At 42.2% G+C, this 60,757-nt stretch overlaps 1 protein-coding gene and 1 long non-coding RNA gene across 4 annotated transcripts; one reads left to right on the top strand and one right to left on the bottom strand.

Moving 5' to 3' along the window:
• Nucleotides 1-13,629: 13,629 nt before the first annotated feature.
• Nucleotides 13,630-21,172, bottom strand: LOC124864704 (chemerin-like receptor 1). Its single transcript, XM_047359584.1, has 4 exons — nucleotides 21,026-21,172; nucleotides 19,269-19,415; nucleotides 14,928-16,077; nucleotides 13,630-14,262 (listed from the first exon to the last, which is right to left on the bottom strand). Exons 3-4 carry the CDS (start codon nucleotides 16,064-16,066, stop codon nucleotides 14,256-14,258), a joined length of 1,146 nt encoding a protein of 381 aa, XP_047215540.1. The 5' UTR covers nucleotides 16,067-16,077; nucleotides 19,269-19,415; nucleotides 21,026-21,172; the 3' UTR covers nucleotides 13,630-14,255.
• A 5,502-nt stretch (nucleotides 21,173-26,674) lies between these two features.
• LOC124865032 lies at nucleotides 26,675-48,645 on the top strand. Of its 3 annotated transcripts, XR_007037433.1 has the most exons (4): nucleotides 26,676-26,987; nucleotides 46,609-46,702; nucleotides 46,784-47,014; nucleotides 48,572-48,645. It is a non-coding gene; the product is annotated as an uncharacterized LOC124865032 (long non-coding RNA). The 3 variants fall into 3 exon arrangements; XR_007037432.1 differs by having other exon boundaries at nucleotides 26,675-26,987; nucleotides 46,609-47,014; XR_007037431.1 differs by lacking the exon at nucleotides 26,676-26,987 and having other exon boundaries at nucleotides 44,560-47,014.
• Nucleotides 48,646-60,757: the final 12,112 nt, after the last annotated feature.

Here is a 60,757-nt window from a genome sequence, read left to right as displayed (position 1 = left end):
TTTGCAGATGACACCACTGTTACTGGACTGATCCAGGACAGTGATGAGTCTGCATAGAGAAATGAGGTGGATCGGCTGGTACACTGGTGTAGTCAGAACCACCTGGAACTTATACCACTCAAGACTGTGGAGATATGGTAGACTTTTGGAGATCATTCTCCAACACACCCCACTCACCATTCTCAACAACTCAGTGTCTGCTGTGGACCACTTCTGGTTCCTAGGAACCACCATTTCTCGAAACCTGAGATGATCCTCACACATAGACAATGTTCGTAAGAAGGCCCAGCAGAGACTGTACTTCCTGAGGCAACTCAAGAAGTACGACCATCCTCAGGAGCTGCTGGTCATCTTCTACACTGCCATCATTCAGTCTGTCCTGTCTTCATCCATCTCAGTGTGGTTTGGCTCATCCACAAAACAGGACAGGTCCAGATTGCAACGAATAATCAGGTCTGCAAAGAGAATCATCAGGGCTGACCTTCCCTCCATCCAGGACTTATACAGGTCTAGAGTCAGGAAAAGGGCTGCTAAAATCTCTGCAAACTCCACCCATCCTGCACATAAACTGTTTAGACTTTTACCTTCAGGTCGGCGCTGCAGAGCGCAGTCTACTGAAACCAGCCGCCACAGAGACAACTTCTTCCCCCAGGTTGTTTCTCTGATGAACACTTGACATTATATTCCATTGTAAAGTCAATTGTGTATATATGTACATTTAAAAAGATATTTATTATTTTAAGAGCCAAGTGTACTGGAGTCATATATATCCATATGTCTGTCCAAACTTGGCAATAAAGCTGATTTTGACTCTTCTTCTTTTTATTCTGATTATTTTTTTGGTCTGATGTAATTTGGTCTGGTGTAGTTAATCTGTATAATTTTTTTCACAGTCAATTGAGTTACTGAAACAAATGAACCTTTCAATGATATTCTAATTTATTGAAGTCTAAACAGTAAATTGTGGCCATTGAGCTTTTAAGTGAGACAGCTAATCCTGCAGGATTAGGCTGTGTTCTTGGTATACTTGGAAAAACACAAGTCAGGAAATCTCAAATCTCTTTACGTTTGTCTTAGCAAAACGTCTTCTAAACTCAGACTATCCAGCAGATTTCTGAGCGTATTTATCTTGTCCTGCTGCATATATCCGCTTGCCATCAAATAATTCATTGCAAGAGTGTCATGACTCATTGAACTCTTAAAAAAAGGCAATGTAATGTAAAATATGTGAAGAATACATAATTTTAGTAAAAATAAAAAATATATCATGTCTATTGCTTCCCAACTTTAAAATACCCTAGTAAAAAGGTTCAAATCCCACTGCTCTTATGGGTTCGTCTTTTCATAAGCCTTTAATGATCTGATTTTCAGATGACCCTTTCTTTTTCACACATGATGTGAAAGCACGGAGTGGGCTGCACTCGAAGAAGTGATGAATGTAGAAACAGTCTTGAATGAGAAATATTTTGCTTAATAGGTGTTCAGTTTTGATATTAAAGACGTCAGCAGATCCGAGGAGGAAGTGGATGATTAATGCCTGGTGGTGAAATGGTTGTAGCTGATTCAAAAATAGCAGAACATGGACTGCTGACTCAAAAACCAAACTCTGGACATAAACTTGCCACATTGCTATTTGTCATTTGTGATTCAAAAATAGAAATACAAAATATCTAATCATCTTTGCAGAAAGTAACAATAAAATCACATCTTTCAAAGAACCCTAAGAAACGAGTACATGCTCAACGTTGCACCTTATTAGTCGCTGTAATGAGTGTATTTCTATTGTATTTATTCAAAAACAAAAACAACAACCACAGTGAATTGCAAGCAGTTCTTTGGCACAACTGTGCAGAAAGGTAGAGCTGCCAACACAGCAAAAGAAAAGTGATGTTATATCACATAATAACGTGAAAATGTTATTCTGACAACATTTTATGCTTGGTCAATCTGTTATCACGTTAATACAATATATTTTTCATGCTGTAACAAAAGCCTCTTCATGTTTTTACAAGATAATATTTAGAATGTATAAATGTGATCATTTTTTGTGCAAAGATATTGTGGGAACAATACATTTTCCTGTTAGAACATAAAAAATTATATGTTCAGAAACGCCATCAGTCGTTCCATTTATACATACTCGAGACTGTATCAGTTTGTTATAGGAGTCAACATGCCATATTAATTTAGGAAGGCATTAACATGTATATGTTGCATTAAGGGATTTATGTGTCAATGCCCAACCCCACAGAGGTCAAGATATTTTATTAAATGTCTCACAATGATCTGCATGAAAGCATAACCATTACATTTGGTGTAGTTTGCATCCACGGAGCCTCCTGTGCCTCTCCACTCGATCAATCGGAAATATGTTTCTTCTCAGCGTGTGCTTCCTTATCACAATACTGTGCAAGCTCATGGTCTAAGCTGCTGAATAACAGCAAAATATCTCTAGGTCTCAATGCAAGCATGAAACAGAACTTATTTAGTTCCTGTAGATGAAACATCTTCTGAACCACACATCTGCATCGTCATCAACTTCATTGTGTTATAAGGTAAACATATATAATATTTTAACATTAAAAGCTATCATGTGAAAATGTAAAAGCTTTATTGTTCAAACAATATAGATTTCATGTTTGAACAATATATTATTGTCCACTTCCTCCAGCAGGCGTGGTAAGGCGTATTTGTCACTTCCTGTTTTCACTGTTGCACTCGGTGGATTGTTTGGTGTGTGAAGGCTCTCTCATTTGATCTGATTTCTCTCTACTGTGATACCTCTTACTTGTTCTAATACATAAGCACGTTAAAACACATACTTTCTGTTGCTGCTTTTAACGTTTGGGGACTCTCTGTGTTTTACACGGTTTTTTCTAGTAGTGGTAAGGGGTCGCTAGCTTAGTTTTGCCAAAACAATGTCGGACTCCGTGATTTTCTCTGGTCCCCTCCCTGATCTGACCAGTGACGACATGTTTAGTTGCATGCTGTCATTCAACCACTGGCTGTCTAGGTGGTGTCCAGAAAACAGTGTGGGCTACATTGATAATTGGCGAACATTTTGGGGAAAACCTGGTCTGATCCGGAGACACGGCATCCATCCCACTTTGGATGGAGCAGCTCTTCTTTCTGGGAATCTGGCCGAATTTATTAGTTCTCCAAACCTCTGACATCCCTGGGTTCAGACCAGGAAGCAGGGTCGTAGTTTAACACTCCTCTCTGCAGCTTCTGTACTGCTACCCACCCATTACCCTATTAAGACAGTGTCTTGCTCACGGCCAAAATTGAATAGATTAAAAAATAATCTAAAACGAGGAAATCAGGAAAATGTAATAAAAATAAACACAACTCAGACTAAAAAGAAAAATAAAACAATTAAATGTGGCTTACTGAACATAAGATCTCTCTCTTCAAAGACATTGCTAGTTAATGACCTGACTTGTGACAATCAGATTGATTTACTTTGCCTCACAGAAACCTGGCTGCAGCAAGAGGATGATGTTACTATAAATGAGTCAACTTCTACTAATTATTTAAATTTTCACATTCCTCGAAATACTGGGCGAGGAGGAGTAGCAGCAACCATCTTTCAGTCCGATTTATTGACTAGTCCCAGACCAATCAATAGCTACAACTCTTTTGAATATTTAATCCTTAGTTTTCGTTCGTTCGTCGTCTTCCGCTTATCCAGGACCGGGTTGCGGGGGCAGCAGACTCAGCAGAGACGCCCAGACGTCCCTCTCTCCAGACACCTCCTCCAGCTCCTCCAGGGGGAGCCCAAGGCGTTCCCAGGCCAGCCGAGAGACATAGTCCCTCCAGCGTGTCCTGGGCCGTCCCCTGGGCCTCCTCCCGGTGGGACGTGCCTGGAACACCTCCCGAGGAAGGCGTCCAGGAGGCATCCGGTGTAGATGCCCGAGCCACCTCAACTGGCTCCTCTCAATGTGGAGGAGCAGCGGCTCTACTCCGAGCCCCTCCCGGATGGCCGAGCTCCTCACCCTATCTCTAAGGGAGTGCCCGGCCACCCTACGGAGGAAGCTCATTTCAGCCGCTTCTATCCGTGATCTCGTTCTTTCGGTCATGACCCAAAGTTCATGGCCATAGGTGAGGGTAGGAACGTAGACCGACCAGTAAATTGAGAGCTTTGCTTTTCAGCTCAGCTCTCTCTTCACCACAATGGACCGGCACAGCGCCCCCATTACTGTGGCAGCTGCACCGATCCCTCTGTCGATCTCCCGCTCCATTCTTCCCTCACTCGTGAACAAGACCCCGAGATACTTAAACTCCTCCACTTGAGGCAGGAACTCCCCTCCAACCTGAAGAGGACAAGCCACCCTTTTCCGGTCGAGTACCATGGCCTCGGACTTGGAGGAGCTGATCCTCATCCCAGCCGCTTCACACTCGGCTGCGAACCGCCACAGCGCATGCTATAGGTCTTGGCTAGAGGAGGCCAGCAGGACCACGTCATCCGCAAAAAGAACAGACGAAATCCACTGGTCCCCAAACCAGACCCCCTCCGGCACTTGGCTGCGTCTAGAAATCCTGTCCATAAAAGTTATGAACAGGACCGGCGACAAAGGGCAGCCCTGCCGGAGTCCAACATGCACTGGGAACAGGTCCGACTTAGTGCCGGCAATGCGGACCAAACTCCTGCTCCGCTCGTACAGGGACCGGATGGCCCCTATTAAAGGGCCCCCAATTCCATACTCCTGGAGCACCCCCCACAGGGCATCACGAGGGACACAGTCGAATGCCTTCTCCAGGTCCACAAGACACATGTGAACCGGTTGGGCAAACTCCCATGAACCCTCGAGCACCCTGTAGAGGGTATAGAGCTGGTCCAGTGTTCCACGGCTGGGACGAAAACCACACTGTTCCTCCTGAAGCCGAGGTTCGACTATCGGTCGGACTCTCCTCTCCAATACCCTGGCGTAGGCCTTACCAGGGAGGCTGAGGAGTGTGATCCCCCTGTAGTTGGAACACACCCTCCGGTCCCCCTTCTTATAAAGGGGGACCACCACCCCCGTCTGCCAGTCCAGAGGCACTGTCCCCGACCGCCACGCAATGTTGAAGAGGCGTGTCAACCATGACAGCCCTACAACATCCAGAGACTTGAGGTACTCAGGGCGGATGTCATCCACCCCCAAAGCCTTGCCACCGCGGAGCTTTTTAACCACCTCGGTGACTTCAGCCTGGGTGATGAAAGAGTCCAACCCCGAGTCCCCAGCCTCTGTTTCCACCACGGAATGCGTGATGGCAGGATTGAGGAGATCCTCGAAGTACTCCTTCCACCGCCCGATAATGTCCTCAGTCGAGGTCAGCAGTCTCCCGCCCCCACTATAAACAGTGTTGGCGAAGCACTGCTTCCCCCTCCTGAGGCGCCGGACAGTTTGCCAGAATCGCTTCGAGGCCAACCGGTAGTCCTTCTCCATGGCCTCACCGAACTCTTCCCAGGCCCGAGTTTTTGCCTCTGCCACAGCCCGGGCCGCAGCACGCTTGGCCTCACGGTACCCGTCAGCTGCCTCAGGAGTCCCACAAGCCAACCACAGCCGATAGGACTCCTTCTTCAGCTTAACAGCATCCCTTACTGCCGGTGTCCACCACCGGGTTCTGGGATTGCCGCCACGACAGGCACCGCAGACCTTTCGGCCACAGCTATGGGCAGCAGCATCGACAATAGATGCAGAGAACATGGTCCACTCGGACTCTATGTCTCCAACATCCCCCGGGATCTGGTCGAAGCTCTCCCGGAGGTGGGAGTTGAATACATCCCTGGCCGAGGGCTCCGCCAGGCATTCCCAGCAGACCCTCACTATGCGCTTGGGCCTGCCGAGTCTGTCCGGCTTTCTCCTCCTCCAGCGGATCCAACTCACCACCAGGTGATGATCAGTGGACAGCTCAGCCCCTCTCTTCACCCGAGTGTCCAAAACATGCGGCCGAAGGTCTGATGATACGACAACAAAGTTGATCATCGACCTCCTGCCTAGGGTGTCCTGGTGCCAAGTGCACTGATGGACACCCTTATGTTTGAACATGGTGTTCGTTATGGACAATCCGTGACTAGCACAGAAGTCCAATAACAAAACACCACTCGGATTCAGATCGGGGAGGCCATTCCTCCCGATCACGCCTCTCCAGGTGTCACTGTCGTTCCCCACGTGGGCGTTGAAGTCCCCCAGCAGAATAATGGAGTCCCCGGGAGGGGCACTATCCAGCACCCCCGACAGGGCCGCCAAGAAGGCAGGGTACTCTGCACTACCACTCGGCCCGTAGGCTGAAATGATAGTCAGAGACCTCTCCCCAACCCGAAGGCGCAGGGATACAACCCTCTCATCCACTGGGGTAAACCCCAACACGAGATGGCTGAGCTGGGGGGCAACAAGCAAACCCACACCAGCCCGCCGCCTCTCCCCGTGGGCCACTCCAGAGTAGAAGAGAGTCCAACCCCTCTCAAGGAGATGGGTTCCAGAGCCCACGCTGTGCGTGGAGGCGAGCCCGACTATTTCTAGTCGATATCTCTCGACCTCCCGCACAAGCTCAGACTCCTTCCCCCCCAGCGAGGTGACATTCCGCGTCCCTAGAGCCAGCCTAAGCATCCGGGGATCGGGCCGTTGAGGTCTCCACCTTCGTCCGCCACCCAATCCTCTTTGCACCGGTCCCTCACGGTTCCCCCTGCAGGTGGTGGGCCCACTGGGGGATGGCCTCGCGTCTCTCGTTCGGGCTTGGCCCGGCCGGGTCCCGCGAGGAGCAACCCAGCCACCAGGCGCTCTCCGACGAGTCCCGACCCCAGGCCTGGCTTCAGGGTGGGACCCCGCCTCCGCCGTACCGGGCGACGTCACGTGCCTCGATATTGTGTCCTTCATGAGGGGTTCTTGAACCATTCTTTGTCTGACCCATCACCTAGAACCTGTTTGCCATGGGAGACCCTACCAGGGGCATTTAGGCCCCAGACAACATAGCCTCTAGGATCATTTGAGCACTCAAACCCCTCCACCACGTTAAGGTGACGGTTCAAGGAGGGGATCCTCCTCATCCAAATTACAAAGCACTAAAACTGCTTCTGTTTGTTGTTTTGTACAGTCCACCAGGCCCTTACTCTCAATTTTTAGATCAGTTTTCAGACCTTTTATCTGATTTAGTGTTAAATACAGATAAGGTTATTATAGTGGGGGATTTTAACATTCATGTTGACACTGAAAGTGATAGCTTAAATATAGCCTTTAATGCTATCTTAGACTCAATTGGCTTTGATCAAAACATTAACAAACCTACCCACCTTTGTCTTCATTCTCTGGATCTTGTGCTGACATATGGTATTGAGTGTAAAGACATAACAATATTTTCTCATAACCCTATCCTGTCTGACCATTTTTTAATAACATTTGAGTTTGATTTAACTGAGTACTCCACAGCTGAAAGAACATTTAATTATAGTAGATCATTATCAAACAATGCTGTAACAACCTTTAAAGAATCTGTTCCACTTTTGATTTCCTCATTATCACAGAAAAACACAGTGGAGGGCAATAATTTTGTTTCTGCCCCTTCACAAATTGATTCTCTTGTTCATAGTGTTACTTCATCATTGCGTGGTGCATTAGACAATGCAGGCCCCTTGAAAAAGAAGGTAATTATTCATAGGAGGCTAGCTCCCTGATTTAATTCAGAGCTGCGTACTTTAAAGCACAATGTTAGAAAATTGGAGAGAAAATGGCGCTCTACACACCTAGAGGATTCCTACTTAATCTGGAAAAATAGCCTACGGTTGTATAAAAAGACTCTTCGCCAAGCTAGAACAGCTTATTTCTCATCATTAATAGAAGAGAACAAGAATAATCCTAGGTTTCTCTTTAGTACTGTTGCTAAACTTACACAGAGTCATAGCTCTGTTGAGCCATCTATTCCCTTAGCTCTTAGCAGCCATGACTTTATGGGATTCTTCCAAAATAAAATTGTTTCTATTAAAAAGAAAATCTTTGACATATTCCCAAAGATGATTACTTCATCCTCAGCAAGTGAGACAACATTGGAAGTAACTGTAGAATCTGATCTGTGTTTGGACTGCTTTGATCCTGTGGAGCTTCCTGAGTTATCAGAAATATTAGCTTCATCTAAACCTTCAACTTGTATGTTAGACCCAATACCAACCAAATTATTTAAGGAAGTGTTCCCTCTGATTACCAGCCCCATTTTAAGTATGATTAACCTATCCTTAGTAAATGGATATGTACCACAAGCTTTTAAGGTAGCTGTAATTAAACCTTTACTTAAGAAACTTTCGCTTTATCGAGATGACTTAATAAATTACAGACCTATATCCAATCTTCCATTCTTATCTAAAATCCTTGAGAAAATAGTTGCTAATCAAATGTGTGAGCATTTACACAGCCTCTTATGGCCTCAGATAATGGACTTGTGTCTGTACCTGTTCTGTTAGATCTCAGTGCTGCATTTGATACAGTCAATCACAATATTCTCTTAGAAAGGCTGGAATATGCTGTAGGGATTATGGGAACAGCGCTAAACTGGTTTAAATTTTATTTGTCTGACAGATTTCAGTTTGTTCATGTAAATGATAAATCCTCTTTAAACTCCAGGGTTAATTGTGGAGTACCACAAGGTTCAGTACTTGGGCCAATTCTCTTTACTATATATATGCTTCCAATAGGTCAAATTATCAGGCAGCATAGAATAAATTTTCACTGTGACGCTGATGACACTCAGCTTTACTTATCCATGAATCCTGATGAGCCCAACCAGTTAGATAGACTACAACCATGTCTTGAAGACATAAAAACTTGGATGACTTTAAATTTTCTGCTTCTAAATTCAGACAAGACAGAAGTTGTCATCTTTGGACCAGAGTCTTTGAAAAAGAAACTAGTCAATCACTTAACCTGGATGGCATTAAATTGACCTCCAGTAATAAAGTTAAAAACCTTGGTGTTACTTTTGACCAGGACATGTCATTTAAATCCCATATTAAACAGGTTTCTAGGATTTCCTTCTTTCACCTCCGGAACATTGCCAAAATTAGAAATATCCTATCCAGGAGTGACGCTGAAAAACTAGTCCATGCATTTGTTACTTCAAGGCTGGACTATTGTAATTCGTTACTATCAGGATGTCCACAAAATGCAGTTAAAAGCCTTCAGCTGATTCAAAATGCTGTAGCAAGAGTTCTGATGAAAATTAAAAAGGGAGATCATATTTCCCCTACTTTAGCTTCCCTTCATTGGGTCCCTGTTAAATCCAGAATAGAATTTAAAATTCTCCTCTTCATATATAACGCCCTTAATGATTTAGCTCCATCATACATCAGAGATCTGATTGTTCCATATGTTACTAACAGAGCACTTTGTTCTCAGACTGCAGGTTTACTGGTGGTTCCTAGAGTCTAGAAGTAGAATGGGAGGCAGATCCTTTAGTTATCAGGCTCCTCTCCTGTGGAACCAGCTCCCAGTTTTAGTTTGTGAGGTAGACACCCTGTCTACTTTTAAGGCTAGGCTTAAAACTTTCCTTTTTGATAAAGCTTATAGTTAGTGTGGGTTAGGTTATCCTGAGCTATCTGCCTTATTTTTTACCTCCGTCGTCTTCCCTCCCTGTTGGATGGAGTACGGGGGAGTCAGGTTTAGCCTAAACCGGCACAGTTATGGTAGAGGTGCAAACACAGCCTCCATTTCTGCTACCTGTATGACCCCCTCTCTTTTCCAATGGTTATGGTCAGTCTGACAGAGAGAGGTATCCCACTTGTGGTTTTTAGTATAACAATGGCCATTAGTGGGCTCAACATGGACAAACTGTCTACTTTTAAGGCTAGGCTTAAAACTTTCCTTTTTAATAAAGCTTATTGTTAGGGTGGTTTAGGTTATCCTGAGCTATCTCTGTAGTTATGCTTAGGCTTAGGCTTAGGCTGCTGGAGGACATAATGACCACTTTCACCCTCTTCGCTACATTCTCACACTACTCTCCAATTTTGCATTATTTGCTGTTTTTTCAGCTTTTAACTTTATGTTCTCTCTCTTTTCTCTTCCTAGAAGCTACACCTGACCTGACTCTGTGTCTATCTGTGACACCTTTCTGGAGGGGGGCATTGTCCAAGCTTCTGCTGGCAACAACTTATTGCTCACCTTCTACCGATGATCCACATGGCCCTGTCTTTCAGTGTTTAACCCTTTCTCTCTCCTAGACAGAGTAATTGATGGAGCTTTTACTGTAACTAACTATGTGCTCTCTTTCAGACTCTAACCTTGAAAACTGGCTCAGAGTTTATCTGTTCTTTCTTTCTAGGTGAAACAACTAAAGGAGCTACATCCATTAACATTTACTTTTCCTTCCCATAGAAAGGACTCCTGGATCAGTGCATCTTTGTTCTCTTTGTGTCTCTGTTCTGTTCTCTCAAACCCCCAGTTGGTTGTGGCAAATGGCCGCTCACACTGAGCCTGGTTCTGGTTCTGCTGGAGGTTTTTTCCTGTTAAAAGGGAGTTTTTCCTCTCCACTGTTGCTACATACATGCTCAGTATGAGGGATTGCTGCAAAGTCAACGACAGTGACTGTCCACTGTCTCTACATGCTCATCCAGGAGGAGTGAATGCTGCAAGTCTCTGACTCGATGCAATCTGCTGGGTTTCCTTAGACAGAAAAACTTTTTATCCAATTTGAATAAATAACTGAATCTGACCGCACTGTTCAATGGTTAGGATTAATTGAAATGTACCTGACTTTTGTGAAGTGCCTTGAGACAACATTTGTTGTTAATTGGCACTATATAAATAAGCTGAATTGAATTGAATTATTTATACTGTAAGAACATGAAAACCTTTCTGTTGTAGCACAGAAAATAAGCAAATCATAATATGGTGATAATATATTGTTCAAACATTGAACAACAAAGTTTTCAGAAAATAATGTGATATATTTCTATTTTTTTTATGCTAAGGTATCAACTCTATGCTTTCAAACAAATTTCCCAATCTCTTCTAATGTGTTATCACTTTATCACAGTTTGGTTGCTTAGGGTTTTTATCTCAGCCATTTTTAAAATTGAACTTGCTTTTTGTGATATTGTTAGGTCAAAGCGGCTGGTCTATCTTAGATAGTTTTCACTGTGTAATGTCCTGTTGTTTTTTGGCTTCCTGTTGTCACCTTCTGACTGTCACAAACATCACATAAAAAGTTCCTAATCCCATAGTATACACTGTAATTTCAGCTAAAAGCTATACATTGTCATATTTCGTTTGGCAGTTTATGAGTGCTACCTTCCCCTGACTTTTGTTTGGGTTTGAAGAACAACCAGTTTTTGTATTAATAACCTCAATGAACTTTACTGAGAACACAGAGGAGATATATCTGCCAGTGAACAATCAGGAGACTCTCATAGCTCAGCATGGTTGTTAAAAAAGCTATTTTCTGAATTTGTACTGACGTAACAAAAACAGTATACCATCCAGGGGTATATTTTTTTCACCAACAAATGTATACTGACAATAAAAACACAGCTTGTTGATGAAGTCTGAATTTCCACGTAGGACTTTACAAATTTTAGTGCTTTTGAACATGGGATTAAAGAAAAAGATGGCTAAATCTGGTGTATCTATATTTGGGCTGATGACATCACAAGAGGCACAGTAGCAGACAGCACTGGTGAACACCGGGTCAACATAGATTGTAAAACATTCCAGCAGCACTGAAGGGGTTCAATGTATGTAAAGTTTGCTCACTTTTTTAGATTCACAGAATCATTATAAGAACACTTAATCAGAAAAATAAAAACAATGGGGTAAAACATGATAAACCTTTTTAACAAATGGACTAAAAAACTTATTGACAGCTCAGTTTGTTAGACATCACCGACCCCCTCCTGGACCCCCTGCAGTTTGCCTACAGAGCCAACAGGTCTGTAGATGATGCAGTCAACATAGCCCTTCACTTCATCCTCCGGCACCTGGACTCCACAGGAACCTACGCCAGGATCCTGTTTGTGGATTTCAGCTCTGCCTTCAACACCATCGTCCCAGCTCTGCTCCAGGAGAAGCTCTCCCAGCTGAGTGTGCCCGACTCCACCTGCAGGTGGATCACTGACTTCCTGTCTGACAGGAAGCAGCGCGTGAGGCTGGGGAAGCACGTCTCTGACTCCCTGACCATCAGTACCGGTTCCCCCCAAGGCTGTGTTCTCTCTCCTCTGCTCTTCTCCCTGTACACCAACAGCTGCACCTCCAGTCACCAGTCTGTCAAGCTTCTGAAGTTTGCGGACGACACCACCCTGATCGGACTCATCTCTGATGGTGACAAGTCCGCGTACAGATGGGAGGTGGACCATCTGTTGGACTGGTGCAGCCAGAACAACCTTGAGCTCAACGCTCTAAAGACAGTGGAGATGGTTGTGGACTTCAGGCAGAACCCCGCCCCACCTGCCCCCATCACCCTCTGTGACTCCACAATTGACACTGTGGAATCTTTCCGCTTCCTGGGAACCATCATCTCCCAGGATCTCAAGTGGGAGCCAAACATCAGCTCCCTCATCAAGAAAGCCCAGCAGAGGATGTTCTTCCTGCGGCAGCTGAAGAAATTCAACCTGCCAAAGACTATGATGGTGCACTTCTACACAGCCATCATTGAGTCCATCCTCACCTCCTCCATCACCATCTGGTACGCCGCTGCTACAGCCAAGGATAAGGGCAGGCTGCAGCGTGTCATTCTGTCTGCTGAGAAGGTGATTGGCTGCAGTCTACTGTCGCTCCAGGAACTGTACACCTCCAGGACCCTGAAGCGGGCAGGGAAGATTCTGGCTGATCCCTCCCACCCCGGTCACAGACTCTTTGAGACTCTCCCCTCTGGCAGGAGGCTGCGGTCCATCCGGACCAAAACCTCACGCCACAAGAACAGTTTTTTCCCATCTGCCACCAGCCTGGTTAACAAAGCCCGGAAACCACCTTGACACTCTACCTTTCCCCCCCCCCCCCCCTTTTTTTTGCTAACAGGACACCTGTAACTTTTAACTCTACGCGTTACATTAACACTCAGCATGGACTCCTGCTTTACTTACACAATGATCACCTGCACTGTTGTATTGCTCTTGCATCTTATACTGCTCTACATTTACTCTCACTCACTTAAAACTGTGCACATATATTTATATTATATTGTAGATATGTTTATACTGTTTAATTTGTACTGTATTGCACCAACTACGCCGAAACAAATTCCTTGTATGTCCAAAAACGTACTTGGCAATAAAGCTTTTCTGATTCTGATTCTGAAGTGTTCTATTTTTCCTATATGTGATTGAGAAGACTGACAAATAAGATGTCATTTTTCAAGATAGCAAAACTGTAACCAAGTCTTTAATAAATCTGCTAGCTTCAGAAAAAATTTATAAAAATTGTACATTCAACACCAGGTCAGAAGAAAGTTCTACATCCTAAAAAAACATATATTACTATTATGACACCACAACATCGAAGTTTGCAACATTTTAGTACAGTGTGTGCACGAAGCACACACTGTATTGTCTGAACCACCTACCAATTTACTAAATGATTGATTGACTGAATGCCAAGATACATTAGAAACACTTATATAAAAGATGTTTAGTCTAGTGTAGCTGGTCAGAATGAAAAGGTACAATAAACAGTTGTTTTCAGCTCACTTTTATGAAACATTTAAATGTAACAAAGCCCAACAATAATATAAATTATTTAAAAAAAACCAACACATCATAAAGAGAGAGCATAAAACTGAAAGAACTTATTACATACAACTGTTAATTTTTGAGTGTGAAACAATCCCCCATAGACTGCTTTGACTGCTTGCTGATTTATTCACATAAAATAGCACCACCTAGTGGCGTTTACAGGTGTTTAGGTTTGCTGTGTGATTACTCCTTCATGTGACAGGTTATGTGTATGTACCATCTACGCTGATAACTTTCAATTACAACTCAACAGTAAATTACCGTTTTTGCACTCAAGTGGTGATGAATCGTCATCAGGCATGAGGCAATCAGTTCAACATTTACCACTAACACACAGGCGTTGAAAAAGACCTCTAAAAATGACAATGTTGACATATGAATCAAACTTCTATGCAGAGGTTTGAGGTGTTTAACATATTACATATACCACAGTAACATAATCATCATTGTATATAATTTTCTAATTTCCTATTTCTAATAATTTTTACTAACACAACATTTTTAAGTTGAAAAAAATCTGGAGGATTTTAAAGTCCTTTTCCAAATGCCTCCACCTTCATAGGGTTTACAGTCTGTAGGGTAAGATGCACAAAGATGGAACAAAGATATAATTATAATGCAGCTGCAAATTTAAGCATCATTTATACATCGTTAGATTTCCTTTATGCTTATTAGAAAAGGTAATAAAATATTTATTGAAGCATATAGCAGTTATGAACCATAGGCACTAATCAGTGCCTATGAGGATATCAGTGGTAGGCATCAATCATGAATGACGGCGACTATTTATTGAAACTATTAATTTGCTGACCTAAACTGTGGTGAAGACTGAATGTAACTGCACACTTTGTTGAAGTTTATCGCTGGTGTGGAACCATAAATAACATTTGCGGGCAGTATTGTGCCAAGTTTCTGTTTTTCAAGTCAAAAAAGAAGAGGAAGCTATTCAAATAACTTGCTGCAATGCTTTTTTTTTTTATGTTGAGAAACAACGTGAGATTAAGAAGCCTAATATCTTTTGCAGTAGGAAATTGCATAATGTTTTTTAGCCTAAATAATTGCACCTTGAATTCTTTGTAACTCAATATGAAACTAGACAATGGGAGGTAATTACATTTTGAGGCAAAACTAAACAACATTCAAAGCGAAGTAGAAGATATACTTAGCGAATAAAAAGTAATTTGATATATACAGTATCATTTACATTTTACAGTTAAAGTGTCTGAGTAAGCCTCACATCTCAGCATCAGAGACCGACTTATCTTTGCTCCGAATGTTGACCATTGAGGTTGTGTAGGTGCAAGAGCGGGACACCTCCTCCTGGAAAGCGTTCTCCAGCACCTTCAGGATGGATTTGCGAACTTTATCTTTGAAGTCCTGGCCCATGAACACGTAGAGCAGCGGGTTCAGGCAGCTGTTGAGAAAGGCCAGGCTTGTGGCAATCGGGACTCCAATCATGATGATGTGGATCAATGTTTCATGATTAATAATGTGGCTCACTAGTTCAATCAGACCCAGGATGTGAAAGGGAGCCCAGCACAGGAAAAACGTGATAATGATGGCGGCAATTATCTTGATAGGGCGACTGGACTGGCTGGCCAGTGTGCGGTTCCGTCTGAGGTGGTGTATTATGACGGCGTAGCAGGAGACGATGACGCTGAAGGGGATGACGAAACCCAGGAGGAATCGGGTAATGCTCATGACCTTGTGGCGGAAAAGTTGCAGTTCAGCCACAGATCTATTTTCACTGTCGTCAGACAGAGCAAAGTTGTTGAAGCAGTTGATGATGTTCTCATTCTCGTATGACGGCCCTGTGTCCCTGAAGACAAAATATGGAGCGCTAAGGATTAAAGCCAATGCCCAAACGCACAGACTGACATAGGAGGCCTTCCGTACATTCCTGTGGTTCTGCGACCAGACGGGCCACACAACAGACACGCATCTGTCCACGCTGATCACCACCAGAATGTAGACGCTGGCAAACATATTCAGGAAGCTGATGGTGGTGTTCAGTTTGCACATGAACTTGCCAAACGGCCAGTGGAAGTCCATAGCTGTGTATGTCACACTCAGAGGCAGGAAGGCAGTGAAGAGGAAGTCAGCCATGGCCAAGTTGAGGAACCAAACCGTGTTGACTGTTTTTTTCATCTTGAATCCAGTCACCCAGATAACCACTCCATTCCCAAGAACGCCCAGCACAAAGGCCAGTGAGTAGACGATGAGAGACATGATGTTGAGGGACTGCCTCAGTTCAGTGGGCTCATCCTTGTAGTTATGATCATCATTGTAGTCATAATCGTCATACAAGGAATCATTGTTGGTTATATCAGTTAAATTGCTGTGATAGTAAGGAGAAGTAGTCATTGACTCCATCATTGTTGAAAATCCTGCAAGAAAAAACAAAATATTAGCATTCAGTTGTCAGAAAATAAAATAAAACTGCTAAATCTAAATATTTTTCTGATATTATTGTCTCCCTGGTTCCCCCTTTGATGCTGTCCCCCCCCCCGGCTCCTTAAGGAGGCCTTTCCTTCCTTGAGGCCCTCTGTTCTTTTTGTTGTGAATAGCAGTTTAACCTCAGGTGTGGTGCCAACAACTTTTAAACCTGCTGCTGTACAATTGTTGAAAAAAACCATATCTCCTTCTGCGTTCTCTGAGGTCAGCAGATAAGATGCTTTTATCGATCCCACGCACATGATACAAGCTCAGAGGTGACAGAACTGTCTCTGTTGCAGGTCCAAAACTGTGGAATGATTTACCGCTATATGTCAGGCAGGCTCCCACTCTCACAGTTTTTAAGTTTTGTTTAAAAACACACTATTATTGCCTGGCCTTCGACCCAATGTGAGCTGTTTTTAGCCCTTTTTAAAATGTTTTTATTGTTCTAGTCATTGCGATTGTCTTATTCTTACCACTGCTAATTTATGTATTTTATTCGTTGTCCTCTGCTAGTTCTTTTTATTGTACAGCAGTTGTTGCTGTTTTAATGTGCTTTATAAATAAAGAAGTAAGGTATGTGGTAAAAAACAACAAAAAGATTTGAAAGAACAAACTAAAAAGCCCCATAACTTTCTTGCCTCTGGCAGATTCAGGTTTCAAGTAGTTTTTTGTTTTATTTTATGTAAACTTACATTTTTTTATGTTTATGTTTGGATGAATTGAAATGTTTTATTCTGACAGATTTGATTTGAGTTCACCAAGATACGTTTGGAAGGTTGGACATAGTTTTTGTTGTAGGTGTTGAAATAAACTGGTTGTACTCTAACAACTCTGACACCTTTTTTTATGAGGAAGTTGTTTCTTACAGTTTTGTAGAACCTGTAGAGCAGAAAATACCTAAAATAGAACCTGTCTAACTAAATCTCAAAAACCAACACATCATGCCACAATTCAAAGAACTACCAGAATCAATGAGAAAAAAATGATTTAAATCAACAATCTTGAAAAGGGTTACAATGTCATTTCAATGATTTGGTACTCCAGACAAACACAGTGAGATCCATTAATTTAACATGGAGAAAACATGTAAAAGTGGTGAGACTTCAAAGGAGTCGAAGCCTTCCAAAACTACTCCAAAAGTGGACTGAAGACTTATCCAGAAAGTCAAAGAAGATCCGAGATCAACATCTAAAAAACTGTAGCCCTCACTTGGATCATAGTACAACAACAATAGAGTGGGCAAAATGGCAACCATGGGAGAGTTACAAGGCAAAAACTACTGTTTACCCCGAAAAAGCAAAACAAAGGCTTGTCTCACATTTGACATACATCTTTATGATCACCAAGAATTTGGGGAAAATATTCTATGGACTTGTGAGAGAAAAGTGAAACTTTTTGGACGGCGTGTGTCATGTTACATGTAACATAAAACTAACACAGCAAACTAAGCTCAAGCTCACCTGGGTTGTGCAGTAGGTCAGTGATTTAAAGCACAATGACAAATCCACAGGTAAGTGTCTTAAAAATCACCAAATTGTAGGTTTTGGCATTGCCTATTAAAATATCTCCTTTAAATCCGATTAAGGGTGGTCAGGTTCAGAAACCCTCCAAAGTTAGAACAATTCTGCAAAAAAGAATAAGCCAAAATTCCTCCACAAAGGTGTAAAACCCACTTGATGGCAATAGTTGCCACCAAGGTTGGCACAACCAGTCATGAGGTTTGGTGAGCAATGACTTTTTAACATTGTGTTAGGCTGTGCATCTGAAAATTTTAGATTACATGTTTTATGTGGAGACTGCATTTTACAATCACTTAGGTTATCAGGTTAAACAACTAACCAGCAAGCCTAATCAAAGAAGGTATAAGAGGAGGTTGTGGATTAGAAGTAGGTCACATTTTTGACCCGCTTCTAATGTTCTCAAGGGTGATTTTATATCACTTCTAGAGATTCATGAGCATCATAAAGGAAGGGGGGGGGGGGTCATGAGGACACATCAGGAGGAATATATCCTCACCCTCGTCACCTGACACGCTCACCTGAGAAAAAATACACCCATGTAAAGGTGTATATGTAGTGTGTTTAAGTAAGGTTTCAGTGTTAGGTTTTGTTTCCTGTTGTTGAGCTTGTGTTGCAAAGACTCTGAATTTCTTTCTATAGACCTCAGTTTCAGTTTCTTCAATATAAGTGTTTTGGGAAAAACAAACATTTTCAGTTAAACAAAAAACGTTCATTTTGTAACTGTAATAATTCCAAAAGGTTTGTTCTAACATAGAAGATTGCTAACCTGACATTTCGTTGTTTTGTTTTTTTCAAATGACAGGTTTTAGTAAACAAAGCCAGTACTGTCTGTTTTTATTTGATCAAGAACTGAGTCGTTTTTCCACACACAACATACATGTTTCCAGTTATATAGAGATGAGGGGATTTATTTCAACTTCACCTCAAGTCTTGACATAGGCAAACAATTTTAGAGCATGATGGGTCCTTATTTAAAATTGCTATAGGTCAGCATAACACATTAAGTGCGGCACACTACCTATACACCTTGCATATACACCTGACATAGACATAGTGAATGTACTTAGATTTGTATGAAGATATGTTCTCCTGATTTCTCAAGTTTCAAAGTGTATGAAACATTTTGACTCTCCTATTGTAGGCTTGGAGCCACTCTGTAAGCGCATATAGACACAATGAAGAAGCTTTTCCGCCGCAACAGTGGCAAATTAAAAGGGTTTATGACGCTTTGGACATGTGCACAAAGAGCAAAGCATCAATTTCTCCGCTGCGTGAAAAGCTGGGATCAAAGCGAGAGTAAATGCGGAACCCAGTTTGAAGAGCAGAAGTTTTTGTTCTCCGTCGTAGCCGCATTGAAACCAACACAAGGCATGAAACTGTTCCCACGCAGTGCGGCTGTGAAGCCTTAATTAACACTCTCGATTTATTTCTAGCAATTCTGTAAGAATTGCAAGACTCCTTCTGCAAGAAGAATGATCTTTGTCAGTAAAAAAATAATAATAAAAAAATTATTTCATACATTCCATCTCATTTGCAGATATCTTAATTGAGACAACTGGCTTTAATGGATCTCCATCTTTTTGTTCTTGATGAAATACGTGGGTTTTTAAGTGTCCTACCTTGTCTCGTCTGGATCAGTACGACGCCTGCAGTTCCCCGGAAAGCTCTGACGGCTTTGGGGAAAATGTGGAGCTCAGATCCCTGACACCCTTAAGTGTTTGACATCACATCGGGGCGGTACGTCCAGGAGCAGTCAGCCTTATCATCTGGTGAGCAGAGAAGATGTTGCACTATGTGCTTCTGCTTTGCAAAATACCTTCCTACAGACATCTGTTCAGTTTTTTTTTTTTTTAAGTATCCCATATCAATGAGAGGCCCACTCAATGAAGCCGTTTTCATATTTGATCACATTACATTATATGTAATGTGATCAAATGTACTGCATGGTACATGATTGTTGTACTGCATGAAGTGGAAGGAAAAACGTTGTTTTAACATTTTTTAATAAAAATTTAAAACGCAACGTTCATTAACATTCATCCCCTTGAGTCAAGATTTTGATAAATCCCCCTTAGCTGCAGTTCAGTTAAACGTGCATCTCAAAAACTACCATATCACCATAAAGTTTTATTTAAATTCATAATTCACTTCAAAAAGTTAAACTCATTCATCATATAAATCATTACAAACAGAGTTATGTATTTCAAATGTTTATTCCTTTCTGTTGAATTTTATGATTATGGCCCACAGCTAATAGCAATACAAAATTCAGTTTCTCAGAAAATTATATCAATCCACTTTAATTTGGTTTTATGTAACATTTCATTCTCTAAGAAACTTTATTCTGGATTTACATTAGCTGTTGGCTAATTTTTGGGATGAATTTCCAGTGATAGGAATAACAGCGTCAAAATACACGGCGTTACTTTTTTCAGTAAGGAGTGATCAAACTAATTACTTTTTAAATCGTTACAACAACAACGTTACCGTTATCGACAATTAAATGGGCTGCGTCATAAACTAAAGCTACTCTTTGAAGCTCTTGTCATTTGTTGCGGCTCACAGCCACAGGAGCTAAACTTTTTTTCTTCGGTGAAGGGAGGAGCGAGGCAATCGCATAAGTGATGATGATTGGCTAAGGTAGAGTTAGCTTTCATGGTAAGCCAATCAGAGGGAGTGGTCAGTTTATACAGAAACACACATGGCAGCCCTGCTCAGTTCTGGGGGGGAAGTGGAAGTACAGAGACTACTTTATTCTCCTTGAGGTAAAAGGCAGGCCGTACATGTGAAGTAAATATTAAAAGTTCGGTGTAAGTAGGCTATTCTATGTAATTCCACTTTATGCAACCAGCTTGTGAAACCGTAGAAAAAAAATCTAAATTCGTTGACATATTTAAACTGAAAATAGTAACACAAACTACACACAGTTGGACTCTGTTTTCTATTTGGGTGACATCTGAAGGGAATGGGTTGCATTGGATTTTATTTTTACGCATAAGAGAAAAGGGATCTGAATAAAATGCAAACTACATATACAGATTTTTATTTGTAAAAAAGGTAACTGTGTGATCTTTTCGTTACCTGTGTTCATCCTGATGAAAAACACAGAACTTTGTAGCTGTAACGTAATAAAATGCAAAAAGCTTCATGGCATATAAATATATGCAAGGAGCTATAAATGTGTATTTAGAGCATGTAGCTTGTCAATCTAATCAGTCTTTTTTGTCTCAACAGCGATATTACAATGTGTTAAAGTGTAAATCTTTTCCTGAGATGCCCTCAGATACTGCATGGCAGTCCTTTGGGAAACGTCAAAACAGAGCATAAACAAACAGCTTCAGTAAATGCACAAATTGAGGGTTGTTGAGATGATTACCTGAGAGAGTGAACGTCTGACTTCTCATCCGCCCACTGATGATCCAGCAGTGTAATGTTTTTGTCACTACGCGGGCTGAGCTCATGTTTTGCAGCAGGTTAAGTGTTCAGTAATTGCTGCGTGTTGACTCTCCACCTGAGCACATAGATTTTTAATGTCCCGTCTTTTCACCCTGGATGTCATCATTTAGCTGAGCTGGCTGAATCTGCAAGGACTTGGACACAGCTTTTCCTGAAACAAAGCAGACGTTTGCAGTAAACTTATATAACTTACTATTCTGTTTCTCAGCATCAATAACCCTTTCAATATAGATGAAATCCTGGTAATCATCTAAAAGACACAGCACAATTTAAAGCTCTGTGTTATGTGACATTTAATAAACTTTTAACACAACTTAACATTTAGGCTTGTAGATTATTAGACAGTACAAACCTTGTTTTTAACAATTGGACCCTTAAATAAAGATTTAAATGAAGCATCTCCTTTCACTTGTTGAAACAACAAAGAGAAATAATGTTCCTTGAAAAGTACCAAGTTAAATATAAATTCCTTTTTACAGGCTGGATATTTCTGGCTGCTTTATCACTCATAAAATCATTACAGAAACAAGCCCAAACGAAGCAGTAATTTTTCCCAGTAGTCATTTTTTTTACACCAGTCAGGCAAATTCCTGTGCTTGGTTTATGTATTAAAGTTTTATGGCATTAGAAAAAAAAAATACCATTGATGCAGTGTAATAAAATCCAGATGAACATGGGGTAGTGGGAGTTGAAGACTGCCTGATGTCTGCTGAGCGAAGCCCTACCTTTAAGGGAACAAATGCTGCATCAGAGTTTCCTCTTACATGGTCCCTCTTTACTCTTGATTTTGCCTCCCAAACACCCATGCTTATATAGCATGGTTATGAGCCGATCCTATTTGCAAGTAATTAAAGTGAAACTTTAAAAACACTAAATATAAGCATGAGTGGGCCTACAGTTTACTGCTATAGGTATCTGACCTTACCCCACGGAAATATGGAAGATGAAGTAGCTTCAGTTGTGGCTATTTCTGTACACATCAGTTTCATACTTATAATCCCTCTCATACTTATTGGCAACCCTGGTAAAGATTCTAATTCAAACGCAAAAATATATTATTAACCCCAAAGGGAAACTATATATCGGAAGGATCTGTAGTGTTCTGTGTTGCAGGTAATCTAAAGAAGCCTCTGACAAGACATCAGAGTTTTCAGAGTTGGCCTGAGGGTTCTTTATTTCATGAACCTTATGTAGCTTTTTACATGTTTCGGCTGATACTCTGACAATTTCTCTTTACTACCTGTAAAACAAAATGTTATTTTCCTTAATAAATGTAAATAAAATTTTATCCTTCAGCACAGATTGTGTTCAACGTGACTTACAAGGGAGGGACAACATTTAAGCTTTGGTACATAGAAGGTGAAACTGATAACCCGTTTGGTGCCAAATCTATTTAAAAAACAGGAAGTGGAGCAGATACCAGAGTATCAAGAAATTGCAGATAAGGTTGAATAGTTTCACAGATTCTTAACTCACAGCATTGAGCACTCAGGCCTGGGTTCCCAAAAATGACAAAAATGACAAACGTTACAGAGTGTGAGCTGCTGGTTGTAGCCTAACCCCAAAGCTGGGTCCCCTGCTTGTTTACACATACCCCACACAGGAACTGGGGCCTGCCAGTAAACCAGATGTGAGGGGGTGGAAGGAAGGCGGAGAGTGGAAATCGGAGGAAAGAATAAATGAGAGAAACCCCCGATGTCTGTTTACTTGCCCTCAGTCCCTGCATGTGCTCAGACCAACACCCTTTATGATTGTGTAGGTGGGTTTATTTCTCTGGTATCTGTTTTCTAGTACTTTCAGGATTCAGGAAAAAGAAAGCTCCCTCTGGGATTTATTTTGCACCAGTGCTCACGGCAATGTTTTAAATCTGCAGAAAATGTTCTTCATCCCAAACTTCAGCTCCATTTGTGACACAGACTTCTATTCTTGTTTTTGCTTAAGTGATCAAATACATCCAGCACTCTTCATCTTCACTATAAAAATGCGCTCCTGCAGTGCAGATGTTGCAGTGCAGCCCCGCTTCGGATTGTAAAAGCAGACTGGGTTTTTTTGTATTGCAAGAGTCTGCAGGGGATATTAATAGTCATCTCAAGGCTATAGTTTGAGGGAAGCCTTCAGAGCTCGAGGCTTGCCAGCGTTCTTGATTTACCAACCAAACGTGCAATTATGTGCGTACCACACAAATACCAATTTGGGTGTGTTGAATAACCAGCTGAGGTTTTTACGGGGGGAATTTCAACTTTAGCAGAATGCTGTATGCAACGGTTAGAAGTTTGGGGGTTTGAATTATTTGAGGCAGCAACTGTGAGGAACCTAAGAGACAAAATGCAACTGAACGTGTCGACATTTGTGTCTGAGTATGGTTTTTGTGTGGGAAACTGAAACAGTAATGACACACTGGTACTTCTTGTATTACTCTAACACGCCCTGTATTTTTCATTGCAGTTTTGTGCAAACATTTTAATTTTGCAGCTCTACAGAAATCTAAAATGTTTATAAATCTCCACCAGCCTCTGGAGGAGTAGGCTGGAGACAAACCTTTTGTGATGAAACTTCTAGTAAAGAAGCAACTGGTGGGAATCTGCTCTAACCTGAAACCCTCAAAGGTTTGTTGATCTTGTTGTGGTGTTCCGACTGGAAATCAAACCCCTGTCTCACTGCTGTGGGGAAGTCAGGAATTTTGTTTTTCTGAGTAAAAACTGGTCTCAACAGCTTTCATTCACATAACTTAGTAATCTTTTCTTGTGCGCATGTGTGTGTGCCATGAATTCACCACACACAGTGAAAAAAGCTGAGCCTCAATAACCTCAATAACCACTTCCTTACATACGTCTCTGCTTTCGACCGCAGCGTCTGGTTGCTCCTCAGCAGATACATGAATAATCAGCCTGGACTCTAAGACAGAAAACAAGCTTGGCGATTCATAACCACGCATATTTACAACACAGTGGCCTCTTTGTCCTAGGGTATTTTGAGGTGCAGAATGACATTATGGATTTAGAAGATGCCAAGCACTGCAATGGACTGGTAACCTGTCCAGGGTGTACCCCGCCTCTTGCCAGTAGACTGCTGGAGATAGGCACCAGCCCCTCCCATGACCCAGTACGGAAGAAGCGAGCATAGAAAATGGATGGATGGATGGAAGATGCCAAGCATGGGGCAGGAGATGGCTGAATGTGAGGAAGTTTTTATTGTCTTCTGTATATACAAACATGCAGCAAATGTAAAAAAAGAAAGAAAATGGAAGATCAATGGAAGATTTTGGTTACAGAAATGTTAGTTGGTGTTTTTATTATCCAATTTGACTGCTTAAGTCATCCAGCAATAATGTTCTGATTGCTGCTCAGAACCAAAGAGGCATTTGGATGCCATATGTGAGACTAAAAGACTCGTCCAAATGCACCGCTGGCTCAGTGAATGTTTCCCATTGTTGCACGTTTTTAATGCCATTATTTGTTTAGTTCTTGCTAGTAAACACATACGCTTTCTGGAAAATGCTATTTGATTTGATGGCTAATTGAGCAAACTATGTTTTAAATAAATGGTATTGCTAAAATTCTTCTTTCACTTGTTGAAACAGCAAAGAGAAATACTGTTCCTTGAAAAGTACCAAGTTATAAAAAATAAATTCCTTTTTACAGACTGGATATTTTTGGCTGCTTCATAAAATCATTAGAGAAACAAGCCCAATCTAAGCCGTAATTCTTCCAATTAGCAATTTCATTTTTTTCACACCAGTCAGGCTAATTCCTGTGCTTTGTTTATGCTTTATAATGTTTTATGGTAGAAAAAAATACCAGTGATGCAGTGTAATAAAATCAAGATGAACATGGGGGAGTGGGAGTTGAAGACTGCCTGATGTCTGCAGAGGGAAGCCCTACCTTTAAGGGAACAAGTGCTCCACCAGAGTTTGACCTCATACTCAAATTTACTCCTACATGGTCCTTCTTTACTCTTGATTTTGCCTCCCAAACACCCATGCTTATATAGCATGGTTATGAGCTGATCCTATTTGCAAGTAATTAAAGTGAAACTTTTACAAAGTTTTCCAAAAAAAGTTGTTCAAAGTTTTAAAAGAAATGGAGAACAAAGGTGGAGAAAACCAAACTAAACAGAGGAGGCTTGCAGCAAAAGGTCCTGGGTACAACTCCTGATCTGAAGTCTTTCTGCATGGAGTTTGCACGTTCTCCCAGTGCATGTGTGCGTTCTCTCCGGGTACTCCGGCTTCCTCCCACAGTCCCGAAAACACGAGTGTTGCATTGAATGGTCTTTCTAAATTGCCAGGTATGAATAGATGTGTGCATGGTTGTTTGTCCTGTGTCTCTGTGTTGCCCTGCGATGTACTGACAACCTGTCCACCACCTCTCACCCGTAGACCACTGTAGATAGGCACCAGCTATATAGAAAAATGGATGAATGGATAATTTTTTCTACTTTTTTCAAATTTTTCCAGATTTTTTTAAAGCATTTTGACAGTCTGTAAATTTTAAAATAATTATGTAATATATCGCTTGTAATTTTATTTAACGTTTTCTTCATAATTATTTATTATTGTTTCTATTATTTATTTATCTATCCTTCCTAATATTTCCTTACTAGACATACATCTTTAACTTGTCCTGTTACTGAAACTATAAAATTTCTCCCTTGGGGGATCATAAGGTTAATCTTATGTCTATATTAATAATTATGTGCTTATTTACTCGACTGTTGCATGATCAAGCCAGTAGTGTTTAATTAATTCACTGCTGTTCATTGTATGGAGAATATCTCTCCTTTCTCTCTGTCTTTCCACCATCTTCTCTGCTTAACACACTCTTAGGCTCACTAAAGTCCTCCTCGCTACTCTTAACATTTGTTAACTTTCGGAGGTGGTCTATAGGTGCTTTATGAACAACATTTATCTTATTGAGGGAAGATTCTAAGAAAAATCTTATAATTTGAGAAATTCTAAGATTTTTCTTAAAATGACTTCACTAGGATCTACCTCTAGTTTAGGATTCTTTGTGCACACAAGCCCTGATGCTGCAGATGCTTGGCTGGAAGATTGTTCTGCTCCAACCAACACATGAGCAGCCCGCTGTCTTAATTTCTCCTGATGATAACGCCACAACCCAGCCTCATTGATTTTTGGCTCTAAGAGCAATTTACAGCAAAGAAAATATTACCTTATTTAAGGTGTTAGGAACACAGCCATGGGTACAAAATGAAAGGCCAGTACGAACTTTTCTGGAACTTTCAAAATAAATCTCACTAACCTACTTACACCACAGCCAGAAATGGGGTAAAAGCGGACTTCCCGTGACGTGACTGTCTAAATAAAAACACCGCTTTTGCAACAAACTGACCTTTTCCACACCGGTCCCCAGAGGAACTGGACGGAGGGACACAGCGTGCGAATGTCTCTTTGCTGGCAAACAGACATAACTCTTCAAACTGAATCCAAGAGTGTCATGCGATCATATGCACTAAGTTAAGTAGGAATGAATTGCTATTTGTGTATCCGGTATTCGTTAAGGTACAAGCGTTGCTTGACTTTTTTCTCTGAGGTCTACAGAATCAAACTGTGTTCCAGAGAGTTCCCAGCAGAGACCCTGTCTCTACAACGCAGAGTGGAGCAGTTTTCCCAGTCTAAAGGAAAGACAAGGGGACCACATCACCGTGGTTACAGCTGTAACGTGCAGTTTGGCCTGCCAACAGAATGAGCCGCTCCACCCCACAGCTACAGAGGTTAGCAAGTTAACCCTTTGTTCACTGTGGATGCTTCCCCCAACTTCGTTGCCCGGACAACTTTTCCTCAACAAGGTTCACGTAAGAGGTTCTTCTTCTTCTTATATTGGCGATTGGCAAACAACCGAAGGAGGCATTACCGCCACCAACTGGTAAGGAGTGTGGACCACATGACATCTATACATACTTATACATACCCCTATATACACTAAATCCTATTATACAACTTACACTGTTTTAAAAAATAAAATATAGCCTGATATCCTCTGTTTCCTGAATGTTTTTGCACTAAATCAACAATTTCTAAATTCACTTTTATATTACTAAGATTCCTAACCAACTTATTCCTCTGGTTCTAATATTTCCTACAATGCAAAATAATATGTTCTATTGTCTCATCTTCCCCGCACTCACATTTCCCTGTCTGATGTTTCTCTATTATAAATAAGGTTCTGTTCAATCCAGTATGTTCAATTCTAAGACGTGATATAATTGTCTCTTCGCTCCTGTTTCTTTCTGTTCTTGTCATTTCTCCAATTTTCCTTTGTATTTTATAAAACCAGCGTCCTTTCTTCTTCCTATAACCTCTGCCACCTCTCTTCCATTTTTTGTTTTATTATACCCTTTACTTCTTTTACACTAAATCTAACATTAATGTCAACTATTATCCTATTGGTGCTCTTCTTAGCCATATTATCCGCTACTTCATTCCCCTTAACCCCGTGATGTACTGGAACCCATAAAAAATGAACTGTAAGCCCCGTCATAATGTTTCTATAAAGTGTTTGTTGTATTTTAATTAATATATCTGGTCTACTATCTGATTGACTATGTTGCAAACTGGTCAATGATGAACTAGAGTCTGAACAAATGATTGATTTTACTGATCTAACCTCTTCCACCCACTGAACTTCTAGAAGTAAAGCAAGCATTTCTCCTGTATAAACCGATACTCCATCACTTACCCTTTTTCCTACTTTAATATTAAATTGTGGTACAATAAAAACTATTCCTATCCTATTTGCAGTATTTTTTGATGCATCGGTATATATATGTACATAGATGTAATACTGGTTTATGTATTCTTGCACAATATATTTATTCATAATAAAAAACTTATTTTTGTTCTTTTCTAATAATGAAAAATCTATTTTTGCATCAGGAAGTATCCAAGGTGATATTGTAAGTAATGGAACTGTCTGACCTATAACTAATTTATGTAATTGAATTTCATTAGCTTTAGAATATATTATCCATCCAAATCTTTTTATTTTTTCCTTTTCCCAACCTGTTGTAAGCACTTTTAGTGTAAACACTGTATGGTCATTCCTTTGTCCTTGTAAATTTGCCCAATAATTTAAAGATAACTGGTCCCTTCTAAATTTAAGAGGCATTTCTCCCATTTCAACTTGTAATGCTGCTATTGAAGATGTTTTAAAAGCCCCTGTACATATTCTTGAAGCTTGATATTGAATATAATTTAGCTTTTGGAGATTTGTATCTGCTGCTGAATTATAAACTATGCACCTATGGGTGCATATAATAATCCATAATCCAAGACTGACCTAATTAATCCAGTGTAAATGGCTTTCAATGCCTTTCTATCAGCTCCCCACTCGGTTCCAACTAAACACCTAATTATATTTAACACCTTCCTACATTTATCCAATATTTTCTTAATGTGTACACCCCATGTCATTCTTTCATCAAACCACAACCCAATAAATTTTAATTGTTTAACTCTTTCCAACTACTGATCATATAATTTCAACTTGATTTTTTTCATCAACTCTTTTCCATGTAAAAAACATAATTTTAGTTTTTTCCACAGAAAACTTAAAACCCCATTTATAGACCATTTTTCTACAACTGAAATTGCCCCCTGCAGCTTCTTTACAATAAATTTTTCCACATTGCTCCATCATCAGCAAAAAGTGAAAATCCCATTCCACCCCCTACTTCCTTAAACATATCATTAATTATAACAGAAAATAATAACGGGCTTACTATGCTTCCTGTGGTGTCCCATTTTCTATATTCAGTCTCTCAGAATACTCACTCCCTATCCTCAATTGTATTTGTCTTCCTTCTAAAAAAATCTCAATCCATCTAAACATACGACCATTTATTCCCATTCTTCTAATTTTTATTAATAACCCTTCCCTCCACATCATATCATATGCTCTTTAAATATAAAAAAATACCACCACAACACTCTTTATTCACTTGGGCCTTTTTAATCTCATTCTCTAAACATAATATTGGATCCATTGTGTTTCTCCCTCTCCTGAGCCCACTCTGATACATTGATAGAAGACCTTTATTTTCCATGTAATATAACAATCTTTCATTTATCATTCTCTCCTTTATTTTACATATGTTTGATGTTAAAGCTATAGGTCGGTAATTATCCGGTTTTGTCTCATCTTTCCCTGGTTTTATAATTGGTATAATCACTGCTTCTTTCCAACTTTTTGGCAATTCTCCATCCTACCATACTCGATTATACAATTCTAATAGAATATTTTTAGATATTTCACTTAAATCACTCATCATCACATAACAAACCTGATCTTCTCTGGAGCTGATAATTTATATTTTTAAGTGCCCTATTCATCTCTGTTATTGTAAACAACATATTTAATGAATCATTTGAATCTTCTGTGCTCAAATAACTCCTTATTTTCTGTTGGGACCCACAACCATGGATTGCAACGTGAAAACTCCGGTACAGACTTTTCTGGAACTTTCAAATAAATTGCATTTAACCGACTTCCAGCACAACTTCAGAAGGGGAAGGGGGGTAACAGTGGACTTCCCATGATGCCACTGCCCGTATAAAACCCCCACCTTCCCAATGGTCCGATCTCTTCCATCCGGACTCCGCTGCTAGGCTGGCCGGAGAGATAGCGTGCTAATGTCTCTTTGCTGGCAAACAGACATAACTCTTCAATTGGATCCGAGAGTGTCATACGATCATCGATCCCCTCCTGGACCCCCTGCAGTTTGCCTACAGAGCCAACAGGTCTGTAGATGATGCAGTCAACTTAGCCCTTCACTTTATCCTCCGGCACCTGGACTCCACAGGAACCTACGCCAGGATCCTGTTAGTGGATTTCAGCTCTGCCTTCAACTCCATCGTCCCAGCTCTGCTCCAGGAGAAGCTCTCCCAGCTGAGTGTGCCCGACTCCACCTGCAGGTGGATCACTGACTTCCTTTCTGACAGGAAGCAGCGCGTGAGGCTGGGGAAGCACGTCTCTGACTCCCTGACCATCAGCACCGGTTCCCCCCAAGGCTGTGTTCTCTCTCCTCTGCTCTTCTCCCTGTACACCAACAGCTGCACCTCCAGTCACCAGTCTGTCAAGCTTCTGAAGTTTGCGGACGACACCACCCTGATCGGACTCATCTCTGATGGTGACGAGTCTGCGTACAGATGGGAGGTGAACCATCTGTTGGACTGGTGCAGCCAGAACAACCTTGAGCTCAACGCTCTAAAGACAGTGGAGATGGTTGTGGACTTCAGGCAGAACCCAGCCCCACCTGCCCCCATCACCCTCTGTGACTCCACAATTGACACTGTGGAATCTTTCCGCTTCCTGGGAACCATCATCTCCCAGGATCTCAAGTGGGAGCCAAACATCAGCTCCCTCATCAAGAAAGCCCAGCAGAGGATGTTCTTCCTGCGGCAGCTGAAGAAATTCAACCTGCCAAAGACTATGATGGTGCACTTCTACACAGCCATCATTGAGTCCATCCTCACTTCCTCCATCACCATCTGGTACGCCGCTGCTACAGCCAAGGATAAGGGCAGGCTGCAGCGTGTCATTCGGTCTGCTGAGAAGGTGATTGGCTGCAGTCTACTGTCGCTCCAGGAACTGTACACCTCCAGGACCCTGAAGCGGACAGGGAAGATTCTGGCTGATCCCTCCCACCCTGGTCACAGACTCTTTGAGACTCTCCCCTCTGGCAGGAGGCTGCGGTCCATCCGGACCAAAACCTCACGCCACAAGAACAGTTTTTTCCCATCTGCCACCAGCCTGGTTAACAAAGCCCGGAAACCACCCTGACACTCTCCCTTTCCCCCACACCCCCCCCTTTTTTTACTGACAGGACACCCGTAACTTGTAACTCTATGCGTTACATTAACGCTCAGCATGGACTCCTGCTTTACTTGCACAATGATCACCTGCACTGTTGTATTGCTCTTGCATCTTATACTGCTCTATATTTACTCTCACTCACTTAAAACTGTGCACATATATTTATATTATATTGTAGATATGTTTATACTGTTTAATTTGTACTACGCCAAAACAAATTCCTTGTATGTCCAAAAACGTACTTGGCAATAAAGCTTTTCTGATTCTGATTCTGATTCTGATCATATGCACAAGTTAAGTACGGATGAATCACTGTTTGTGTATCCGGTATTCATTCATATAAAGGGGAAATTAAGGTATAAGCATTGCTTGACTTTCTCTCTGAGGCCTGCAGAAGCAAACTGTGTTTCAGAGAGTTCCCTGCAGAGACGCTGTCTCTATGAAGCCGAGTGGAGCAGTTTCCCAGTCTGAAAGGAGGACAACAGGAGGTGCATCACTGTGGAAACGTGCAGCTTGGTCGGCCCGACAGTGAACCCCCCCCCCCCGCCAACAGCTTCGGGTGTTAGCTGAAGCTAACATTCGTTCAAAGTGGATGTTTCTTCAAACTCCGTCGTCGCCCGGACAACTCCTCAGCATGGTTCATACAAGGTTAGGGTTTGGGCAGAGTAATAGAGAAAGATTTATGATCTGAACGTTTTTCATTTTATGAAGTTTCATTTTATGAAGTTTTGTTTGTGTGAAACTCAGCTATCTTAGTAAGGTGTATTTATTGGGCCGCGGGAGGCGGTTTAGAAGAGCGGTTAGGATAAAAAACTCTGTGCCCCAGAGCTGGTTGATGGCCTAGCCCCCCTTCTACCGGACGCGGTGTTGCGGATCGTGCTGAGAGTTCCACACTCGGGATTTGGCTCACCCAAAACGTGGATATAGTTTAGTTGGGGACGTTTGGACTTATGAACGGGTTGGCTCACCTGGAGGTTTGCGCTCACCTCAAACAGGATGCAGTTATAGGACGGTGAGCTCCGCCGGGGTCAATAAGCGACTAGAATGTGAGCCGCGGAGGTCGGGAGTAACTTTCTTGGTCAGGACCTTAAGGTTACACTCAGTTAACTGAGAAACCTTTCTCTTTGTTGCTGGCAACCGTAGGGTTTCAGCTGTTTCTTTTCTTTCTCTCTCTTTGCTGTGCACAGCGTGTGTGTATGCGTGTATGTGTGAGTTTGGCTATGAGGGGCTGCGAGTGAGAGGTGACATCATCGTACAAGCTCTGTGAAATTGTGAGGAAACAAGTATTGTGATTCAAAAACTGGTTGGTTTTGTGCTGCAGTTATCAAATAATCAAATATTAATATGGAGGGGGAGTTTTACAGGGAGTTTGAGGATGTTGACAGGGGAAATGGTTGGAAACCCCTTGCAGAACAAATTGCAACATATGTGGACTGCTCACACATTTTCACACGACGTTAATAAAGTGAAAGAATGTCCGGAAAATGCTGTCAAAGTGACGGGGGTAGATATAACACAGCCAAAACCCCTAGGGCCATTTATAACTCTGGCCGTTCAGATACAGATGCAACAGAGGGATCAAGCAAACGCAGAAAAGGATAGAGTGGGTGTGTTACATAGGGGAAAATGTGCAAGAGAGGCGGAAAAAGCGGAGAAAAATCAGAAGTATTTAATGCAGCTCAGCTTTTGCTCGCGTGGAAAGGTACTAAACACAGACACCCTTTGATGAGAAATGAAGACAAAACCGAGGCAACAAATACCGTAAAGGGGCCGCCTCCACCTCCGTACATTAACCCTAATAATCCATCGTCTGATACTAGCACAACAAACTCTCTTTATCCCTTATTGAATGTTGAAGGAGGACAGTTTCAGTGGTTAGTAGAAGATGCCAGATGTCCTAAAATTGACTCCACTGTGTGTGAGGTAAATCCATCTTCACCGCCATTTAGATCACTGAGAGAATCACAAGAGGAGTGTGAAGGGATCACAGAAATACATCACTCTGCAGGATAGGGATCTGTCAACCAGCACCAGAGTACCGTGTATTGTACATATTAATGCTCAGCTAAAAGGGGAATTACAAGAAACCCCTGAAGAGGCAAATATTAGAAAAACCACGGAGCACGTAGAAGGAATGAGATTAGACGCCCAGCGCAGTCTGGAGGTTTCAAGGCTGTTACAGGACGAACTGACTGAAACCTTGAAGGGTGCAGAGCAGTTACTGAACAGAGCATACAGTAATCAAAAACAGGATGAGATAAAATTGAACGATAGGTCTGAGGAGGAAAATGTAGATGAAGTTCAATACCAACTAGCACCCCGTTACTCTCTGTGTAGTCGTAGTGGGATGGTAGGAAGTTACCCCCTGATCGATGCAGGGCAGGGCAGATATAAATACAAACCGTTTGCCCTGGGAGATGTCCAGCTTCTGGTGGACAAGCTGCCTGACTTATCTGACGGCGCAAGACCATGGCTGAATGAGTTAGATAGATTGTCAGTTGGAGTAACTTTAGCATTAGGAGATTTCAGACAAATCTTGGGTCGCAGCACTACACTCAGTAACCTCCAGATTATTGAAAATGTGGCCCACACCTCTCATCAGTCTGACGCTACACCTTATTATGCTGTGGCTGGAGTACTGGGAGACTCACTGCATGACATGTTCCCATCTACAGAATCAGACACTGTGCCTAAATTTTCCTGGGATGGGCGAACACACCCTAAGTTGTTCGTGGATGAGGCAGTGGAAACATGGATTAGAGTCAGGGACTCACCCTTCTAAGGATGGAGTTCACTACTATAGACAACTGTGATGGATGGCGTACCTGAAGAAGTCAGGAAAATAATGTGGGGAAACCCAGATTTGAAAAGGTGTGGTCATGCTAGATGGGAGAGACACTTGTTGCATCACATGCAGAAATACTTGGAGGACAAAAAGGAACAAATGGAGGACGAAAAGAAACAGGCTGAGGCATTAGACAAACAACTTAAAAATGGCCAATTAACAGCAGTACGACAGCAGATGAATAGTAAGAAAAAACCTGATAAAATCATGATCACAGCAGAGGTTGACCGTGAAACATGTGGGCTTATGGCTCCTGTTATACCTGCAGGGTCTCAGGGGGAGGTAAAATTTCCCCACATACACATAGCCCACACCATTGTATATCAACTGCCTCCACCCATTCAGTGGGAGTCATACTCATATGGTCCTCGTGGGCGTGCCAGGGGTGGGCTGTTTGGAAATAGGGCCGGAGGAAGGGCTGGAAGGGGAGGGGTTGGTTCCTCCCCCTGCCTAATCTGTGGAGACAGATGGATCATTGGGCCCGCAGCTGCCCACAGTGCTATGGGACACGCCCAGAAGGAGCTCCTACACCTTTGCATCAACCCCTGGTGCAACAAGCGCCTTTCCCTGCACAACCTCCAAATGCAGCATTCATACCTCCACAAGGCTGTCAATATCCTGTACAGGGGTGGGGACAGCAGTGACACACCCCACAGAGAGTTTCAGATAATGAGAAAACGGCAGAACCCATTGTTCCAGTGGAAATTGAGGGACGAATGTTGCCATTTCTTGTGGATACTGGAGCCACTTTTCCACTTTGAATAGTCCTCCCTCATCTGATAAAGTGTCGGATGCTTGTATTTCACTGATGGGATTCTCTGGGGTTAAACAGACTCTGCCTGTGTCTACATCTCTTCACACCATGGTTGGAAAACAAAAACTGTTGCATTCATTTGTTGTTTCGCCTGACACACCAGTGAATCTACTTGGCAGGGACATTTTGATTGCATTGGGAGGAACAATACTATGTTCCATGGATGGGTTGGTTGTGACTTTTCCAGATGGAACCACACTGCATGCAGCGGAGGGCCCTGAAGCACATCAGTATTTACTGCAGTGTGTAGAGGAGCCTTGTGTGGACATATTTTGGGGCTACATTGAGCCTGAAACCCCTTCTAGTGCTGGGGTAAGTGGTATTGATCTGGTACAAAAGATAAAAATGGTGATGCATTTTTGGGATGTTAGTTGTAAATGGAAATGTGGGGGAGGTTTAATAATGACACCTGTGGGAATAATTGTATTTTGGTTGTGATGTTTTCCAGAGTGGTGAGCACCCTTCCAGTCCCAATTTCCGTAGCCGTCGTCATCTACTCCGGAAAATGACTGAAACATCCGATGCATGCATTAAAAGACATGGAGGTATCGAAATAGATTATGTACTTGGCTCGGACACCACATTTCAGTTTGATCTCTGTTCTGTGTTTACATGTGAGGGTAGTGAGCTAGCCTGGACTAAATATAATGTGTATTTGAGTATCTATCAGAAAGGTGCAGTGGATGGCATGGAGAACATCGGCATGCCGGCCCAGGGTTTTGTCATTTGGGACACTAAACAAGGACGAATACTGTCAGATAATCCATATGCAGAAACATTTCAGCATTTGGTGACCTTGGCTAGAGGACAAGCGAAGGGTAAATTGACAACTGGAGGTATTAATCCAATATTACTCAGCATTGGAGGAATACGGAGCAACCCCTACCACAACCCTAATATTACAATAATGCCACCTACTCTTAGATGTGGAAATATGAGTTCCGGATTTTATATGTATTTAGGAGTAGATTTGCCAGGATGGATCGCATGAGATCAGGGTAGATTTGTTAGAATTGATCTTGTTTCTTCTATGGCCAAAGGACATAAAATAGAAACCCCTGTGGTTCAAATAGACTATAACACCTGAACCCCAGAAGATGTTATCCAAGGAGCTCTGGGATTTACAGAGTCCAATTTGTGGTTGACATGGATGGCTTAGACAGCACGTGAGTCAGCCATGAGTAATTGTATTGCATGTGCGGCTGCCAGACCAACTCTAGTCACTGTACCTGCTCCCATATATGAGAGGATGGATCCACTAGGATTTAAATGTATGCTTTTGTTAACTCAAGGTAAAGAGAACCCTGCATGTCATACCTTAGCAAAGGTGTTTCCGGTAATTAGCAATAGCTCACTGGTAGGCCCTTTTTCTCCTCAGAGTGAGGGATATGATTATCCATGTTTAAATTTTACAAGAGTTACTAAAGAACAACAGTTGAAACTGGGAACTGTCTTTCCATCATGGTGTAACACAACTTACCCAGCTGGCACTGTCGGACACTGGGCCCAAGAAGGTTTATATTACTATTGTGGTGGAAATACTTTGTTAGTCCAAATTGCCCCTAGGTCAGTAGGAAGCTGTGCAATGGTGCGGCAGGTCGCTCCATTGCTTCTTTGGGGGGAGAAATCACAACGTGGAGAAAAGGCGAGGAAGACCAGGTCCTTTGATCTTATGGACAGTTCATTAACTTATATTGATGCAATGTTCCGCGTGGAATTCCTGACGAATATAAATTAGTTGATCAAGTGGCAGCTGGTTTTGAAAATGTACCTGTAATTTCAGCAGTTTTTCCTGTAACCCCAAATAAAAATGTAGACAGGATCAATTATATACATTACAATGTCTTAAGATTGGCAAACCTGACACGAGGCGCGGTTGAAGGGTTAGCAAAGCAACTAGCGCCTACTTCTCTTATAGCCGTGCAGAATAGATTGGCTCTGGACATGTGAGCTGAAAAGAGGGCTGTGTGTGCAATGTTTGGTGACATGTGCTGTACCTTTATCCCAAATAATACTGCTCCTGATGGCTCAGTGACTCGAGCATTAGAAGGCTTGTGTACATTAAGTAAGGAAATGCATAAATATTCAGGAATTGGCAGGGGACTGGAAAAGTGGTTCACCAACACCTTTGGTAAGTGGAAGAATATAATTGTCTCATTGCTGATTTCATTGTCTGTATTTTTGAGTATTCTCGTAACGTGTGGATGTTTTTGTGTGCCATGTATTCACTCACTTACAGTGTAGCGTCCCGCTAATTGATGGTCTGACTCTTTAACTGATGGTTCATATCCTTTTATTTAGAACGGTCATTGAAGACACCATATGAACTCACCGTAAGAGCTTGTGCCCTTTATAGCCAGGTGCTAGTCCTTTTAATTAACTTCTGAATACTTTTACTGTGATCGACCGAAAAACCGGAAGTCTAGAGGTCTCGCCGAGAGCCTTTCAAAATAAAACGTAAATTACTTTGTCTAAATATAAAGAAATACTGAGCTGACTTCAAGTCATTTTTAGAACACCAATTACATAAAAATAAAAACAACGTTTTAAATGATACGTTTGATTACTTTAAAGGTAATTTACACTCCCACCAAATCATTACTGGTTTTCATCAATTGTGGGATGTAAAGCATGAATGATTTTTACACCATGTAATCTTTAATCTTTAATACTTGAGTCAAACATTTCCCTCAAACTCTTCATACTGCAAAGGATATGACTGAGGAGTGAAAATTATGATTAATCAGACTCTAGGAGCAGGACCAGCTTCTGTACTGGACGTTCAACGATGGATGGCTTGTCCATCCTTTCCTACCTTCTGATCTCCAACACAAATCCTTACTCTCCTCACTAGTCCATCTTTATCAGTTACTGTCTCTACAACTTTAGCTAATTTACACTCGTTGCGAGGCAAATCCTCTGTCTTTTCCATCACAATATCGCCAACCTTGAGGTTTCTTCTTGGATTATGCCAGCGTTCTCTGGTGGCGATATTGTAGACATAATCTCTTCTCCACCGACCCCAGAACTGCTCAATCAGCTACTGTACGCGACGCCACCTCTTGCGAGCATACAGGTCCTCTCTGATGAATCTGCCAGGAGGTGGTAAGGCTGCAGTGGGTTTCATGGTAAGCAGGTGATTAGGTGTTAGTGGTTCTGGACTGTCTGGATCACTTAAGCTGTCAACTGTGAGTGGATGGCTGTTTACAATAGCTGCTGCCTCATAAAAGAGTGTCCGTAAAGAGGCATCATCCAGCCTGCCTGATGAAGATGAAAGAGTGAAACGAAGAACATTCCTCACCGTTCGGATCTGTCTCTCCCATACACATGTGGAGCGTTCATACTAAGCACAGACAAGTCTTTCCATACCTGGATTACTGACAGAAGAAACCCACACCGGTACAATCATTAAAGTGTTAGTAGATGACTCCTTAGTTGTCACACTGAGAGACAATGTGGATGTTGTTTCCTCTGTGGTAGTTTGATTTGGGACTGACGTGGTTTTAGCTTTGGCGTAATTGTCGTCATGAAGAAGTGTGGGATGTCTTTTTTTACAGTTCTCACATGAATGTCTATTGCGGCAATCTTTTGCATTGTGGCCTGTCCCCAGGCAGCCATAGCAAAGGTTCTTGTCTTTCACATATTTCCGTCGTTCCTCAAAAGCCTTCCCTTTGAACTCAGGACAGTGATGAAGTTGATGCTTACTGTCCTGACACAACACACATGGTGGCTTTAGACTTGTTTTCAACTGTACTTGAGATTTAGTCTCTGTAACTGCTTGTGTGTGATAAACACTGGATTTACATTTCTTTTCCTTCAAGTGACGTGAAGAGTTAGCCTCTGATAAGTGGAGGTCATGGAATGAGGTGATAGGATTACATGCAATCTCTGCTTCTGTTACAACAAAGATGACAAACTCTTGGAAAGTGGGAAATTCCTGATCATCTCTTATGACTTGGGTGACTTTCCGATTCCACTGTGATGCTGTCCAATCAGGTAGCTTTTGTGCAAGTTTCTGGTTTTCTTCACAATCATTTAAAATATCAAGACCTTTCACATAAGGCATTGCTTCTAGACATGAGTGTAAGAAATCAGCAAATGCTCTGAGTCCTTCAGCATCTTTCGAATGGATCTTTGGCCAGTTTGTTAGTTTTTCCCTGAATGCCTTTTGTATAACAAAAGCTGACCATACCTTCGAGTGAGACGGTTCCATGCATCATTATAAGCTTCATCATCATTTCTATAAAATATGCCATCAAGTGTCTTTCTAGCTGGACCGGCGACATATTTTTTCAAATATTGCAATTTATCAGCTGAAGTAATTTTCTTTTTATCAATGAGACACGGGAAGGAAGCCTTCCATTCAACAAACTGAATAGGATCACCAGTAAATACAGACGGTTCTGGCATTGGAAGCCTGTTCAAAGCTATGCTATCTTGGACAGCTTTAGCCAGATTACTTACATCTGTCCGTGCAGGTGACGCCGTCTCTGTGACATCAGTAGGCCGCTGGATGAGAGCTGAGGACATAGGTTGTTCAGAATACACATGCTGTTCTCTTGTCCTCCTCTGATCAGTAGAATGGACACTTGCTTCCTGCATAACTTCCTGATCATAGGTTGTGAACCTAGCTCGTGCAGCTCTAATGTCTTTCTCTGCCATTGATCTTTCCAGTTCACGTTTTTGAGCTTCAAGTTCCTTCCTCTGTTGCTCCTCTAGGAGTTGAATCTTTTCCTTTTGTTTCTCCTCCTCCAATAACATTTCATATTCCGCTTCCTTAGCTGCTAGGTCTGCTGCAACACCTGCTCTTTTTGCAGCTATAACGGAGTGGTGACTGGAACTTTTACTTGAATGACGACTTGAAAGTGAAGCTGTGGATCCATAGATGGAGCGAGCATAAGCTCTGTTGGGAAGCTCGTGTAGACGTTCCCTTACTGTTTCACTGTCATATTCTTCATCAGTGCCTGATATCCTTTCAAGACCAATTTTTACAATATCCTTTGTAACTGCCTCAGAAGCATCAATACAACGCCTTATGTCACTGGATGGAGTGAGGTGAGCTCTAATTTCCATATACATATTTATAACACTGTTCTTTCCTTCTTCTAGTGTGTCTATAAGAGCTGCAATGTCACTTTCAGGAATATTTTCCTTTAGTTGCTCTCTAGCCTTACATGCTTGGGTTTTCCATTGTTCATAAATGTGACATAACCTTTTTTCCTTTTTGTGAGCCTCCTCTTCTTGATATGCAAGCATCTTGTCCATTGGATTCCGTACACGACCAGAGCTACGAAGATGTTCTTCTTCATTTGCCTTATCCGTTGTCTGTTCAGAGTCTCTGTCTTCTCGAGGTGTTTTGGCTGATGCTTCCATGTTGTATAGGTGTCACAATCCTTGACCATCCCATCAAGTCCCTCTGCAACTTTCCTTGATCAACAGCGCGGAGGGATTGATGAGGTGAAGCTCTTACTGTAGCGTCCTGGCTAATTGATGGTCTGACTCTTTAACTGATGGTTCATATCCTTTTATTTAGAACGGTCAGTGAAGGCACCATGTGAACTCACCTAAGAGCTTGTGCCCTTTATAGCCAGGTGCTGGTCCTTTTAATTAACTTTTGAATACTTTTACTGTGATCGACCGAAAAACCGGAAGTCTAGAGGTCTCGCCGAGAGCCTTTCAAAATAAAACGTAAATTACTTTGCCTAAATATAAAGAAATACTGAGCTGACTTCAAGTCATTTTTAGAACACCAGTTACACAATAATAAAAACAACAAATTAAATATGTTTGATTACTTTAAAGGTAATTTACATACAGTAAGACTTATAACATCAACTATTGAAAAAGGGGGACTCACTCATGCACCTCCATATAATATGATGCAAAATGTTGTTGCTGAAGGTTGGGAATTATTGGCACAGTTGTAATTCATGGCTTTCCTTTGTTATTTCGCAGAGTACTAATCTTTTGGTGTGCCAATTTGACCATATTATTCTTTTTATTTGTTACTTATCATTCCTATGTCTTTGAATATTGACTTCTTTTGCAGAGGTCAAAAGGGGGAATTGTTGAGAATTAAAATAATTTAGTTTCATATATTAGTTCAGTTCGCATGTGTGAACCATAAAACTGAGATTTAACATGTGTGAGCCTTAGGGAGAGAAGTCACAGGGTCACAGCAGGCTTCAGGCTGGATCAAGGGTCAACCTCAGGTGAGGATGTTCGCCAGCAGCTGTAAGCAGTAAATGCCGGCTGTATGGGCAGTAAAGCAATAAATGTCGGCTGTTGGGCATGGTATAGATAATAAAGTACTCACACTGGGGTTGGCTAATTTACAGTGCCGACACAGACTTCGTAATAATTCTTGGAGGGGAGGGTCAGTCAGTAAGCTTTGAAGCAAAATGTATAAGAGGTTTTAACATGTATTGTAAGTCACACCACTCGTGATACGGCCTCGCTTTGCTGATCTGAGTCTCTCCCAAAGGCCTTTGGTAAATCTTTCTTTCTTTGTATTATTCTTCTTGTATTCAGTTTTTTGCATTGGAAATCATTGGACTTATCATTTACCAAATTAAACTTGTGTTGATCTTAATTTCCTGCACTTCATCTGTTCTTTCTCACGACATCCGGACTGGGGTATTGTGGCTGTATTATGATATCTGGTGGAATTATTTTACCTCAACACTGCTTGTCCTGTTTGCCCCGGGTCCCCAACAGACAGGGTCCACCAACTGAAATGCGGGGGTTGGTGGACCACACACAGATTAGTAAAGCCCCCAGATTCAGTTTACCTACTACTATCATAGTTAATCAGCATACTATGACCTTATCCGCTTTGATAGATTCTGGCTGCGAACAGAACTTGATTGACACCGAGTTGGTAAACCAGGCAGGCATTGAGGTGGAACCACTTGATTCTCCACGTTCTGTCTTAGCTTTAGACGGTAAGAGATTACAGCAAATAACTCTGCGGACCAAACTCATAGAACTTTTATTGTCAGGTAACCATAAGGAGAAGACATCCTTTTTTGTGTTTCCAGTGTCTCAAGGTTCTTTAGTCCTAGGCTTTCCCTGGTTACAGGAATATAACCCTCATTTAGATTGGTCTAAATGCCGCATTGAATCCCGGTCTACTAATTGTCACTCATCTTGTCTCCAGTCAGCCTTCTCCCTGAGTCAACCTCAACAGATCAATAAGGAGGACGAGATTATTGATCTGTCTCATGTGCCCCGTGAATACCACGATCTAAACAGAGTTTTTAGTAAGAACAAGGCCCGGTTCTTACCACCTCACAGGCCCTATGATTGCGCGATCAATCTTCTTCCCGGTGCTCCTCTGCCTACTAGTAGACTTTATAACATCTCCCGTCCAGAACAAGAGTCTATGGAGAACTATATTAATGACTCCCTGTCAGCAGGTATTATTCGGCCTTCCTCCTCACCATTTGGGACAGGGTTTTTCTTTGTAGGGAAAAAGAATGGTTCATTACGACTATGCATTGATTATAGAGGCCTAAATCAGATCACTGTTAAGAACAAGTACCCACTTCCAGTTATTACCTCTGCTTTCGAACCGGTTCATGGTGCTACCATATTTTCCAAACTAGATCTAAGAAATGCTTATCATCTGGTCAGGATCCGCCAGGGGGACGAGTGGAAGACAGCTTTCAAGACGCCGCTGGGCCATTTTGAGTATTTGGTCATGCGTTTTGGACTATGTAATGCTCCTGCTGTGTTTCATTCCTTAGTCAAAGATGTTCTCAAAGATTTTTTGAACATTTTTGTTTTTGTATACTTGGATGAGATTTTGATTTACTCCAAGGACATTAAGGAGGATCGCAAACACATTCGCCAAGTCCTTCAGCGTTTTCTGGAGAACCGCCTGTTTGTAAAGCCGAGAAGTGTGAGTTTCACCAGTCTTCAATCATTTTCTTGGGCTACATCCTTGAGGGTGGACAGGTACGTTTTGATCCAGAGAAGATCAAAGTGGTGCTGGACTGGCCTGAGCCAGACTCACGCAAATCATTACAGCATTTTCTTGGATTTGCTAATTTTTACAGACGATTCATTAAGAATTACAGTCTTACTGCTGCACCACTCACTGCTTTAACTTCCTCTAAGGTCTCATTCTCCTGGTCATCTGAAGCTGAAGCAGCTTTTCAGGAACTAAAGAAAAAGTTCTTCCAACACCCCATCTTAGTTCATCCAGATGCTTCAAGACAGTTCGTTCTGGAGGTCAACGCTTCAGACACTGGGGTTGGAGCTGTGTTATCACAAAACTCAGAGGATGGGAGACTTCATCCTTGTGCTTTCTTTTCCCATAGGTTCAGTAACACCGAGATAAATTATGACGTGGGTGACCGAGAACTACTGGGCATTAAACTGGCCCTTGAAGAGTGGCGCCACTGGCTAGAAGGGGCTGAGCATCCTATTCAAGTCTGGACAGATTATAAGAACTTGGCCTATCTCCAGTCAGCCAAAAGACTTACCCCACGCCAGTCTCGGTGGTCTTTATTTTTTTCTCGTTTTGACTTATGCATCTCTTTCAGACCCGGACATAAGAACACCAAGCCTGATACCCTCTGTAGACAGTTCGCCACTGAGGATTCTGTGGAGGAACCAGCACCCATCTTACCGCCCAGCTGGATGGTAGGAGGCTCAGGTGGGAGATAGAGGGCATTATTTATAGGGCTCAACAACAGGAACCTGACCCTGGCACTGGACCACCAAACCACATCTATGTTCCGTCTCAAGTACGTTTTCAACTTATTGACTTGCTTCACTCAGCTAAGGTTTCGGCTCATCCTGGTGTTAGTAGAACCATTGCATTAGTACAAAGAAGGTTTTGGTGGCCCTCTCTACATAAAGATGTGAAGGAGCTTGTTCAGGCTTGTGCTACCTGTGCCAGGAATAAGCCCAGTAACCAACCACCGGCAGGTTTTCTTCAACCACTCAGCATTCCAAATTGACCCTGGACCCATATTGCATTGGATTTCATTACTGGACTACCCCTTTCCTCAGGTATGACTACAGTTCTCACGATTTTTGATCGTTTCTCTAAGGCTTGCCATCTCATCCCCCTCAGGAACCTTCCATCGGCCCTACAAACAGCCAAACTACTCACAAAACATGTTTTGGAATCCCACAGAACTCTGACCATGGTCCACAGTTCATCTCTCAGGTTTGGAAACAGTTTTGTTTAACCCTAGGAGCTAAAGTCTCACTGACCTCAGGTTATCACCCTCAGTCCAATGGCCAAATTGAAAGATTAAACCAACAACTGGAATCCACATTACGTTGCCTCACTTCCACAAATCCTACTGATTGGTGCTCATTCCTGCCCTGGTTTGAGTATGCACTCAATTCCCACGTTTCTTCAGCTACTCGTTGTTCCCCTTTTGAAGCTTCCCTCGGTTATCAGCCCCCTTTGTTTGCCACTGACGAAAGGGACATCACGGTTTCATCAGTTCACCAACACATCTGACTCTGCAAGTCCATCTTCTACTATCCAGACCCTACACCGCACCGCTGACCAAAACAAACGTTTTGCTGACTGGAAATGCCGACTGGCACTGGAATACCAGCCTGGACAGAGGGTATGGTTGTCAGCACGAGATATACCTCTCAAATCCATGTCTCGGAAACTTTCGCCTCGTTTTATCGGTCCCTATGAAGTAGAGACTGCGATTAGTCCCTTTGCAGTTCGCCTTCGTCTGCCTGCAAGTCTTTGGATTCATCCTACGTTCCATGTGTCGCAACTAAAGCCTGTGATTTCTAGTGGTTCTCCCAAAATCTTTATCTCACTCATCGTTTTTTTACAAATACAAATTATTTGTTTTACTTGTTTTAATCAGCCCATATTGTGAAGTATCATTTCAGCAAACTAACTATTACCAATTCACTGTGACAAATTGTCTTGTCTATTTACAGTAAAATACTGGCAGCAGGGTTGCGAGTATTTGATTGTTATTTTACGGTAGTCTTACTGTTATTAGTTTTACAGTATGTTACTGTAATTTGGTGATTACTGTGTATTACTGTATTTGTTTGCAGTTACGTTAGATTACTGGCAGCTGGGTTGCTAGTAATTTACCATTAATCTATTGCATCCTAACTTTTATCTACAGCTTTTACTCCTAAAGTACTATATACTAAAATTACATATTTCACAGGCCCCAATATGTTTTTCCTATACAGTTTAAATTGTTGTTGTTAGTTATAACTTCCATGCAACAACATTGTCTAAAAGAATACACTTGAAAATGTAAGGTCAAAGTGTGATCATTTATTCAACAAAGGAAGCACCACCAGAAACATTTGCCAAACAAATTAACTTTTAATAAAAATAAATAAAGTAAAAATGACAGCCATGCTAAAACAAAATGTCCATTTAGTTCCTTCAAAATATTGTTGATATTTGTCAATTCCAATTTGAAATATAATGTGTAGAGACAAGAACACTTATCACTCAGTGAAATTAAAAACTAAATAAGAAAAAAATAGATGAAAAAAATTAAAATGTAACTGTTGCATTTTCAATAGAAAATTGCTCTCTCTTTGCAGAATTGCAGCAAATCACAACATTTTTCAAATAAAATAGAAATATATATATATTTTTCGCATTTAAAGGTAGAAAAAAAATCAATGATTTGGGTCGTCCTTAAATCCTTTCAAAGCAGGCTTTTACATTCACCTATATAAGTCAGCATAAAAGATAAAATGAAGGCTCTGAATCTTCTATAACATACATAATGGTATGCCACAGTTCTGCTGACCATAAATTTACCGAGACAATTTAAAATACAAAGTGAACACATCTTACACAGCAGTATGAACTTAGCAATTGGATAGAAATAAAGGATTGTTATTTGAAAAAACAAAAATAGAATAAATTAAGCATTTAAATGCACTTTCTGAAAAATAAAAGTATAAATGGACAATATATGTTTTACCTCTGACTGAATTCAAGCATACAGGCAGCCTCTTCCTCATATTGTAGGTTAAAAATGTAGTATGCAGAAAACAGAGTGGCAAGACCTGCAACAAATGTTGGCTGAATTCCCACACATATGACGTGACTGTCAACGCTGATCATCCAGCATCCAGCAATTAAATGCCCTTTCCCACCTGAAATTTTAAATTAAGAACAATATAACAGTGGCTTTTAAAAAATAGTTTAAAACCTTATATCCATAATTTTAATTTAGCTTAAACTATCCAAGTCATTTTAACGTTAGCATTTATTTTATGCTATTAGCTCTCCAACCACATGGTGAGGGAAATTAAGATAACCCCAATTAAACATAGAATGTCAAGTTAAAATAATCTCAAAAAATGACAAAGGTTAAAAAACATTTTGAGTTGAATTAAATGACTTTTAACTTACCCAGGGATGTGTTCAGAAAGTGTAGATTAAGTTGGATATCTGTTGAAAAATAAAACATTTGGTTCCACATGACACAATGTCTGCTCAAGAAATATGGTAATATTCTGTTACAGGAGAGCCTTCTAACTGTTGGATCGGAAATCTTGATCACTATGCAATACTATTTACAGTATTTCAAGAGAAATATTGCCCTGAATGCATTGTATTATATGGAATGGTACTGATTTGATAAAAAAAAAAAAAGTATAATACTTTTCCACTTTCAGTTTTTTTTACAGCATCTTGGTACAGTGAAGGTGAGCTTTCTCATATAAACTGCACTGCATTAATTAAAATGGCCATAGTTTAATAATCTCAGGAAATGAGACCCATCCAACTGAGTTCCGGTGTTATGCTTTAGGACGTCAAATCAGGACAAATATACAAATATGTATGTCAATGTTTTTCTCAGTAAATACATTTCTAATTGGGCTATTGACATGACCTATCATTGGAAACAGCTCAAGTACATATACATATAAAAATAAATCAATATTAATTATTCCATAAATAATCTGGGAATTGGGAGTGTTCGTTCCTATGCTTGTCCACCAGAGGTCCACCTGGAGCTTCTTTTAACCATCTACAGGTGTTGCTGATCTTCGGCTGATTGGCCTTACCTGGGAGGAGTACTTAGGAGCCTGCCACCAGTCCTTCAGTACCTGAGTGTTGTTGGTCTAGTGGTAAAAACCAAGCCAGATTAATTTTGCCAGTCTGTTTTTGGCTTTTGCTAATCCTGTTTATCTTTCCCTGCTTCTTGTTAGAAACTTGTGAGGTGTGGGCTGTTACCTATGGAGCTGGACTCGGACATTCTACACCTTCTACTGCTGTTTGTGAATTTGGTTTATTCCTCTCTGACTGTGGCACGGTTCCTAACCTTCCTAACACTTGCCTCTGTGAGAACTCTGGACCGAACATTGGACAAGCTGTTTGGATTTCCTGACTCCCAAGCCCAGTGGTATGACCCTCCTGAATTTCTCTGCTCAAGTGATCAAGTAAGCAAAACTTCTGGAGCTACAGAGGTTGGACAATGAAACTGAAACACCTGTCATTTTAGTGTGGGAGGTGTTCCAGGCACGTCCCACCGGGAGGAGGCCCAGGGGAAGGCCCAGGACACGCTGGAGGGACTATGTCGCTCGGCTGGCCCGGGAACGCCTTGGGCTCCCCACGGAGGAGCTGAAGGAAGTGTCTGGTGAGAGGAACGTCTGGGCGTCTCTGCTGAGTCCGCTGCCCCTGAGACCCGGTCCCGGATAAAGCGGAAGACGACGAGTACGAGGTTTCAAGGCTAAATTGGACCAGCCTGGTAGCCAGTCTTCATTGATTGCTCATTGCACCAGTAAGAGCAGAGTGTGAAGGTTCAATTAGCAGGGTAAGAGCACAATTTTGCTCAAAATATTGAAATGCACACAACATTATGGGTGACATACCAGAGTTCAAAAGAGGACAAATTGTTGGTGCACGTCTTGCTGGCACATCTGTGACCAAGACAGCAAGTCTTTGTGATGTATCAAGAGCCACGGTATCCAGGGTAATGTCAGCATACCACCAAGAAGGACGAACCACATTCAACAGGATTAACTGTGGACGCAAGAGGAAGCTGTCTGAAAGGGATGTTCAGGTGCTAAACCGGATTGTATCCAAAAAACATAAAACCACGGCTGCCCAAATCATGGCAGAATTAAATGTGCACCTCAACTCTCCTGTTTCCACCAGAACTGTCCGTCGGGAGCTCCACAGGGTCAATATACACGGCCGGGCTGCTATAGCCAAACCTTTGGTCACTCATGCCAATGCCAAACGTCGGTTTCAATGGTGCAAGGAGCGCAAATCTTGGGCTGCAGACAATGTGAAACATGTATTGTTCTCTGATGAGTCCACCTTTACTGTTTTCCCCACATCCGGGAGAGTTACGGTGTGGAGAAGCCCCAAAGAAGCGTACCACCCAGACTGTTGCATGCCCAGAGTGAAGCACGGGGGTGGATCAGTGATGGTTTGGGCTGCCATATCATGGCATTCCCTTGGCCCAATACTTGTGCTAGATGGGTGCGTCACTGCCAAGGACTACCGAACCATTCTTGAGGACCATGTGCATCCAATGGTTCAAACATTGTATCCTGAAGGCGGTGCTGTGTATCAGGATGACAATGCACCAATACACACAGCAAGACTGGTGAAAGATTGGTTTGATGAACATGAAAGTGAAGTTGAACATCTCCCATGGCCTGCACAGTCACCAGATCTAAAAATTATTGAGCCACTTTGGGGTGTTTTGGAGGAACGAGTCAGGAAACGTTTTCCTCCACCAGTATCACGTAGTAACCTGGCCACTATCCTGCAAGAAGAATGGCTTAAAATCCCTCTGACCACTGTGCAGGACTTGTATATGTCATTCCCAAGACGAATTGACGCTGTATTGGCTGCAAAAGGAGGCCTTACACCATACTAATAAATTATTGTGGTCTAAAACCAGGTGTTTCAGTTTCATTGTCCAACCCCTGTATATGGATGTACTTCCACCCCAGATCTGAAATAACTCTTGCCTCTTTCTTCAGTGGACCCGAAGAACCTTCCAACCCTCGTTCCAGTAGAACTCTCCTTGTGTGTTTAAATAAACCTTTGAAACTTGTCTGGTCTCCTGAGTGAGTTTTGCATGTGGGTCAAAAAAATTCCTAAAACAATGACAGAAAGATGAATGGCACAGGGCATAAACGTCCTCCAAAATTAAGCTAAACAGGGCATGGAAATACAAAAAAGTAGTTCAATCTTATCAGTCCATCATATATAGAAAAGCAATTCTGTTCCATGTCAAAGTAAATTAGTATCACCTGGTTTTGTCTAAAATAATGACCCATAAAAAGGTTTCTCATTACTGAGGGATCACAAAAGAAGCATCTCATGATGGTTACAAGCTTTGTATCTTATTGATGCATACAAATTGGTATCATGGGCTGAGACAGAGAACCCAAATTCAGCCAAACACAAAGTGAAAAGTGTTAAGGCTTATTCAGTAACTCAGGATCAGAAAGCAGGAGAGCAGCAGTCAGTTTCCACGAATCACTGAGGACAGAGAGACGAGTTAGTGGCTGAATAAAACTCAGGACTTGCAAAGAGTTAAAGCCACCAACCTTCTCAGTCTGGGAATGAGGTGCAGAATCCAGAAGAAGATGTGATCCAGACAGTTAATAATCCAACAGACTGAAGTCGGATTGCCGACTGATCCAAATCTTCAGGGGAATCAGCTGAAGCTGTGACCAGAACATAGAGAGCTGCGGTTGTCCTCTTGACAATAATTCCAGGCGGACTTGAGAGCCAGGCGGGCTCAGGCTGAGTAAACCAGTGGCTTGGTTTATCCAGGGACAGAAACAGAGTCGAAAATTGGATAAACCACACCTTAGCAATGCATGCAACCAGTTACACCAAACCAGAAATATTTGAAGCTATCCTTACCAAAAAGCTTTTCTAACAGTTATTAAATATTTCAATAGGAGTGTTTAATACTTGTTCCTTGTGTCCTCTCCACATCATTAAACATAACTACCTATTGAATTATTACTTTTAATTTAATTTACATGTGTGGTTTACTTGGGTTTTACCAACATTTGATTTAAATTTCATGTCAATACCCCCCATTAAAACATGTTTACTAAGTAAACACATTGCCATGTTGAACACAATAGATCTCAAATGCAGATAAACTGTGTAAAAAGAAATTCCGTCATTAAACCTTTTCTGTTTTTGGTCATTTAAGATTACCAGAATTATTTCCATTTATTGCTTGTGTGAAATTGCGGAAATAACCAAGGAAATCAGATTTCGGAACTGTAGGCCTCTTCAAGTCAGATTCATCCTTGTGTGCAATTTCCAACTGCCTATACGTGCCTTGTTAAGCTGTTCAAATATTTGCAAGGATAAACAACATGGGTATGTCCAGCCATCATACCGTTCAGGAAGGAGACCGGTTCTGTGTCCCAGAGATTAATGAGTTTTAGTGTGAAATGTCAGCATCAACTTTAGAACAGACCTTTTGAAGATGCTGGCTGAAGGAGACAAGATAGTCTCACTATCCCCACTCGAAAGGGGACATTGGCTGAAAAGCCAATCAGAGAAGAACAAGCTGTTAACTCAAAAACAGAATTAAAAGCCAAATTACAGTTTGGAAATACACTCTGGGACCAAGACCATTTTTTAAAAGGGAAGCTTGGCAGCCTGAGAACACCATCCCAACGGTGAAGTATGAGTGTGGCAGCATCATGATGCCTGGTGGTTTGTTGCAAATGAGACTGGTGCACCTCTACAAATAGATGGCATCTTTAGAAACAAGCCTTCTGTGGAAATATTGCAGCACCGTCTGAAGATAATAACCCGGAGGTTAAAGCATGTTCAGAAATTCCAGATTGCCTCACCTGAATTGGTTGATTCAGTTTTCAGTAAGGATTTCTCTGTGGATATCTTGACTGAGAAATGTAATCTTGTCCTCCAGGCTCTGCTGGATTCTGTGGCCCCAGCAAAGGTTAAGAAATGTCTTAAAAAGAGTCCTACTCCCTGGTTGAATGAAAATGTTTTAAATCTTAAAAAGGAATGCAAAAAAGTTGAGCGTCAGTGGTGTCGATCCAGACTGGAGGTATTTTTGCAAGCCTGGAAAGATTGTCTTGTTACGTATCAGTCTGCCATGCTGCTGCAATGAGATCCTTTTATTCTCATTTTATTGAGAATAACCGGCATGATTCAAAGTGGTTGTTTGATACTGTGTCAAGACTCACAGCGCAATCTTGCGGTCAGCTGCTCTAATTTGACAACGCAAGATTTTCTTGTGTTTTTTCATGACAGGGCTGAGGACATCAGACTGGAAATTCCCCAGGTTTCACATGGTGACATATTACTTGCTGCTGCTTCTTCTATTAGCAGTGGACCAGGTTTAACTGAATTTGTGTTCCTTTCATTGTCGGATTTGTCTAACTTTCTTATTTCAGCATGCTCAACAACCTGTTCTCTGGATCCTTTTCCATCATGGGTTATAAAAGATCTTTCTTTGGTCCCCACTTGGCCCATACATTTTATCCATCCATCTATTCATCCGTTGTCGTCCGCTTATCCGGGGTCGGGTCGTGGGGGCAGCAGCCTAAGCAGAGAGACCCAGACTTTCCTTTCCCCAGCCACTTGGGCCAGCTCATCCAGGAGAATCCCAAGTTGTTCCCGGGCCTGCCAAGAAACATAGTCCCTCCAGCGTGTCCTGGGTCTTCCTCTGGATCTCCTCCCGGGTGGGACGTGCCTGGAACACCTCACAAGGGAGGCGTCCAGGAGGCATCCTAACCAGATGCCTGAGCCACCTCAACTGGCTCCTCTCAACGTGGAGAAGCAGCGGCTCTACTCTGAGTCCCTCCCAGATGACTGAGCTTCTCACCCTATCTCTAAGGGACCGCCCAGACACCCTGCGGAGGCAACTCATTTCGGCCGTTGTATCCGCAATCTCGTTCTTTCGGTCATGACCCATGAGGGTAGGAACGTAGATCGGCTGGTAAATCGAGAGCTTAGTTTTTTGACTCAGCTCTCTCTTTACCACGACAGACCCATACAGCGCCCGCATCACTGCTGATGCAGCACCAATCCATCTATCAATCTCCTGCTCCATTTTTCCCTTATTCATGAACAAGACCCCAAGATACTTGAACTCCTCCACTTGAGGCAGGACCTCCCCTCCCTGACCCGGAGAAGGTCTGCTGGGGTGGTGGTCCCCCTATGCTGCAGAGTCACGTTAACCAACACAACCATATAACAACCAGACAACATCCATACAAAATCCACCCCCAGGGCCTTACCACCGAGGAGCTTTTTAATCACCTCGCCTTGGCAATGGAGACACGGAACATGGCCCACTTGGACTCAATGTGCCCCACCTCCCCCGGAACGTGTTTGAAGCTCTCAAGGAGGTGAGAGTTGAAGCTCCACCTCACGAGAGACTCCATCAGATGTTCCTAGCAGACCCTCAAGATTCCTTTGGGTCTTCCAGATCTGAGCGTCATCCTCCCCCAGCATTGGAGCCAGCTCTTCACCAGGTAATGGTCAGTGGAAAGCTCCGCTCCCCTCTTCACCCGAGTGTCCAAGACATACGGCCGCAGATCTGATGACACGACAGCAAAGTTGATCATGAAACTGCGGCCTAGGGTGTCCTGGTGCTAAGAGCATATATAGACACTGTTATGCTTGAACATGGTGTTAGTTATGGACAATCCATGATGAGCACAGAAGTCCAATAACAAAACACCACTCAGGTTCAGAAAGTGAGGGCCATTTCTCACAACCACACCCCTCCAGGTCTCACTGTCATTGCCAACGTGAGCGTTGAAGTCCCCCAGCAGAACAATGGAGTCCCCCAGAGGGGCACTCTCCTACACCCCCTCTAAAGACTCCAAAAAGGGTGGGTAGTCTAAACTGCTGCTTGGTGCATAAGCGCAAACAACAATCAGAACCCGTCCCCCCACCCGTAGGAGGAGGGAGGCTACCCTCTCGCTTACCGGAGTGAACCCCAACGTACAGGTGCAGAGATGGGGGGCAACAAGTATGCCCACCCCAGCTAGGCACCTCTCACCAGTGGGCAACTCCAGTGTGGAAGATTGTCCAACCCGTCTCAAGGAGACTGGTTCCAGAGCCAGAGCTGTGCGTCGAGGTGAGCCCAACTATTTCTAGCCGGACCCTCTTGTTAGGGTTATGAATCTGAGAATATTATTTAATATTTCATATTAATATTTTAATATTTTATCAAACAATATTTCGGTCTGTTAAGGGTTGTCCTGTGAATACCAGCCCAGTAAGGCGATGGTATTAGGACAAAATAGAAAGGTGTGAGCCAGACTGACATTATTGAACAGCATAAACTCTGCACACACATGGAATGAATTCACACAATTTCTTAAAATACAAGAATTTATTAACAAAAATAAGTCAACTCAAAGTCAAACATATTTCAATCAACAAACTCTTTACTATGCTAAAACAATCCAACTAAACTACCAAGCAGAATTAAAGAATATGGAAGACTAATGGGCTATGTACAATATAAACAAGTTGATGAGAGATGATTGAAAATCATGACCGAAAAGAGTGATGTAACATTAGCATGCCATGTTTATGTTTGAGAACCAAGGATTATCTTGAAGAATCTGGAAGTGACGTGAAGTTAGTCTTGGAACTATCTTGGACAATCATTCACAATGCAAGATCAGATAAAATATTATTTTAATAAAATAAGGTTTTAAGAATGATCTGTTGAATAAAACCAACCTTCTGGATGACTAATTCTCAACGGAGGCTCATTAGCTGCCTTTATTTATTAAAATAATATTTAAAGAAATATTATTAAGGGAATATTTTGGAAAAGAGCCAAATCTTTCTGGAGAAATGGGGCTTAATGGTGTTTACTTAGTTATCAAATTTAGTAAAATGATGTTAGGGACACATTATTTACTAAATTGAAAACTAAACCTTTCTGGGTAAATATTATTAGGCAGCAAGCGCGTGTCCTTAGCTGTTAGCAGTTGAAGCTAACAAAAGAGTCTGATAGATTAGCACCCGAATCAAACACACACCTTTAAAAATACTTTTAATAAGTGGGTTAAAATGCATAAGCGCGGACGGCGCGTTATGGCCGATCTTCTGTATTTAAAATCACCATTTAAATAAAGTTTGTCTTAACTTTAAAAACCCACAAACAGAGAACAAAACCTGAACACGTGTGCTGCAGATATTCTGCTAGCACCAAGATAGCTGAGTTCAACACAAACAAAACCAAACTTCATAAAATGAAAAACGTTTAGATCATTTCAGTCTAAATCACTTCTATATTATTCTTCCCAAACACTTAACCTCATGAACTGTGGTGAGGAACGATGTCCAGGGCAGCGAAGTTTTGAAGAAACATCCACAGTCTTTAAATGGTTAGCTACAGCTAACCTCCTCAGCTGTGGGGAGTGGCGGCTGTTCTGTCGGCCAGCCAAACTGCACGTTATCGTAACCACGGTGATGCGGCTCCTGTTGTCCTTCTCTCAGGCAGGAAAAACCGCTTCACTCAGCTTGTAGAGACAGCGTCTCTACTGGGGACTTCTCTGGGACAGTTTGCTTCTGCAGGCCTCAGAGAGAAAGTAAGCAATTCTTATACCTTAATTTACCCCTTTTTATGAATGAATACCGGATTCTTTCAACAGTAATTCATCAGTACTTAACTTAGTGCATATGATCGATGATCGTATGACTTCCTTGGATCCAGTTTGAAGAGTTTATGTCTGTTTGCCAGCAAAGAAACATTAGCGCGCTGCCTTTCCGGCCACTCTCTCAGCGGAGTCCGGGTGGTAGAGAAAGGACCATTTAAAAGGTTGGGGTTTTATACGGGCGGAGGCATCATGGGAAGTCCGCTGTTACCCCTTCCTCAGTTGCTCGAAGTCATTTAAATGCAAATCATTTTGAAAGTTCCAGAAAAGTTTGTACCGGAGTTTTAATGTTGTTTCCATGGCTGTGGGTCCCAACACTCTATACCTCACACACCAACTCAGGCCCCTTTCCCACCAGAGAGAATGTATCCCCCTCCCTGGGCTGCCACCTTAATGTGGTGGAGGGGTTTGAGTGTCTCAATGATCCTCGAAGCTATGTTGTCAGTGGCTCTATGCCCCTGGTAGTGTCACCCAAGGCAAACAGGTCCTAGGTGAGGGATCATATAAGTGCAGCCCAAAGACCCCTTATGCTGATTGCCAAAAATGGACACAGTGTTCCCTTGTCCGGATGTGGGTCACCAAGGCCCCACTCTGGAGTCAGGCCTGGAGGTGGGGCACACTGGCGAGTGCCTGGTGGCTGGGCTTTCACCCATGGAGCCCGGCTGGGCACAGCCTGACGAGGAAATGTGGGTCCCCCTTTCGATGGGCTCACCACCCGTGGGAGGGTCCAAAGGGCTGGGTGCAATGTGTTATGGGTGGCGGCCGAAGGTGGAGACCTTGGTGGTCTGATCCTCGGCTGCAGAAGCTGGCTCTTGGGATGTGGAATTATATCTATTTGGCGCTTTCCCTGCATGTTTCAAATCAGTAGTGGTTAAACCATTATTAAAGAAGTCTGGACTTTATGCTTACTCACCAGCAAATGTCTTTGAGAAAGTGGTCTCAAAGCAGCAGATTCAGTACCTCACAGCATAATCAATTGAAGCCCATTCAGTCTGTCTTCAGAGCAAATCATTCCATTGAGACAACGCTGACAAAGGTGGGTTGTTGTTAAATATTGACTCTGATTGTGCTTCAGTTTTATTGTTGTTGGACCTTAGGGCCACCTTTCATACGGTTGATCACTGTATCTTATTTGAGATACTTGAACATCGTTTTTGCATCTCGGGTAAGGTGCTGATGTGGTTGAAGTCTTATTTGTCTGACAGAAGTTAAAGTGTTTTGGTAACCGATGCTGAGCCTTGTGCAGTCAGGTATGGGGATCCGCACAGCTCTTTCTTGGGTCCTATGCTTTTCTCCCACTATCTTATGCCTCTTCGTCATTTACTACGTTCTTTTGGAATTGGTTTTCAGTGTTATGCTGATGATTTTCAGATATAAGTGCCTCTACTTTTTGATAATGTGTTTAGCTTGTCCAAACTTGAGGTCTGTCTTTCAGCTGTTAGGAATTGGTTCTCAGAGAATGTTCCTCAAAAATTGCATAATCTATCTGACAATGTTTCACTTTTTTTTGATAGCTATAACTGCGTTTTACAATCTACTGACAAAATGAAAAACCTTGGTGTTGTTTTGAAGAATCCGAAGTATTGGCAAACTTTGGACTTGTGTCTTCAGTGTTTTCAGAATAAAGTTGCATATCTTCTCCTCACCTGTTTCACTTCCCTCCATTTTGCTGCTGTTGAACTGTGGCTGTGCCGCTCGGTTCCTGTAAGTTTTAATAACAAAACGCCAAGAAGAGAAAGTGATGGAAGTGAAATCAGAGGAGATAAAGTACATAATATTCAATGTAACCATGGGTTTTTACCAATGCAGACACGCTAATTGTGCGTTCACACCAAACGCTGATTCTGCGAATATTTCGCGTCATTTGTGTGATTATGCCTGCTTGGCATTTGGCAACAAGCGGCAACGCTTCACCGCGTCATCAAATAGGAGGAGCTTCCATCTGCTGCTTGCTGGTTTCAACTGAACATGGCGGACAGGTGTCACTGTCGTTCCCCACGTGGGCGTTGAAGTCCCCCAGCAGAATAATGGAGTCCCCGGGAGGGGCACTATCCAGCACCCCTGACAGGGACGCCAAGAAGGCCGGGTACTCTGCACTACCACTTGGCCCGTAGGCTGAAATGATAGTCAGAGACCTCTCCCCAACCCGAAGGCGCAGGGATACGACCCTCTCATCTCAACACGAGACGGCTGAGCTGGGGGGCAACAAGCAAACCCACACCAGCCCGCCGCCTCTCCCCGTGGGCCACTCCAGAGTAGAAGAGAGTCCAACCCCTCTCAAGGAGATGGGTTCCAGAGCCCACGCTGTGCGTGGAGGCAAGCCCGACTATTTCTAGTCAATATCTCTCGACCTCCCGCACAAGCTCAGGCTCCTTCCCCCCCAGCGAGGTGACATTCTACGTCCCTAGAGCCAGCCAAAGCATCCGGGGATCGGGCCGCTGAGGTCTCCACCTTCGTCCGCCACCCAATCCTCTTTGCACCGGTCCCTCACGGTTTCTCCTGCAGGTGGTGGGCCCACTGGGGGATGGCCTCGCGTCTCTCGTTCGGGCTTGGCCCGGCCGGGTCCCGCGAGGAGCAACCCGGCCACCAGGCGCTCTCCGGCGAGTCCCGACCCCAGGCCTGGCTCCAGGGTGGGACCCCGGCTCTGCTGTACCACATGCCTCGATATTTTGGTCCTCATGAGGGATTCTTGAACCACTCTTTGTCTGACCCATCACCTAGAGCCTGTTTGCCATGGGAGACCCTACCAGGAGCTTTTAGGCCCCAGACAACATAGCCTCTAGGATCATTTGAGCACTCAAACCCCTCCACCACGTTAAGGTGGCGGTTCAATGTCCACATCTCCTAAATATAAGATATTTGTGCCTAAACATAACCAGGCCAGGTCCTTTCTGTACTTGTTTCGGAAAAAGTAATTAGTTGAGCCATACAACTCTGGCTTGCCGCACACCGCCACTATGATCTGGTCCTCCATCTTCACTGACAACCGCTTCTTCTCTGCTGCGGTCTTTCACCCTACGTCACAGCCACATCCAGTCCCTGATTGGTTGACGCGACGCGAATTTAGGAAAAAGTTCAGATTTTTCAACTTGTCTATTGCTCTCGCTCTGCTCCCGCTTCGCTCGGTGCGCCTTCCGCAACGCGTCCTCCATCTCCTTCGCACCGCGTTGTGCCACTCTGCCCCGCTCCTGAACGCGCCTCTACATAGGGATAACATGTAAATCGCAAAATCCGCATTCGGTGTGAACGGACCATAAGAAAGATACATTTACCTGGCTATATCTGATGCACACTGAAGCTACCAGTGCAGTCGCATCACTAACATCTGTTTCGGACCATCGATTCTAATTGGTGAATCTCTCTATCTCTTGTCTAAAGTGTCTTATTTTCATCTCAGAAGAATTGCTAGGATCAGGTCTATCCTGTCTTACAAGGATGCTGAAGTCCTCATCCATTCATTTCTAACATCTCGCTTGGACTATTGTAATGCCCTACTGTCTGGACTGCCTCAAAAGAGTTTTAGACCTCTGCAGATGGTGGAAAATACTGCTGCTTATATTTTGACCAAAGTGGGGAAATATTCAATTCAAATTCAATTCAAATTCAAAAATACTTTATTGATTCCTGAGGGGAAATTAGAATTCCACTACAACCCATCCAGACAGACATCATGACACAAGACAAGGGGGAACGGGTCAGAGAGGCTTTGCTGCCCACTCACAGGCGCTGCCCTTGTTAGATGAGAAAAGAGGTCGTATTAGGGGAACAAAAATTATATTTCACACTTTATCCTTAGCAGGATACAGTTTGAGATTGCATAAAAACCTCAGCACAAAGAAGCAACACACATACGAAACAACATCATGCAGGAGATCTGTGAAGGCGGTGTGAGGGGTGCATATATGTTTATCTTGAGCGTGTGTGTGTGCATGTGAATGTGTGTGAGTAAGTCCACAAAGCACTGTCACAGAGACCATTGTCCTTGATGGTACGTTGGAATGTTCATCAACTGCCACACAGTTCTGAGCAGGTCCATAGATGTCCTCAGGGAAGGGAGGGGGCAGATGGAGCATAGCGTCATGTTTACATAACTTTGAGGAAATTTTGGAAGATATGCAAAAACAGGCTCCAAAAAGAAGACAAGACACAGAGCTGAAGCAGGGCAGATATGGGAGGGTGTGGGAGACAGAGAAAAAGCGTCCTCCTCCACTGAAAGCAGAAAGAAAGCACATTACCCCGGTGTTGGCCTTTCTTCATTGGCTTCCTTGTCAGGTTCGAGCTGATTACAAGGTGCTCTTGCTAATGTATAAAACACTTCATGGACTTGTACATCCTTATTTAAATGAACCTCTTAAGGTTTATGAACTTCTTGTGCCATCCATCTCAAGTAACTGGCCTGATGATGTTGCCTAAAGTCAGGAAAAAGACTGTTGGTGAGCGAGCTTTCTCTTTTCAGGTACCTAAACGTTGGAACAGTCTTCCTCTGGATGACTGCACACTCTGTGGATGCTTTTAACCTCGTTTCCCTTTGCTATGTGTCTTTAGCTATTTTGAAATGCTTTAATTTTTTGTTATTTTTATCATTCTGTTTTTGATGCCTGTTTTTAACTGATTGTACAGCACTTTGATTAAAAGACCTTTATAAATAAAATTACTATTAATCGTTATATAATTTGCTCAGCATAGCTAAATATAGCATTTTATAGCTTCCAGTTTTGCCATCAAGTATCACTCTTCACTGGGTACAACATACATAAAACATACAAAACAGTCAGTCAGTCATTTTCTACCGCTTATTCCATAGTGGGTCACGGGGAAGCTGGTGCCTATCTCCAGCAGTCTATGGGCGAGAGGCGGGGTACACCCTGGACACATACAAAACAAATGCTTCTTAAAGTAAACTTTTCCTTCTAGTTTGGAACCTAGTGCATCAATGAGAACGGAAGTCATAAATCAGATTTATTTTACAAAATAAAAATGACGATTGTTGGCTTATCAGCTTTTCTTGGTTCCTCAAAGGTGGCCGGAACTGATGGACCAAATGTCGCTTACTTGGAGTTAATTCTTTTTTCCTTTCTACAACCTTTTCCTTTAAAGTTCAGTCAGATATCTAGAAGAAAATAATTATTCGAGAAAAACCTTTGTATTTACGTTTCTGTGAGAGACACTGATTGAACTTTTAGATTTGGATAACCCTTTAATCAGCTGCCCATTCAGTGTAATGTTTTCCCCAAAATTAGCCTTTAATGTAAATTTCATGTTTGTTTACTATGTTTGTTACAACCCCCTTAATGAAGTTCAGTCATGGCACTGGGTGTAACATAAAATAAGGAAATAACCCCTTAAGCAGTTGATGTAAGTAAGTGAAGATACAATTTATTTTACAATGTTGAAAAGGTAAAATTACAAACATACAAGATTTAAACACAGTGAAGCTTTAAGCTTCAGGGTCTCCAAAAATAATTAACAAACCCCCCTCCCCCAATTATAAAAGCAAAATATCTCTACCTAAGAGTAAACTTAAAAGTACAAAGGCTGAGCTCCCTGCCTGACCACAAAACAGGAGAAAAAGTGTTTGAACAAAAATGGCAGACAACCCCTACCAGCTTCCACTCCGAAAAGAACAAAAACAAACTTTCCTTTTCAGTTACCCAATGACAATGTATGTTGGATGGGTGCGAAAACTTGTTATCACTCATGTAAAAACTTTGTGCTGTAGTGCAGCTGCACTCTGCTTTGTATCATGCTCTGGTATGCAGTCCTCCCTGTGTGTGTGGGATCTCCGTTATCTATTTGTACACACACACACACACACACACACACACACACACACACACACACACACACACACACACACACACAAAACAAGCAAAGTTACCAGTGGAAAATGTTGCTCAAATAAAAATAAAAAGTACCCAATTAGAATTTTACTTTAAATAAAAGTTTATTAGCTACCTTTTATGAGCAAGAAAAAAGGCAGTCTCATGCATTTCACAAAGGAGAAGAGGAGATATTTTTCGGAAATTGTTTTAATTAAAGGACCACCTTTATAAATGAAAATTCAATATAAATAAAACAAGTCACCATATGACATGAAGATTTGGGAGGTATTATGTGTCATTTTAATGCAGACTAACTGTTCTCAACTGGCTAAACAGCTCAATAAAACTAGATGGCAGATCAAACTAGCACATTTAAACTGTGCGCTGTTCTGTAAATAAAAAGCGAAATCCTTACGTTTTGCATACTAAAAGAATACTGAATGCTGTCTGCTACAGAAATACATTAGTGTTTTATTATTGCTACAACGTTAAGTAAAATATCCCTTTTACATTCAAACAATTATATTTTTTAATGGGACATAAATTTCCAATTTTATTCTATCAGCTACTTTCTCTAGGGTAATCTCTGCAGCTGATCATCTCCATTATTTTAGGATTCTTCTCTTTCTTACCAAATGCTCTGCATCCTTTGCTAAATCTATGAAGCTTCTCTGTATAGTTCCTCTTCCTCACAACTTGACCGTTCTGATCTTCA

The sequence above is a fragment of the Girardinichthys multiradiatus genome, chromosome 3 (assembly GCF_021462225.1).
Source record: "Girardinichthys multiradiatus isolate DD_20200921_A chromosome 3, DD_fGirMul_XY1, whole genome shotgun sequence".
Lineage (NCBI taxonomy): Eukaryota > Metazoa > Chordata > Actinopteri > Cyprinodontiformes > Goodeidae > Girardinichthys > Girardinichthys multiradiatus.
This window is presented reverse-complemented; position numbering and strand designations above follow the sequence as displayed.

What these genes read in the sequence shown, in the direction of transcription:
- LOC124864704 (XM_047359584.1), bottom strand. Translation starts at nt 16,066, where the DNA reads ATGATGGAGTCAATGACTACTTCTCCTTACTATCACAGCAATTTAACT.